Source organism: Enhydra lutris, unplaced genomic scaffold, assembly GCF_002288905.1.
Source record: "Enhydra lutris kenyoni isolate GAN:26980312 unplaced genomic scaffold, ASM228890v2 scaffoldscaffold59, whole genome shotgun sequence".
Classification (NCBI taxonomy): Eukaryota; Metazoa; Chordata; class Mammalia; order Carnivora; family Mustelidae; genus Enhydra; species Enhydra lutris.
Genome location: NW_019154143.1, coordinates 12559098 through 12631186, shown reverse-complemented (window position 1 = coordinate 12631186; position 72089 = coordinate 12559098). Strand labels below are relative to the sequence as shown.

Here is a 72089-nt window from a genome sequence, read left to right as displayed (position 1 = left end):
AGAGTAATAGCGAGAATCCTGTTGGGTTGGATATTATGACAGCCCCAGTTTTCAGAAACTCCTTTTTACAAAAGTCTTTAAGATGCGTGAGTTAGGAAGTATTGCTTATTTTGGTGAAATTATCATAAAACCTTTCAAGTTCTCCAAATTCTTTTTTTACTTTCAGTTTTAATGAGATAGAAATAACATCCAGCACTCTGTAGTTTGAAGGTGTACAACACAGTGACTTGACTTACTGATACTGAAATTGATGAAATTTTGGAATATAGGTGAGGTCCCCAGTTGATGGCCAAGAAAGAATTCTTGAGACATCTTTGGTGTAAAAGGGTGATTTTATTAAAGTCTGGGGACAGGAACCCTGGGCAGAAAGACCTGCTGCCCTGGGGTGTGAGAAGCAACTGATTATATACACTGGGGTTGGGGCTAGAGAAGACAAGGGAAGTTTCAAAAGGTCATTTACATGCTTAAAAGTCAACTCACAGGAACCTGGAGGCCTTGCTTTTTCAAACCAAGTTTGTTTTTGCCTCTAGCAAAGTGTTAGGGTCCGTGTTCAAAGGAAGGAGACTGACACAAAATGAAAGTCAAGCAAAGCTTTATTTGGTGCCAAGCATTGAAAATCAAACCGACCAGTCAGGGCCGTCTCTTACAAAGAGGCGATGATCCAGACAACTACCCCAATGCTCCCCACGCTCCCAAAGATGCTGCTCCCAAGGACCCCGACGCTATCACTACTACTTCCCTGCCTCACAGACTAACCTTTATAGAGGTGGATGAGCCCGGCCCATACACAGGTGGCCAATGAAATTGCAATACACAGGGAAAACTGCACAGTCATGCTAGGTCGGCAGTACGGGTGACCAATTGAATTTCAATTTACCATAGTAAGTATATGTGCGCCCCACTGATTAGAAGTCTCCATCCGGCCTGGCCCACCCCTATATCTGGGGTTTGCAAGCAAGTTCCTCCAGGAGGGGCAGGGTCAACCCAAGCCCACAACAAAATGGCTCCCTCTGGCCAACCAGGCTCCTACACAAGGCATTAACATGAAGACAGTTGGGAACTTCCGGGAAGAGCATTGTGCTCTGCCTCCCTCAAGTATTGGTCAGTGGACTGCAGGTTATGTTAATGTTATTCACGTTTCCTTCAGGCTTTCTTTCCCACATCATATATATAATAGAATATTATTCAACCATAAAAAAGATGGAACCAACCATTTGTGACAACTTAAATGGACCTGCAGGACATTATGCTAAGAGAAATAAATCAGAAAGAGAAAGACAAAGAGTGTATGATCTCACTTACAAGTGGATTCTAAAAGAAAGTAACAAAAACAAAATTGACTCCAAAAAAATCAGATTTGTGGTTACTGGAGATAGGGGCCCGAGGATAGGGGAAGTAGATGAATGTGGTGAAGAGGTCCAGACTTCCATGCATAAAGGTCTATAATTCTTATTGGCTGTTTCATGTCATAACCTGTTAACCTAAAATATGTAGAAAATGCAAAGTATTTTAAGATTCTCTGTCAGACAAAGGCTATGAAATGTTTCTGTACTATTTATAGATAGAAAGTACAACATTTGTAATTCTAAAAAGAACCTCTGTCACTCACAGACTTACAAAGTGTACTTTGGCCTGGACAACAAAACCAACCAGCGTCCAACACCAGTCACTCCATAACACCTAGCAATAATAAGACTTTGTACAGGTTAAAAGAACAAGGAACATGAGGTCCAGCTCAGCACCAGTCTCTGGGAATTTCCAATCTCAACCATTGTCCACTGAATGAGGAAGGACTTAGGCAAGTAGTTCTCATTGTACTTTGTCTCTATTGTTAGATGCTGTTGGTCTGAGCTCCATAAAGCTGGAAGCCAGTGTGTGACTGTGTGACTTGGAAAGACTGTCTCCTTGGGTCTGAGTCTGGCATCCTGCATCCCCTTTAAGAAGGACAGAGACTGTGCTATATCCAATCATTCTGGGTACTGTGTTCTCTAGACTTTGACAACCATGCAGCCAGGCCCACACTGTTTTGGATGAGATTACAGACATGGAGGCCTGGTCACATCCTGGATGCAATGGGAGTTTCCTCTCTTTGATTAAAGGGGAGTTGGTTTGTCCTTGAGGGAGATCAACAGGCCCAGCAGGGAGCTCCCCGGGCAGCAGCGGGGCTGGATTGCACTGCAGACGCCGGGGTCACCTCTGACTGAGGCTGGTTGCTTTGGACAAATAACTGAGAATGGTCACCCACAAAAAGTGAACTTCAGGGACAAGCTTCTAGTGGCAGGGAACACAGGAAAGACTCCATGAACTCTGAGTGTGCATAGTGTCTGGGAACACCGGAAGAAACAAGTGTGCTTACCTGCCTGACTGCTCTAGACCCTCCAGGTCACATTCCCCTTCTGCCTCACATGAATCAGCATCCAAATGTCTGACTCACTTTTCTTTCCTTTCTTGGTATAAGTATAAATATAGGATAGAGATCACACCTGATCCGTAAAGATACATGAGGGGATCATGTGCTGGATGGAGGCTTCTTATCTGTGAACATGAAACTCCCTGGTGATCCGAGGTCACCCATAGACTAACCAGAGAGAGTAACACAACAAGCCCATGGTCTGCCTGAGCATCCTCTGCCTCCTGAGTCCTTCATTTCTAGCATTCCACTTAAGGATTAATTCTGAAGGAATGGGCATCTGTCCTCAAAAGAAGTTTTTCCTTCAAAACCACAGCCTGTCTGGAAGCTAATAATATATTCCTTCTCTTCGCAGGTGAGGTTTGTCTTTTGAACTTGTATGAAGTTCTGGCTGACTCAGAAATGGGGATGGGAAAAGACAGGAACATTCTCAAGCCAACTCAGGGATTCTAGCTAGTTAAGTTTTAGTTGAAGCTGCCCGTGGAAGGAGAATTTGCACCAATTTTTCACCAAGACCCCAGAAAAGAATTACTTTTATTTTTCATTATAAGAGACAGTCTACCTGAATAAAAATGGAGATTATAAGCTGAGAACTCTCAAGTTCAATGCTGCTTTTTCCTTATTCATCAGCTTCAGGAACCTACACAATTCTTCTTCGAATTTCCACTAGGGAAGTGTTAAGACCCTCTACCATCCGTATCAAACTCAATGGCTTCAACCAATTCCTGAAATCCATGGAAAGGCTCCTTCACCACTTCTTTTCATCGCCCCTTGACACACATGGAATATTTAACAGCAGAGAGGTCAGGGCCAAATGAGGGAGTTAGTGGCCATTCCTGGTCTTGTTAATAAAAATACAGCCTCCGCATCTTTAAAGGAAATGGTGATTTTCTGCCTTAGGAGAGCAGGAGCCACATGGTGGTGATCATCCCATCTCCTCAGTCTCTGTTGACCAGGAGCCGAGGATAACCCAAAGGTCAAATATTCTTGGAAGCATAGTGTGCTTTCTATGCTTCCAGAAATGTGTATGTTGACCTTTCTAGAGAATGTACAAGGCCAAGTAGAGAGCAAGGATTGTTAATACATTAAAGTAATCTGGAAAAACTGGTTTCCGAGCCCATGGAGTGGACACAGGAGGAAATCACAAAACTGAACAAGAAGCTCTAGGTTACGACAACTTGTTAGAAACTCCCATGGGCACAGCTCCCTCCTATCTTCCATGTTTCACCTAGGAAATCAGGAACAACCTCAACCCAGAGAGTGCTCTCTTATATGCTGGACATTCAGCAGCCCTGGGGGAGATGTGAAAGCAATTATGAGAACATATATTAATCTATTGTAATGGGAAATATGCACCAAAATCATTTATTTAGGCAAAATAAACAGGAGAAGCCTACTGATTTTATGCCAAAAGTTAAAGCAAATATTTGCCAGTCACTGACAATCCCAACAGCTGTGGACCAGGACCTGCCACAAGAGAACAGCAGGAATTCAACACTTGACTTGGCCGCCCTCTAGTGTTCCATTGGTGTAAGGACCAGATGAAAGCAGGATTTTAAGGACAGATACTAATTGCACATCATACACCCTCCTGAGCAGAGCCACAAAGCAGAAATTGTGTCAAGAGAAACAGTATTCTCTATAAATGTTCTGGGAACTCATTCTGGGCATGCTGGTGTCGTTCTGGTTGTTGTCTGGTTGCTAATTTCCTCTAATGGCTATTGGGGTCCTGATGATATTTCTGGGGACTCTGCTCTACAGATGATTCCAAATCATGGGAAATACTCTTCCCCCAATGATAACAGAGTTACATCAGGATGAAGAGTGGAGGGAAGGTGCATTCCTTCCATTGTGCTAATGGTTGATTTTTCCTTAAAGAAGGAATCAGGTGACAGGCATCACTGACTTCTGGGACCAGACAATCCAGCTCTAGGAGTGCTGGGTTGGCCCTGGGACCAGGTGGCAGGGGAGTCAGTAGCTGTGAGTGGAGCCCAGAGCAGCAGAGGGTGCTGCAGCAGGTCCTGACAAGGAGAGGGCGGCCATGCCCTTGGGGCCAGTGAAGACACAGAGGACTGGAAAGATGACATCAACCCTTGGGACATAATTGACACTCCTAGGCCCCTCTTTGAAGAATCATAAAACACATATTCCCCTTGAAACATTTGCAAGGATAGGTTGCATGTTGTGGGCCCCAAAGTATGTCAGTAAAATTAAATGGATACAAATCATAAAGTGTATTCTATGAAAACAGAGTAATTGTATTCAAAAGCAATATCAAAAAAGCCCAAATATTTGGAAATTAAGTAAGAAATTATTAAAGAAAAGTACAGTCAAAAAGGGGGAAAAAAGGAAAATTAGAACGTTTTTTGAGGTGAAAGAAAATACCTTATAGCAAACTTTCTGGGAGTCAGGACTGTGCTGAATTTATAGGTCTGAATTGGTAATAACAAACATGCACGTTGCCAAAGAAATTCCTGATCAATCACCTGAGCTGCCCCTGTGACACACCTATGACAGAGGAGTATAGGGGACTAAAACACCAGGGTCTTTCCTGAAGAGAAGTATGACAATGCAAGGAGCACGGGCTCCGGCTGTGGCCCTGGACCGGGATCCTTGTGGGGAGATGCCTGGATCACTAGGCCCGCTGAGTTTATTTGGCAACACAGGCACAGCACAGAAGATTAGGGGAGTCCTCAGGAGCTCCTCCAATCACCCTAACTGGGTCCTCATGGGACAGGACCCCCAAATTCACTGCTGCACCTGCCACGCCAGGTGGGCAATTGTCAGAGACTCCACATGTGGAGCCTGATGCCTAGCTACGAGCTGCGAGCTGCTCCCCCAGGGCCTCCAGCTCCTTCCTCTCACACAGACTCAGAGAACGTCCTGTGAGTTCCCCAGAGAAGCTGCTCACTGGGGCAGCCAGGACCCCAGGCAGGAGGTTTGTGTTCGGGCCTGAACCACTGTGGGAGGAGACTGTAGACTTTGTGCACAGTAATAAATTCCCACATCATCAGCCTCCACCCTGCTGATGGTCAGGGTGAAATCTGTCCCTGACCCGCTGCCACTGAATCTGTCTGGGACCCCAGAGAAACGTTTGGAAACCAAGTAGATCAGGCCCTGTGGAGACTGGCCTGGCTTCTGCCGGAACCAACCCAAATAGGTTTTTCCATCACTGTGCAGGAGGCTCTGACTGGCCCTGCAGGAGATGGAGGCCGGCTCTCCGGGGGTGATGGGCAGGGAGAGTGGGGTCTGTGTCATCACGATTTCCCCGCTGGATCCTAAAGTGAAGAGAGACAAGTGCCAAGTTACATACAAACGTTTTTAATGATTTCCATTGCTTCTATCTCTTTTAGTTTAGCTAAAACACTACTTTGTTTTATTCCCATTACTTGGGGCTCCAAGCGTGTACCAAAAATGCACAATCACACTAATCAACCTGAGATTGGAGAGAGGCCTCTCATCATTGCTAACAACTCCACCCCTTCCCTGTCACAATCCCAATCAGAGCACAAGTCCTTGTTCCTTCTGGAATCTTCCTCACTCTCCTAGGTCTACATATGCCCTGCCCCACCCTGGAGGACTAGTCACACACCTGCTACCAGCACACAGAATACATTTTGAGAGCAGTGTGCCCTCTCAGCCCCCTGTCCACCTCCACTAATTCTCATCCTCACCCCACTCTGTCCTTACCAGGGAACCAAAGCATAAGCAGCCCAAGGAGCTGAGCAGGGAACCTCATTTTGAGAAGTTGATCAAGGAGTCCTGGTAAGTCCAAGCAAAATTCAAGCTGGGCTTTTATGTCACACTTGCAAGGGAAGGTCCTCCCTAGGGGACACTATGCAAATCCCCTGCTGGGTGCAGCAGTGGGGAAAGGGCAGAAAGGAGGTGGGAGGGGCCTAGCTTTGAACAAAGTGACATAAAAGGTCTTTTGTGTTGGGAAGAAAATCACAAAACTCAAGTCCATGCTAAGTGCAGCAATGGGAAGAGGAATCCCACTGTGAATGCGTCCATCTACTGTGAGGACACAGCGCACGTGCTTCTGCTCTTCTCTGAAGGAATCTGAGACCCAGAAATGTAGACTTGTGTGTCCAGGGTCAGTCTTCCTGAGATGAATGGCCAGCTTGTTCACATTATTCCACCTCATCTACACAAGGAAACGGCTCCCACTCAACAAGTTCTGGTCATCAGAATTTTGCCCCAATAACAGCATAGAGTTGAGCTATTTCAAGAATATTCTGATATCTACTGTTATAGGTTAATAATTTAAGAATGTTAGAATCACAAGGAGTAAATGGTCTTTTCCTCAGGCTCATGGAATTAAATTTTATAGAGCAATCAAGACAAAAGAAGTTGACAAGGAAAAAATAATGTGTCTCGAGAGAGAGTCTAGAGCCAACCATAGTAAGGGTGAACAAATTCCATGTTTGTGGCTGTGAATATGAAAGTCTTAGAAACTACTATAGTTGTTATAATCTGGGGTACACACACACACATATAGTTACATAGCAGGTCAATCAGAGGGTTTTGAAGGGAATAAGTACCTTGGGATGATAGGACTAAATAAGAAAGAATGACTTTATATATAATTTTTTTCAACATGGTACATGGAAAACTCTTTCTATACTGCCTCTTTTTCATCAAATAGAGCTAAGTTCTATCAGGATATTCTGGGTTCTTATTAGCACTGGTGAAGACCTGAAGCTCCTGCCTGGCCTGTATGTAGGGAAGCCATAGCTATGATCCTACAATCCACAAGCAGAGTCCATGTGTGAGAAGAGCAATGACTGCATCCATTATTTTAATATCTCAAGGCACCATGGGCCCATCACTCATCTAGTCCTGGGTTTTCATTTAAATATGGGCACTGTGGAATAAGGACCTGGGTCAGAGCTGCCCTGGGGTGACTGTCTACCTCCCCAGCCTTCACTAAAGAGGGAACTCACCCAGGTTTTCCTCATGTGCCAGCCTGATGCAGGTCACGTTGAATGGAATACCTCCTGACAAACAGTGCCTGTGTCAAATTGCTTCTGTTCAACAAACAGAATTCTGGAGCAATTGAAATACCATATTTTGCCTTTTTATTATATTTTGGTTAATTTAAATTCAGAGTCAGGCTGAACTGACCAAGGAAACAAATTAACAAATACTAGTCTAGGTAAGATTCCACAAGAATGTCTGGTCAGAATATTGTAAAGGGATTTCAATTTAAAATAGAACCAGTAAATACAAAATGGAAAATCTCACATGTGGACCCTTGCAAGAATGGTAACTGAGAACTGGAGACTGATTTCCATTAAATGCCTGATTTATGGAACATGGAGATTTCTGTCCTGACCAGTGAACATCTGCCACGAATAACTTCCCATCCTCAAGCCAGTGAATTCACTGCTTGGACTCTGGCTGGACTTCCCCTTCTTTGCATTCCTTGCCCATAAGTACAGCTTGCCCCAAACCCTCAATGGACGCACCTGTGGCTTACTATAGCATGCACTTCTACTCAAAGTCCGATCCTTTAAGTTTGCCTCAGCTGGGAAGAAACAAGTGAGGATCCTGTCCCACAGGGTTCAGAGAGGGCAAGGTCTGCCCAACACCTTGATTTCAGACTTCAAGCCTCCAGACCTGTGAGAGAGTACACTTCTGTTGTTTGAGGCCACCAGGTTTGCAGTACTTTGTTAAGGCAGTCCTAGGAGATGAGGCACCCACTATCTGACATGGAAACGCAGATTAGGGGAAATTGAGTAATAGTGAAAATCCTGTTGGGTTGGATTTTATAACAGGCCCCGTTTTCAGAAACTCCTTTTTACAAAAATCTTTAAGATGCGTGTATTAGGACGTATTGCTATTTTGGTGAAATTAGCACAAAACCTTTAAGTGCTCCAAATTCTTTTTTTCCTTTCAGTTTTAACGAGGTAGAAATGACATCCAGCACTCTGTAAGATGAAGGTGTACAACATAGTGACTTGACCTCCTACTATTGAGCAATTTATGCAATTTTGGAATATTGGTGAGGTCCCCAGCTGATGGCCAAGAAAGAACACTTGAGACATCTTTGGTGCAAAAAGGTGATTTTACTAAAGCCTGGGGACAGGAACCATGGGCAGAATGACCTGCTGCCCTGGGGTTGTGAGGAGCAACTGATTATATACTTTGGGGTTGGGGCAAGAAATGATAAGGGAGGTTTCAAAGGACATTTATACGCTTAAAAGAAGACTCACAGGAACCTGGAGGCCTCGCTTTGTCAAACCAAGTTTGTTTTTGCCTCTAGCAAGGCATTAACATGAAGACAGTTGGGAACTTCCTGGAAGAGCATTGTGCTCTGCCTCTCTCAAGTATTTGTCAGTGGACTACAGGTTATGTTAATGTTATTCACATTTCCTTCTGCCTTCCTGTCCCACATCCTATATATAATGGAATATTATTCAGCCATAAAAAAGGATAGAACCTACCATTTGTGACAACTTAAATGGACCCCCAGGACCTTATGCTAAGAGAAATAAATCAGACAGAAAAAGACAAATAGTGTATGATCTCACTTACAAGTGGATTCTAAATGAAAGAAACAAATAAAAACAAAATTAACTCCAAAAAAATCAGATTTGTGGTTACTGGAGATAGGGAATGGAAGGTAGGGAAATTAGACAAAGGTGGTCAAGATGTCCAGACTTCAAGACATAAATGTCTCTAATTCTTATTGGTTGTTTCATGTCATAATCTGTTATCCTAAGATATGTAGAAAATGTAAAATATTTTAAAATTCTCTGTCAGAAAAAGGCTATGAAATGTTTCTATACTATTGATAGACATGAAGTACGATACTCCTAATTCTATAAAGAACCTCTGTCTCTCGCAGACTTATAAAGTGTACTATAGCCTGGACAACAAAACGAAGCAGTGTCCAACACCAGTCACTCCACAGCACCTAGAAATAATAAGACTTTGTACAGGTTGAAAGCACAAGGAACATGAGGTCCAGCTCAGCAGCCTCTGGGAATCTCCAATCTCAACCATTGTCCACTGAATGAGGAAGGACTTAGACAGGTGGGTCTCATTGTACTTTGTCTCTATTGTCAGATGCTGTTGGTCTGAGCTCCATAAAGCTGGAAGCCAGTGAGTGACTGTGTGACTTGGGAGGACTGTCTCATTGGGTCTGAGTCTGGTATCCTACAGCCCCCTTATGGAGTCTGCTTAAGGAAGTTAGCCACTGCTTTGGCTGAGATTACAGACATGGAGGCCTGGTCACATCCTGGATCCAAAGGGAGGTTCCTCTCTCTGATTAAAGGGGAGTTGGTTTGTCCTTGAGGGAGATCAACAGGCCCAGCAGGGGAACTCCCCCAGCTGCAGGGGGGGCTGGAGTGGATTGCAGAGCCCTGCGTCACTTGTGACTGAGGCTTGTTGCTTTGGACAAATAACTGAGAATGGTCACCCACAAAAAGTGAACTTCATGGAAAAGCTTCTGGTGGCAGGGAACACAGGAAAGACTCCATGAACACGTTTACCCTCTGAGTGTGCACGGTTTCTGGAAACACCTGGAGAAATAAGTGTGCTTACCTGCCTGACGGCTCTGGACCCTCCAGGTCACATTCCCCTTCTGCTTCACATGAATCAGCATCCAAATGTCTGACTCACTTTTCTTTCTTTTCTTGTTGTTAAGTATAAATATCGGATAGAGATCACACTTGATCCATGAAGATACATGTGGGGATCATGAGCTGGATGGAGGCTCCTTATCTGTGAACACAAAACTCCATGTTGATCTGAGTCACTCACAGACTAACCAGAGAGAGTAACACAACAAGTCCATGGTCTGCCTGAGCATCCTCTGCCTCCTGAGTCCTTCATTTCTAGCATTCCACTTAAGGATTAATTCTGAAGGAATGGGCATCTGTCCTCAAAAGAAGTTTTTTCTCCAAAACCACAGCCTATCTGGAAATTAATAATATTTTCCTTCTCTTTGCAGGTGAGGTTTGTCTTTTGAACTTGTATGAAGTTCTGGCTGACTCAGAAATGGGGATGGGAAAAGACAGGAACATTCTCAAGCCAACTCAGGGATTCTAGCTAGTCAAGTTTTAGTTGAAGCTGCCCGTGGAAGGAGAATTTGCACCAATTTTTCACCAAGACCCCAGAAAAGAATTACTTTTATTTTTCATTATAAGAGACAGTTTACCGGAATAAAAATGGAGATTATAAGCTGAGAACTCTCAAGTTCAATGCTGCTTTTTCCTTATTCATCAGCTTCAGGAACCTACACAATTCTTCTTCGAATTTCCACTAGGGAAGTGTTAAGACCCTCTACCATCCGTATCAAACTCAATGGCTTCAACCAATTCCTGAAATCCACGGAAAGGCTCCTTCACCACTTCTTTTCATCGTCCCTTGACACACATGGAATATTTAGAACAGCAGAGAGCTCAGGACCAAATGATGTAGTTAGTGGCCATTCCTGGTCTTCTTAATAAAAATACAGCCTCCGCATCTTTAAAGGAAATGGTGATTTTCTGCCTTAGGAGAGCAGGTGCCACACGGTGATGAACATCCCATCTCCTCAGTCTCTGTTGACCAGGAGCCGAGGATAGCCCAAAGATCAAATGTTCTTGTAAGCATCCCCTGCCAAGGCTTTCTATGCTTCCAGAAATGTGTATGTTGACCTTTCCAGAGCTCTTACTAGGCCAAGTAGGGAACAAGGATCATTAATAAATTAAAATAATCTGGAAAAACTGAATTCTGAGCTAAATGGAATGGACACGGGAGGAAATCACAAAACTGAATAAGAAGCTCTAGGTTATGACAACTTGTTAGAAACTCCCTTGGATCCCTCCTATCTCCCATGTTTCACCTAGGAAATTGGGAACATCCTCAACCCAGAGTGCTTCTCTAATATGCTGGACATTCAGCAGCCCTCCTATCTCCTATGTCTTACCTAGGAAATTGGGAACATCTTCAACCCAGAGAGTGGCTCTCTCATATGCTGGACATTCATCAGCCCTGGGGGAAATGTGAAAGCAATTATGAGAACGTATACTAATCTATTGTAATGGGAAATCTGCACCATAATCACTTATTTAACACTCAATAAACAGGAGAAGCCTACTGATTTTATGCCAAAAGTTAAAGCCAGTGTTTGCCAGTCACTGACAATATCAAGGATGGGAAATGGTGGACGGAAGCAACTTCTGTTTTTGGCTTAATGCTCGGGTTTCAAGATTTCCATCATTTGCCTTGGTTTCAAACTATATTGCAGTGTTGGTCCCAACAGCAGTTCGTCTCTACTCAGAATATGAAGAAGAGAAGGATCATGAACAACAACCTGTTACCAGATTTGTGTCAGTGTTAACATTTACAGAGAGAGAGATGGAGACCTAGGGAAAGAGAGCATGAGAGACAATGAGGAGATGAGGAGCATAATTTGAATAAACATCCTCATAGCAATAGAACCTTCCAGGTGATAGGCAAATGAGGAACAACTTTGATCAGGACCTGCCCCAAGAGAACAGCATGAATTCAACACTTGATTTGGCTGCCCCCTAGTGTTCCATTGGTGTAAGGACCAGGCAAAAGCCAGATTTTAAGGAGAGATACTAATTGCACATTTCACATTCTCCTGAGCAGAGCCACAATGCAGAAATTGTGTCAAGACAAACAGAATTCCCTACAAATGTTCTGGGATCTCATTCTGCAGGTGTTGGTGACATTCTGGATGTGGTCTGGTTGCTGATTTCCTCTAATCAGTATTGAGGCATGAGATGGTGGCATGTTTAGTCTCTCGGCTGCTGATGGAGCACGGGATGGGGCAAATTTAACAGCTGTTGGAGATTACTGTACACCTTGACTGAAGAAATAAACCCCAACATCCTCAGCATACACTCTGCTGATTTTAAGACTGAAATTGATCCCTGACCTGCTGCCACTGAATCTGTCCAAGACCCCAAAGTCCAGGATGGAAGCCAAATAGATCCAACTCAATGGAGACTGGCCTGGATTATGTATGAACCAAGACAGGTGTTTTCATTACTATGGATGAGGCTCTGACTGACCCTGTAGGAGATGGAGGCTGGCTCTCCAGGGGTGACGGGCAATGAGAGTGGGGTTTGCTTCATCATGATATCCCCCCCAGACCCTAAAATAATGGAAGGAAAAGCAAGATGCACACAAACATTTTGAGCCATTTACATACTTTTACCTTAATAATTATTTCATGCTGAAATTTTTGTGTGATTTCTCCTCACGTGCCAAAAATATCCAATTTCAAAAAAATTAAGACATTCAGGCACAAAGGGGTCTCCAGAATTCTCCTGCATCAGTGCCTTCTTCCTGTGGCACGGTCTTCACTACATCACAGGTCTTTTTTTTTTTTTTTTTAGGTCCTTTTCATTCTCATGATTTAATCTTTGCTAATTATTTCAGGTTAATCATTTTTTTTAAAAAAGATCCTTATAATTTTTTAAAAAATTTTTTACAAAGCGCAAGAGTGATTCTTTCTTTTTTCAGGTCTTCATTAGACCTCTGGTCATTGTTCCATAGGTGGTTCCTAACTTTGCAGGCTAAAGGTCAAATTCTGTTCCCTGGAGCATGAACAATATGCCTTTAATGCATGGTCAGAATACACATGCAGAGCAGTGGTGTCCCTCTAGCTCATCCTCCCTAACCCATTCTTCTCTCTCATTTCCCCTCTGTTCTGCCAGGGACCCAGAGCATGAAGAGCACCAGGAGCTGAGCAGGAAACCTCATTTTGAGAAACTGAATGGATGAGCCCTGGTAAGTGAAGACAAGTTTAGAGGTGACCTTTTCTCTCAGATATTTAAGTGAAGGTCCTCCTTAGGGAACAATATCCTTTTTTGGGAACAGCAGTATGTAGAAAGAGACATCGGAAAGGTAAGAAGGTAAGAAGATGATCTTGAGAGGAAATTCACATAAAGTATGTTCTGGGTTTGGAGGAAAAGCAATAAAGGAACAGTACTTGCTGCCTAAAGAAGTTTGAAGAAAGATCTGACTGTGGAAGTCTTGGTCTGTGCTGATGACCCAGCACACTGGCCCTGACACCGTAAGAGAGCACAGACACACTGATGATGGAGACACATGTGTCTCGCTAGGATCAACCACTGGGAAGTGAAAGGCCATCTTCTTGGTTTCCTGAGAGCTCAGTTATAGAAGCACATAGTTCCCAACAACTCTGGTGTTGATCAAAAGAGCATCTCTAAAAAACAGATGGTATTCTCCTAGTACAAGTCTTGTCCAGTATAGGTTGTTACCAGGATAACTGTTGAAGAATGTGAAAAGCAAGCATAAGAATGGCCATTACCAGTCACCTAGGGAGTTCAACACCATGAAAGGATTCTGTCGAGGAGTCGACAGGGAAAAACAGGTTGTCTTCTACATAGAGAGCTAAAAGCCCAGTTAAAGTAAGAGGGAAATAGGAAAGATTTAAGTATCATGCTTGTATATAAAATTCCTGGTCATCAGTGGATGGGTGTATATCCCATCATCTTACCTCACACACACCAGATTCATCAAAGCAATTTCTTAATGGAAACACATCCTAAGATAATGGTATAACATAAACAAGGACTATTTTTATATCTTTTCAATTTTTTCTGATTTGTGTTCAGGAAACTCCTCTTGTACATTCATACAGTCTTTCTCATCATGTAGGATAGGTCTTTTCATGGTTTCCAAGTTCTTGTTCCTTCTCTGGGAAAACCAAAGTCTCCCCCCTGACCGTATGTGGCCCAGCCATGACAGTGAGTCTAGAGTTCCATAAAGATTTCACATGACAAGAGCAAGAAGTGGAGCCATGGTTTTAATGTCTTGGGTTCATACTTCCCTAGGACTGATGTTTTCCTTCAAAGATAGCCACTTCTCAGGGGCATCAGATTACCATACAGCTGGTCATTGAAATAGGGTAGCCAACTGAATATTCTTCTCTTGTCAGTGATGCAAGTCATGATGAATTGGACAGCTCATGAGAAATGGAGCTTATTTTAAATTGCTTCTCAAGGATAGTTGCTGTCCTAATTAAAAAAAAAAAAAAAGAAAGAAAGAAAAGAAAGAAAGAAAGAAAGAAAGAAAGAAAGAAAGGAAGGAAGGAAGAAAGAAAAGCAAAAAAACAAAACAAAGAAAGAACCCTAGAGCAGTTGAGAAGAAGAGTGTGTAGCTCTATGTAAACTTGGGTAACTTAACCCAAAGTCATATGAATTGCCACGGAATACAAGCAAATAAATATAGTTCTAGATAAGCTTCTCAAAGAACACTTGCTTTGATTATCTTCTGGGAACTCCTAAAAATGAGAATTTTTTACAAAAGACCTTATTTCATAAGCAAGAGAGAGAAAGAGTGAGAGAGAGGGCACAGAGTAGATGGAGTGGCAGACAGCAAGAGAGGTAGCCTCCCTGCTGAGCAAGGTCCCAAGCAGTAGTGGATCCCAGAACCCTGGGATCATGACCTGAGCCCAAGGCAGACACTTAACCAACTGTGCCACCCAGACATCCTGAAAATAAGAATTTTTAACAAGGTTGGAAAATACAGTTGAGTAAAAGTGACACAGACTTTTAACTGTTAAGCTCTATGGTAAGAATCTGGGTTGTCAGTAAGAAATTAACAGTGAGGGGGGCAGGATTCTAATAAGAGTCTCATACTTCATTACTTACAGTTTTATTTACTTTTTCCTTTCATTACCTTTTGGATTTTGTGTCTCTGGATTTCTTTATTATGCTAACTAATTCAATTCGGGGTCTTCTGAAAATTTTAGACTCCTAGTGAATTATGCTGGAGAAAGGAGTCAAAAACATATGCAGCTGAAAAAGAAGAAAAATTAAACCCCAGAACAAACATGAAAACAAAAAAAGAACAATAATCACAGGTGTTTCTTATTTATTTATTTATTTTTAAAGATTATTTATTTATTTATTTGACAGACAGAGATCACTAGTAGGCAGAGAAACAGGCAGAGAGGGGGAAGCAGGCTCCCCGCTGAGCAGAGAGCCTGATGTAAGCTGGATCCCAGGACCCTGGGTTCATGACCTGAGCTGAAGGCAGATGCTTTAACCCACTGAGCCACCCAAGTGCCCCAATCTCACAGGTCTTAAACCTAGTATTAAAGGATTATTCTGTAAGGGTGTGATTAATCACTTTTACCCACTCTCCAGTATGAAACCCTGATTTATGGGAAAATGAGTAACAGCAAGAAAGCTGCAATGCTTTCTTCTATTATAAATTAATCCTTACACTGTCCTTTAAACAAATATTTTTAAGATGATGGAATTTCAGAAAGTATTGCTACTTCCTGTGAAAATTAATAGATACCTGTCTTAAAAGTCTGACATTCTAATTGGTTGTTTTATCTCAAAATCTGCTGCCCTCAAGAATACAGAAATGCAAAATCTTGAAAGAATATTTCTTTATTCTTTCTTCCTTTCTTTTTATTAACATATAATGTATTATTTGTTCAATAGAAAAAAGGCTTTGAACTTTTCCTTGACTATCTACAGACCAGAGGCACAATGTTCCCCATTCTAGACAGAGGTCTCTCCTGTAAGTCAACACAACATGCCAGTGTCTGAGAGTGGGCTAGTACTGAGTTATTACTGTTAGAGAATTCAGTCACAGGGGTTATTACTGCGAGAGAATTCAGTCACAGGGAAGGCAAAAACTTTACTATAGCAATATTCACATGGAAGGTGTATCTAGGTGGACTCTTATGAACTTTGACTTGCTCAAAAGCCCAAAATCCCTCCAGTGCAGGCAACTTTCTGCTCTTCTGATGATTAGGGAAAGGGATGTTTCCCTTGATGTATTAGGCAGCTCAGGCTGCTGTAACAAAATGCCACAGACTGGGTGCTTTCACAACAGGAAATTATTTCTCACAGTCCTGGAGGCTGGAGACTCTAAGATGAAAGGGCCAGCCTTCACTTCCTGGGGATAGAACTCTTGCTGACTTGTGGTCAGTTGCCTCAGGGGCCACACCCTCTGAAGCTGAAGAAGCAAGAGCATTGGGGGGGCTTTGTTGGGAGTCACTGTCTTGACCTTGTCTCGTCCCATCTGGACTCCCCCTCCTTTTTCTTGAAGGATAGCACATGTGGGCACCCAATAGCTCTATGGTTGCATCCTGTAAAAGCTCTGAAGCCCCATATTCCATCCTACCTTCCCTTTCCCATGTGGTGTAAGCAGGCAATGTCTCTACAGGTATAATCCTGAATCCAGCTTCTGCTGAGATGACTGATTACATCCTGGGAGTCACACCCATGTTTCTTTCTCCCACGGAGGATCTCAGTTCACCCTTTGTATTCTCTTCAGAAGCTCTCTCGGTTTTTTGCAGTATGAATTGGAAAAGAATTTTCCAAATCTTCAAGTCCCTGGGTTTGTTCTTTATAATTCCTTTTCTAATTTATTTCTCTGTGTCCATAGTTTACTATAAACAACAAGGGGGACAGACCTAAGTTATACCTTCAGTACTTTCTGTAGAAGCCACCTCTGCTGAATATCCAATTTCATTGTTTCCAAGTTCCACCTGCCAGATCTCAGCCATTATTAGCTACTGTCTAAGAGGATCACTTTTCGGGGTTCTTGGCTGACTCGGTTGAAGAACATGCAACTCTTCATCATTTGGGGTGTGCTGGACCAGAAAGGCAGAAATCTAGTTAGGGTGTTTCCTCACCCACTCCATGCCCCAAGACTCTGTGCACACTCCTTCACATATATCCGGATCAGGGAAACTGATCCACACCTCCACTGCTGATTGAGGCTCTGCTGGGCCTCCGGGTTCCTGTGTGATGTCATTTTGCATCTCCTCAAGGCCTCTAGTGGTCTCTACTGCGCAACCTCTTGGAAGCCCAACAAGTTTTCAGAAGCTGTCCTCTGCTGTTGGGGTTGATGGTGAGGCATGACTTCAGGTCCACTTGCACTGAATTGTCACTAGGCCTTGATCGTTACATATAGGAAGCCCTCCCATCCATCACTTTGCTGTGAAGCTATGGCGGCTCAAGGTCAGACTAGGAAGCCAGGTAGCTGGCTTTTCAGTTCTGTGTTTCCTCCTAAGGACTACAGTAGACTTCTTTCTAGGTTCCTATCACCAGCCCTCACCCCTGACGAACATAAGCTAAGAGCAGAGGAATGTCCAGCAGCGAATGCCTGTTATGTCCCCATTTCCTGAAGTCCACCCGTTGACTTAAAGTTTCATTCTTCTGGGAAAGGAAAACAAAAATTCATTCTATTCTTTTTCCTCCAAAGGGAAATGCTATACTCTACACCTTCCAGTTCATGATTTTTATTTTTATTTATTCATTTATTTGAGGATCTTTGGCACACAATATGCCATTTATGCTATTTGTTGTTGTTGTTGTTCAGAAAAAAACACAAGTTCTGGAATGTCAAGAACTGGCTTTTACCCTCAGCAACAGGTAACGGAAGCAAGTCAGACTTTTAGCATTAGGATATTTGACTGCTCTGTACAAGTCTGTTTAGGTGTCCAAACGCCACAACATTTACCAGTTGTTCTCAGCCAATTCCTCCTGAGGGGATTTTGGGTTGAATTCCTACCTCAACCATCTTCTTGGGATGAGAAGAAAAGGAATAAAAAGGAGTATAAAATTGGAAGAACAGGGAAACAGTAATTTCTGAATAGAATTAAATATTACACTTTTAAAAGTTGCTTGAAAATGGCTAAACCCCAACATTTGCTCAACTTCAGTTACCAAGAATCTCCTCAGTTGGGGGATATTATAAAATTATTTATTTATTTATTTATTTATTTACACTTTTAACTTATTTTTTAAACAATTTTTATTTAAATTCAATTATTTAATATATGATGTATTACTGGTTTCAGAGGTAGAGGCCTGTGATTCTTCAGTCTTACATAATACCCAGATTTCATAACATCACCCACCTTCCTTATTGTCCAGTGCCACGTTAGCCCATCCCCTCACCTCCCTCCCCTCCCACAATCTTCAGTTTGTTTCCTAGGATTAAAAGTCTCTGATGGTTTCTCTCTCTCTCTGATTTCATCTTGTTTTTAAGATATTTTATTTTCATGTGACTAAATATAAATTGTAGGCAAGACAGGAAGAAGTAGGATGAGCTTTTCCTCAGCTCTCCCAAGGGTCATGACTGGTTGTTCAGGAGGCACATAGGCCCCCCACACCATGGCTGGTTCTTCCAAGCAAGGCTGTTGCCATTGATGGGGCCTTAAGCCATGATACCTGATGTGAAGGTGAAGTCATCCTGATACACATACACCTGCTCTCCTGAGTCTCCAACATGGTTCTCTTGCACAGACTCAGAGACCCTGCTGTGACCGCTCTTCAGACCAACAACACGTGTGGGCAGCTGGGCCAATGCAGGCAGGAGGTTTGTGTTCAGGGCTGAACCACTGTGGGAGGAAATTCTAAACTTTGCAGGCAGTAATAAACTCCCACATCCTCAGCCTCCACCCTACTGATTGTCAGGGTGAAATCTGTCCCTGACCCGCTGCCACTGGACCTGTCTGGGACCCCAGGGTAACGGCTAGAGGCCAAGTAGATCAGGCTCTGTGGAGACTGGCCTGGCTTCTACAGGTACCAATGCAAATAGTTCTTTCCATTACTGTACAGGAGGCTTTTACTGGCCCTGCAGGAGATGGAGGCCGGCTCACTAGGGGTGACGGACAATGAGAATGGGGTCTGTGTCAGCACAATATCTCCGCTGGATCCTAAGGGAAGGAGAGAGAAATGCAAAGGTCAAACGTTATTAGCATTTTCATATTTCCCTTCCGTTATTTATGGTATGTGAGATTATTTCTTTTCTGTGTGATTTTGATGCATATCCCCCACATATTCAATTTTAAGAAGGAACAGATTTTGTAAGATACAAAGGGGTCCCTGGTAGTCACCCTATACTACCCTCCCATATCTATGCTGCAGGGGTCACCAGAACACAGACTTTTCTCCTTTTCCAATCTTCCTCAGCCTGACAGATCTCGGTATGTCATGCCCCACCTTGAGGGAAAGACATACACATCTAACTAGCAGATACCTTCCATCTAAACATGGAGAGCTCACCTTTCCCACCCTATTCTCCTTTCTCATGCCCCCTCTGCTCTTACCAGGGAACCAGAGCATCAGCAGCCCCAGGAGCTGAGCAGGAAACCTCATTCTGAGCAGTTGAACAGATGAAGCTTGGTAAGTCCAAGCAATGTTTGAGCTGACCTTTTATCTCAGACCTGCAAGGAAGGATCCTACCTAGGGGACAATATGCAAATTCCCAGGTGGGTGAAGCCATGTGGACAGAGCCATGAGAAGGGCAAGACTCTCCTGTGAGCAGTGTGAAATAAAGTATCTTCTTTGTTTGGGTGAAAACCAAGAACACAGTCATCATGTTGCCAAATGGCATCAGGATCAGATTCTGAATATCCAGATCAGCATGTGGGAGATGAATGACCATCTTGCTTAGCTCCTTCCCGGCTCATATTGGGGAAGAGATGGCTTCGCTTCACGTTGGTATTGATGGGCAGAGTCTGCAAACACAAGATGGACATGAAATGGTTGCAAAGTAGTTCGGTATCTCCTCTTACCAGGTTAACAGTTAAAGAATGTTGGACAGTTAGGCACAGTCTTTCCTTGAGATCTAGTGAATTAAACTGCATGGAACCATTCAACTTAAAAGAGTGAGACAAGGAGAAAAAAAAATCTTCCAATAGAGACAGAGAGCAAAGGAACTGTTTAAGACAAGAGGAAAAAGAGAAAGAATTTTATGTCTCAGGCAATGAATCAGAAATTCCTGGTAACCAGTTGTTATCATCTGGTGAAAATCCCATCATACTTACCTCACTATATATGTACCAGGTGAATTCAAAACATTTCTTAAGGGAAGAACTTCTTTAGGAGGACAGAGCAGAATAAACAGGGATAATTTTCTAGTATTTTTTTTAAATATTTATTTGACAGAGAGAGAGATCACAAGTAGGCAGAGAGGCAGGCAGAGAAGCAGGCAGAGAGAGAGGGGGAAGTGGGCTTCCCGCTGAGCAGAGAGCCCGATGTGGGGCTCGATCCCAGGACCCTGAGATCATAACCCTGGCCGACGGCAGAGGCTTAACCTACTGAGCCACCCAGGTGCCCCTCTAGTATTTTTGACTCGTATTTAGAATATCTCTTCTTTTACAGAATCACTTTGGACATGTATAATGGGGTCTTGTATTACTCTTTCCTATGAAATACAACATTAGAACTTCAGAAGTCTCCATTGTGCTTAGCTGTGTATCTCATCATCTATTGCCCTGAAATGTCCAGGAAATGAAAAATCTCAGAGAAATTATTTTACAGTCAGAAAAGGGCTTTGAAATTTTCCTATACCACCTGTACACTGAAGGATCAAAAATGCTTTGCTGAAATACCTGTCTCCCTCATGTCTCCAAAGCACACTGCATCCTGGACAACAAAACTGACCCCAACAAAGCTGGTCGATGCACACAACACAAATAAGTAACACACATTAGTCAGGGGTGGAGAAAGACCTACCCTGAGGTCCAGGAGGGGAGCAGCCTTAGGGAAAGCCTATATCGCGCTTTAGCCACCCTACTTTTCTTAGCAGGAACAAAATGCTTCTGCATTACTCCTGTGACTCTGCAAACATCAAGCTGCTTGAGTTACATAACAGAAGGGATACTGAGTCAAGTGTATTGGAAGCAGTGGAGGCCCGTCCTATAGCTGTAATGAGAGGGAGTTCAAATACAAGGCACGAAAGCAGCTGGAGGATTGCAGGTCATGCTCAGCATACTCACAGCTCACTCATGGGATGGACAGGTGATGGTCCATGCCCTGCTGACTCCCTTAGGGAAATCATGTTCATGCTACTCAGTACGTCTTTCACAATGAAGTGGTGTTTGAGCCAGATGCTGGGCGGAACTGAGGTGCAGAGGAAGGCCTAGGGCAACAGGCAGAAGCGTTCAGTCCTCAGGGAGTGACTGAGGCCCAGGGAACTGGTGGATCCATAGATTTAGTTAGGTGTCATGTGTTTATCATGGTGAAGACAGACACAGTGTCCCACACATGTTCTGTGGGATCTAGTATCTGGAAGCAGGCAACCATCTCCAATGTCCAATGTCGTTCACTTTCTTAGGTAGACACGGGATTGTTTTATTTTGTGATTTCAAACTTTCACTTACTTCCCCCATAACTCCGTAAATAATATGCCCCTTAATTTAATCAAAATATTTCTAGAGCACTATTGTCAATGGGGCATCTGTAAGGCATATGTATATCTAGGCAATGTGCCTGGAATTTGGAAATACATTAGTCGTCAGTTGTCATTTGATGATGGCAGGACCACCAACATTTCTTCAGGGATTTCTTTTCCCTTCCCTTGAGGCATTTGCGTGATCATGGCATGTGTATTAATGGATGGATCTATCCACCGGGTTTTGCAAGGTACTACCTAGGTCTTATCCACATATTATAACTGAATTTGAAATAAAAGTCATTTCCAGGTTCAGGTAGGATGGAGTAGATCTCAGAGGAACAACACTAACATTGCAACAAATGCAGAGGAGAAGAAAAAAAAACAAATGTAAAAATCATGTTTATGATGAGATCAGAGAGCCATGAAGAAATGAGGACAAGATGATCTACAATTCCAGAGACAGAAAGTGTGTTGTAGGTGGTGAGATGTTCTCCTATTATTTTATACCCTCATGGAATTTGCAAAATCTGAATGTGGGCATGTCCTTTGGCTTGACCCAGACAGGTGGTTCTGCTGGGGAAGAGAATACAGCTGAGCTTGGGAGGCTGCAGGAAGCTGCTTTAATAGATCAGCCAGAAGCGAAATGTTACCCCCAGGGGGGATTTCTCCTGGGAACATCTGCTGAAGTCTGGCATGGGAAATATGGCTGGGCCTCCAGGCCAGAAAGACAGAGTAAACCTCCCTCATTGTCCTGCATTTACCCCCTATAATGCTGCACTGATTGTTCCTATGTCTCAGACTTGAGCCTTGGCGACCACCACTGCATCCCTGGCCAACCTTCCCAGCTCTGGCCCTGCCTCTGGTCACCATCCTCTTTGTCTACATGGTTTCTCAATCATCATTTTTCTCAAATCATCCCAGACATACACTGGGGTAGAATCCCATTTTGGAAGTTCACCCATGCTCTCCTTGCTTACATAAGAATGTATGATAGATCTAGGTTAGGAATGAGGTAGGAACTTCACTAAACTTGGAGTCACGAAGAACCTAGTGTGCCACCACTAGAGCCACCATTTTTTGTGTCACTGGCAGTATCAGCAGGGCATTGCCTGGGAAGCCAGGCAGTGGTCCCTTCACTCTGTCATCTCCCAGGAAGTACATCTGACTTTCCATGGGGATTCAAATCTGGACCTCAATCCCACCAGCATTCCCTCCCCAACACACACAATCCCCAGAGCCGGGTCTTGTTGGAAGAACTAAACTCCATCACGTGTCTTCACAGTCACATTACTGCCCCTGCATGAAAACTTAAGTTTCTGATTGCAGCAGGAACAACCTTGGCTTTTATATTTTCTTGTATTCATTCAAATTCTGCTGACTAAGGAATAATTTTATGCTCACTCATTGCTCTGACTTGTTACTTTATATATAAAATCCAGATTTGGAATTCAGAAATCCCAGTTGACTTCAACTTAATTCGATTGAGATTTTTCAATAACTTCTGCTGTTCGGTCTTTGTTTATGAAATGTTTATTAAGTTTATCTTGTTCAAAAATACGGAGTAGAATAATTTATCTCAGTTCCTACAATGAGGACAGTAATACACATCAGTGACTGTCCCAGCAGGACAGAGAAAGGCGCTAGGACAGAAGGTGATGGAGGAGAAGATAACCATGTCTTATTATTACCAAATATCCTCCTGCTGCTGGATTCTGGCAGCTATCAAACCTAACAAAACCAAAAATGTGTATTTTTTGTGTGTAGCCACCAATCAGACACAATGTTGGGGCTGAATGAAATTAAATGATGAGTGTATGCAGTATGGCAAGGACTAGCATTGAATGTTTACTCAGCTCTCCCTTCTGATGCCTCCAGTTGCTCAGAGGGAACTCAGGCCCATCCACTCTGCTATAGGGTCCTCCATGTCAAGGCTGTTGCTGTGGAGGAGAAGTAACCTGTGGTGCCTAAGGGGTACCCAGCACAGGCACGGTCTAGTGCCCTCAGCTGCACACAACTCCCCAGAGCTCTCCAATGCCTTCTTCTTACACTCTGAGAGTCTGTTTTGCTTAGTCCCCAGAGAAGTAATACATGTGAGCACCTGGTCCCTGCTCCAGGTGGGGACATGTGTGTGAAGGGCTGACCCAAGGTGGGAGGATACTGTGTAACTTGCTGGAATTGATAAACCCCCACATCGTCAGCCTCCACCCTGCTGATCCTCAGGGTGAAATCTGTGCCTGACCCACTGCCACTGCACCTGCCTGAGAGCCCAGAGTAAGAGTAGGAAACCAAATAAATGAGGTCTTGTGGAGACTGGCCTGAAGGCTCTAGGAAACAAATAGGCGTTTCCATCACTGCAGGAGGCTCTGCCTGTCTCTGCAGGAGATGGAGGCCAGCTCTCCAGGGTGACTAATAGGGAGAATAGGGTTTATGTCATCACAACACCCCCATTAGGTCCTAAAATAATGAGAGAAGTGCAAGATGACATAGATATATTATGAGCCATTTTCATCATTTTGTAAAGGATTTTATTTACTTATTTGTCAGAGAGAGAGAGAGAGAGAGAGAGAGCACAAGCAGGAGAGCAGCAGGAAGAGCAGATAGAGGGAGAAGAAAGCTCCCTGCTGTGCAAGGAGCCCGATGTGGGACTCGATCATGACCCGAGCAGAAAACATCTTTAACCGACTGAGCCACCCGGGCGTCCCCCACATTCATCATTTTACTTGCTAAATGTTTCAGGCTAACTTACATTTCTGTGATTTTGACTTACAGATCAAAAATGTCCCATTCCAAGAAATTACAAAAATTTTCAGACACAAGGGGGTCTTTAGAGTTCTCCTGCAACATCCCCTTCTTTCAGTGCCACAGGCTTCACTACAGCACAGACCCTTCTTCTTTTAGATCCTTCTCATTCTCATAGATTCAAACATCTCATGCCACTTCCCTGACACCAAGAAATATGTATTCAAAAGTGTGCAGAGTAAACAAGGAGAAAGCACTCAAACATGGTGCTCCCCGAGATCACCTTCCCCACCCATTCTCCTTTTACATACCCCACTCTGTCCTTATTTGGGATCCAAGGCATTAGTAGGCCAAGGAAAGAGCAGGGAACCTCCTTTTGAGAAGTTGAACTGATGACTTCTGGTAATTCAAAGCAAGGTTCAAGCTCTCCTTTTATGTCAGACATGCAAGAGGCTCCTGCCCAGGGAACAATTATGCAAACCTTCCTCTGCTTGCTGCCTTGCTGCTTGTGGAGAGAGCCACTAGTGGGTGAGGGGACCACTGAAGTGAGCCAAGTGAAGGAAAATAGTTTCCTCTTGGAAGAAATCCAATGGAGATACAGTCCTTGCTGCCAGCAGTACTAGGAAAAGCATCTAGTTGTCAAAGTATAATTCTGGGCAAAGACACAGTGCGTATTTTCCTGCCCTCTAAGAAAGCATCAGAAACAATGACAATGTACAGATGTGTGTGCGTGTCAGTCTTCTGGAGGTCAATGAATACCTTGCTTGGCTCCTTCGAATCTAATCTTGAGAAGAAACCAGCTCCCTCGTCCACTGTAAAGACCTGACAGTTGGCTTTCTCATTATTGTAATGCTACCGTCTGACTTTCTCTCCCTCTGTCTGTCTGTCAGTGTTTCTTTCCCTGTCTACCAGTGAGCTTGCTGTGCAGCCCCAGATATGACTGTCTCCTCTAGGAACATTGAGTAATAAACCTTATCATTCCAAACTCCCTGAAGGAAATCAGATTGCTGGAGATAGCTACACTCCCATGTTTATTGCAACATTATTCACAATAGCAGATGACCTAAGTGTCCTTCAGTGAATGAATGGATAAGGAAGTTGTGGTATACGCACACAATGGAATATTATTCAGCCATGAATAAAATGACATTCTTCCATTTGCAACCAATTGGATGGACCTTGAAGTCATTACATTAAGTGAGAGAAGTCAGACAGAGAAAGACAAATATTCTATGGCATCACTTATATGTAGAATCTAAAAGAGCTAAACTCAAAGAATAGAGTAAAATGGTGTGTCCAGGTGCTGGAGAGGTAGGATGGGAAACCAGGGGAGATGTTGTTATTTAGGAGCATGATGTACTTAAAAGTAAAATGGCCAGTATTTGATCAATAAAATGAGTTTATTAGGAATAGGAGAGGACAAGAAACCTACGATAAATCCTAGGCAAGTCTAAAGAGACAAAGGAAAGGTCACTTAATTAGGGTTTAGGAGGAAAGAGAGGAGGGTGTTTTAGACCAGATGTCACTGGAGAATAACAAAAGTCCCATTGGCAACAAGCAGTGGTTTGTGTGGAATTGCCCACCTTGGATAAAGGAGGGGTTTTTTTTTTCTTTTTTTTTTTCTTTTTTTAATCAGGGATAAAATCCCCTATGTGAAAATGTCCTCTCTTGTCAAAATAGCTCTTTTTATTCTTATTAGCAATATTAGATTTTATTCTATTTTTAAAGTTTTTATTGAAATTGCAGTCAACAGTCTATCTGGTATTGGTTTCAGATGTACAATATGGCGATTCCACACTTCCATACAATACCAGGTGCTGAAAACTCTCAAACACCAGCATGGATTCTATTTGTTTTTCCAAGAATGGCTTCAGTTGTCTGGATTTCCTGTTACATTTGACTTCCAACATTACTCAAGTCGGGGAGAATCAGATGAACTTTCATTTATCTCTTCCCTTGTCCTGAGTGGTGGCTCAGATCTCACACATTCTCCCTGACAGGCATGTCATGCCCAGGATTTTTCAGCTGACAAGCCCATAAAGGATGGTGCTGGGGGACAGCTGAGGTCCTCAGGGTCCATATCCCACAATCTCAACTATTCCTTGAGCTCCTCATCATCTCCCTCTTGCACTGACAGGGAGACTCTGCTCTGCCTACTCCCCAGACAAGCAACACATGTGTGGGCAGCTGGGCCACCCCACCAGGAGGTTTCTGTTCTAGGCTGAACCACTGTGTGAGGAGCATATAAACTTTGCCCGCAGTAATAAACCCCCACATCATCAGCCTCCACCCTGCTGATCCTCAGGGTGAAATCTGTCCCTGACCCGCTGCCACTGAACCTGTCTGGGACCCCAGCGAAACGGTTAGTGGCAAAGTAGATCAGAAGCTGTGGAGACTGGCCTGGCTTCTGCAGGTACCAAGGCAAATAATTGTATCTATTACTGTGCAGGAGGCTCTGACTGGCCCGGCAGGAGATGGAAGCCGGCTCTCTGGGACTGATGGACAGGGACAGTGGGGTCTGTGTCAATACAACTTCCCCACTGGATCCTAAAGGAAGAAGAGAAAATTGCAAGGTTAAGTGCAAACATTGTGGGTAATTACCATAATTTTCCTTTGTTTTTTATTTCAAACTAAAAGGCCTTTTAAGAGAGCTGGATTCAGAACTCAAAAATTTCCAATTTCAAAAAAGAACCAGAGATTGGCAAAAATAACAGAAGTCTCTAGAAATCACATAAGCCCTCCCACTCTTCAGTGCCATGGAGTCACCAGAGTACATACAGGTCATTTTCCCTCAGGACTCTTGCTCTCCCACAGATCTAAAAGTCACAAGCCCCATCCCGGTAGGAAGACATCCATCTTACATGGAAACAAAATTTATGTGGGAAACTGGTGCCCTCAGGGTTCATCCTGCCTTCCCATTTTCCTTCCTCCTTAGGAACCCTGTTCTTACCTGGAAACCAGAGTATGAGGAGCCCCAGGAGCTGAGCAGGGAACCTCATTTTGACAAGTTAAAGGGATGAGTCCTGGTAGGTCAAGACAAGTTGAGAGTTGATCTTTTATCTCAGACTGGCAAGGGAGGGTCCTCCCTAGGGGACAACATGCAAATCCCGTGGGTGCAGCCAAATGGAAAGAGCCAGCCAGAGAGGGGTATGACCTCTCATGTGAGCAGAGTGACATAAGATTGTCTTTGCTTGAAGCAAAACTAATAGAGATGCATTCTATGCTGCCTGAGTGGTAGGAGGGACATATTTAAATGTTCCTTCCATTTCCCTGCTAGATTTCTACATCTTCAGCTGTTTCTAGGCACATTTCACACTTGTATTTTAAAAGGTAGACCCTGAGTAACCACAGCAGTCTTGAGAAAGAAGAACAAGCTGGAGGTATCACAAAACTGTACTATGAAGCTAGAGTAACCCAAACAGTATGGGATTGGCATTGAAATAGACATAAAAGTCAATAGAACAGAACAGAGAGTACAGAAATAAACCTATGTTTATATATTCAATTAATCTATGACAAAATAGACAAAAGCACACAATGGGGACCTCTCTTCATTAAACACTGTTGGGAAAACTGGACAGGTGCATGTGAAAGAATGAAATTACACCACAGGCCAAAATAAACTCAAAATGGATTAAAGACCTAAGTTGAAGACCAGACATTCTAAAATTCCTTGCAGAAAACAGGCAGTAATCTCATTGACATTAGCCCTAGAAACATTTTTCTAGGTATGTCTTCTTAGGCAAGGGGAGAAAAAGAAAAAATGAACTCTTGGGTCTACACCAACTGAAAAACTTTTCCACAACAGAGGGAACCATCAACAAAACCAAAAGGTAACCTAGTAAGGAAAAGATATTTGCAAATGATTCATCCAATAAGGGGCTAAAACCCAAAATACATAAAATATGTTTAAAACTAATCACCAAAAAACAAATAATTTTATTAAAAATGGACAGAGACTCTGAATAGACATTTTTCCAAAGAAGATCAGGGATGGCCAACAGACACATAAAAAGATACTCAACATCATAAATCATCAAAGAAATGCAATTCAAAACCACAATGAGATATCCCTTTCACCTGCCAGGATAGAAAGTATAAAAAAGAAAGGAAATAACAAGTGTTGGTGAGGATGTGGAGAATAAGGAGCCCTGTGCACTGTTTGTGGGAATGTACATTGGTGCATCCACTGTGAAAAACAGTATGGTGTGTAAACAGCATGGAGTTTCCTCAAAAAATTTTTAAAAATAGGAATAGCACTCAATCCAGTAATTCCACTGCTGGGCATTTACCCAAAGACAATGAAAACACCAGTTTCAAAAGATAATATGCAACACTATGTTTACTGCAGCAGTAGAGCCAAATATGGAAGAAACCTAAGTGTCCGTCAATAAATGAATGGATAAAGGAAAGGTCATATACACCTACAATGGAGTATTACTCAGCCATAAGAAACAGTGAAATCTTGCCCTTTGTGACCACATGGATGGACCTAGAGGATAGTCTGCAAAGTGAAATAAGTCAGACAGAGAAAGCCAAATACCATATGATTTATTTGTAATTGGATCCAGAAAACAAAACAAACAAACAACAAAATGTAGAACCCAGACTATAAATACAGAGAACAAACAAGTGTCTGCCAGAGAGGAAGGAGGTGGGGAGATGGGAAAGATGTACGAGGGGATGGGAGGTACAGGCTTCCAGTTGTGGGATGAATAAGTAACAGGGATGAAAGTACAGTGCAGGCAACAGGGTCAATGGTATCACAACAGTGCTCTATGGTGACAGATGGGAGTGATATTGTGGTGAGTAGAGCATAACATACAAGTTCTTGAGTCACTCTGTTGTGTACCTGAAGCTGACGGAACACTGCATGTCAACTAGATAGACTTCAGAGCCTGGGTAAGTAAAAGAAAAGAAAAGGGAATTCCAAATGTGTAAAGGCAGGAAGAGAGTGGACACCATAGAGCAATGCAATAAGAACTCATACTGTTTTCTTATTTTAAATAATTTTGATTACATATTTCCATGTATTTTGAAATCATTTAAGACTTACAAGAAATTTCAAAAGTATCAAGATCATTTCCATACAATCTCTCCAGCTTTCCTTAATGTGTACAGCTCACATAACCTTACTATAAGTAACCTTAGCCAGGAAATTAACATGGATACAATGCTATTAACTAAGTAATGATCCATATTTGGATTCACTAAGTTTTCCATTAAACCCCTGTGTCCTGGGATAAAGGATTCCTTGAGCTACTTCGTACTAAGGAGACTGAGACACCAATCACATGTTAGGATTGATGCCCTATCAGGATTCACAGAATTAGGACACTGTTCTGACAATCTCCCCTGAAAACTATGGAAGCATACCTCTACTGCACTTTTTTTTTAAAGATTTTATTTATTTGACAGATCACAAGTAGGCAGAGAGGCAGACAGAGAGAGAAGGGAAAGCAGGCTCCCTGCTGAGCAGAGAGACTGATGCGGGGCTCTATCCCAGGACGCTGAGATCATGACCTGAACCAAAGACAGAGGCTTAACCCACTAAGCCACCCAGGTGCCCCTGCTGCACTTATTTCAATAAAGAGATGATTTTCCAACCTTTTATTTCTGATCTAATCAATGAGATTGTGTCTTTTGAGGATTGTGCAAGGTAAAAATGAGGGGAGGGTGCAAACGTGTACAGCAAGGAGGATGGTAGAGCAGGGCCAATCAGACTTACTGGATATAGTGAGTCTGACTTAGGCTTTTGGGAAAAAATGCTCCTCCTGGGACTCAGCACTGCCTATAACACAGTGAACGTGCACTGAGGGTGGGAGTGTGGCAGTGATATCAGGGCAGAGCAGACCTGTGCTCTTGGTGCCAAGGAGAGCAGGGGTCATTCCTTCAGAGATCAGCATTGCCTAAAGTTGAGGGGAAGAGCAGTCAGCATGGAACCATCTGTGAGCAGCCTCAGCCACGCTGACCCAGACACTTTTTACCTAAGGAGGATATACACATGGCTGGGATGGTCCAACTGTGAGGTCAGCTGGGCAGGCCAACTTTTGGGATGAATAACGAGGTTCCCCACATGTCATGGAGGATCAACACTGGAAGAGAAAAAAGTCACAAAGTGATTTTTGATTTGATCTTGAGAGATGTCCCTTCTGCCCAGTTTTCCATGCTGGCTGAAGCTACTGGTATCAATCTAACCAAAGCCCCGTTTCATCAGTCACCCTATTGGTCACTGAGAGGTTGTGTGCATAGTTCTGAAGTGTGGGGAAACCAGAGTACACCAGTTCTCTCTCTGACACCAGTGGTGACTGTGGATGTGAGCAAGTGTGAGTCTGGTCTGGTTGACAGGTCCCCAAAGCCATGGCCATAAGCCCGTGAGAGCTTACAGTCTTCCCACTGTCTCAGACCTGGGTGAGGAGCACCTTGCGTGGTGTCCTGATGGCCCGTCAGTGACTACTCCACGCTCCTTTCCTTTGCCAGAGGGACCTCTCACCACAAGTCTTTCTCACGTGTGTTCTCTGGGTGGGCCATTTCCCCAGAGTTACACTCTGCCCAGGACAGTATTTGATGGAGGGAACTTGTTTTCTGCTGAATCAATTATGTCATTTTGGAACCTTCATTAAGTGAGATTTTCCCTGTCTCTATGGACTCTGATGGAAACATGGGCAGCAGGAGGAGATGTGACATTATCCCTGGGTGGAAAGGGGAATCTCTGAGATGTAATCATAAGTGCCAGCAGGAAATCTAACACCTAGGGATCAGTCTGGGCTCTTGGCCATTAACGCCAGACACAGCCAGAGTCATCCAGGGATCCCTATGGTACCTGTGCGCCCTCTTGTGACCATGGGGAGGGAGTCATCCGGAGGGTTTTTTCCTTGTTCTTGGACAATACCACTTATAAGATAAAGTGAAATTATTTCTTGTACATTTTCAAACATGTCTTACTTCTGAGACCTGTAACAAATGATAATTGTTTTCCAGGTTCTGTGTCAGAGTGTGGCCTCATGTACACATGAGGTAGTGATGCATAGTTTTAAGTTCTGAATTGTGATTTCCCCATCATGTTTGGGATCCAAAGACCTCTGAGGCCACCCAAGATTTGGCTGCTCCACAGCTTAGGAAAGGAGTGACTGCAGAGTCATGAGAATCGGGGTCTAGAGCGATTCAGTCTCTCTGTGCATACACTGCATTTCATTTCGCTCTCTCAGGGTTCTGTCTGGGGCTGGCTCCAGAAACTCTCGCTGGCTGTCCCACTCCCCTGGGAAGGACTGCGAGCGCAGAGTGATGGCTGCACATGAAAACTGGTCTTCAAGTTCTCAGTCTGAGTGGATCTCGCCTTCACGCCTTTCAGTGATCTTAGTGGAACAGGGTGGTGACCGCCAAGTGTAGGGGAGGGAGGGGACACCCTCTTCTGGGTCTTACACTGATCGTATCTGGCAATTTTCAGTAGGTTTAAAGCAATATATGTTGAAATCACAATGTGTTGTCCTAGATCTGTATTGAATAGAGGCCGAGAGTAGACCCTTTCTTTGCTGCTCTGCTTCCAAGTTCCACAAAGGTGATGGGCCTCCCATGTTTAGGGCTTTGTGGGTGTCCTCTGCATGTGTCCCTTCACCTCTCAGCTGGTCCCCATCCCCAGTGCTGTCCCAGCATACCAGCTAGTCCAGTAGGTCTCCCAGTGTTTGGTCTGAAATTGAATGAGTGCGGGGCGCCTGGGTGGCTCAGTGGGTTAAAGCCTCTGTCTTCAGCTCAGGTCATGATCCCAGGGTCCTAGGATCGAGCCCCGCATCAGGCTCTCTGCTCAGCGGTGAGCCTGCTTCCCCTTCTCTCTCTGTCTGCCTCTCTGCCTACTTGTGATTTCTCTGTCAAATAAATAAGTAAAAAATCTTTAAATAAAAAAAAAGAAAGAAATTGAATGAGTGCTCTTCTCAACCTGTAATGGAGGACCTTACAGTTTATGAAACTATAATTCAGACAATTCAATGAAACCACTTTTTAATAATTCTTTTATTTTTGTATTGTTATGTTAGTCGCCATACAGTCCTTCATTAGTTTTCGATGTAGTGTTCCATGATTCATTGCGTATAACACCCAAGTGCTCATTGCAATATGTGCCTTCAGTAATTCCCATCACCAGCTAACCCATCCCCCCAATCCCTTCCCTCTAAAAACCTCAGATTGTTTCCCAGAGTCCATAGTCTCTCTTACTTCATCTCCTCCTCCAATTTTCCCACTTCATTTTCCCTTCTCTCTCCTAATGTCTTCCATGCTATTCCTTACATTCCACATGTGATTGAAACCATGTGATAATTATCTTCCTCTGCTTGGCTTACTTCACTTAACATAATCCCCTCCAGTTCTGTCCATGTCGATGAAAATGATAGGTATTCATCCTTTCTGATGGCTGCATAATATTCCACTGTATCTATGAACCACATCTTCTTTATCCATTAATCTATTAAAGGGCATCTCAGTTCTGTCCACAGTGGATATTGCTGCTATGAACATTGGGGAACATGTGACCCTTCTTTTCACTACATCTATATCTTAGCAGTAGTGCAATTGCTGGGCAATAGGGTAGCTCTATTTTTAACTTTTTGAGGAAACTCTATACTGTTTTCCAAAGTGGCTGTACGAGCTTGCATTCTCACCAACAGTGTAAGATGGTTCTCCTTACTCCACGATTTCTCCAACATTTGCTGTTTCTTGCCTCAGTTTTTGCCTTTCTAACTGCTGTAAAGTGGTATTCAGTGTGGTTTTGATTTGAATTTCCCTGATGGCTAACATGCTGAACACTTTTTCATATTTCTGTCAGCCATTCATATATCTTCTTTGGAGAAGTCTTTGTTCATGTCTTCTTCCCATTCTTTGACTTGATTACTTGTTTTTTGGGCGGTGTTGAGTTTGAGAAATTCTTCATAGATCTTGGATAGCAGTCCTTTATCATTAGTGTCATTTGCAAATATCATCTCCCATTCTGTGGGCTGCATTGTTCTTTTGTGGACTGTTTCCTTTGCTAAAAGAAATCACTTTCCCCTTTTTTGCAGGAAGATTTTCCATTTGATTGTTTATAGGAGATTACCACACACTTGACCAAAGACGTTGGGAGACTGGTGAACATTCTGTCTAGGGTCTCTCTGTTCCCTGAGTTTCTCTCTGAAAGAAGGAACAAAATTTCATTTTTGAACATTTGTTGTAGATGCATTATGTGCCAAATCCAGATGTAAGTATTGTAGTAATTAATTTACTCTTCAGAGCAATCCTATGATATAGGATGATTATTGTTCTCCTTTATGGATGAGAAAATGGACACAGTTGTCTGAGGCCGTACTGCTAGCTCCCAGGAGCATTCAGAGTCAGAGTTTATACTCGGGCATTCCAGCTCCAGAGCCCACACTGCTATCCCCTGGATTCTGCTCTCATTTATCCTTAGAGCGCCATTTGAAAGAGGTGAGAATGTAACCTGCTACTATGGCTCATTCCTAGGTTCACAGATAGGATGCCAGAGAAGATCCTTGTGGCACCAGGGTGCCTGTTGTTCCTTGTACCCTTGGCACAACTTGAGTGTTTCAGTTGTGCACCTTGTGGCCACTGTTGCAGAGGATTCATTTGCTGAGCTGGTTTGGGTGCAGAGCTTTGCTTAGAGCCAACATCTTCTAGCAGTCTCTGTCACTGCACGTTAAAACCAAAGGAGAGTTTTCTGAGTTCCAAACCTGGATTTTGAAAATAAAGAAGCGAGTCCAGAAGAACGAGAGCACCTAAAATTATATGCCGTATTCCAGAAGACATGAACAGATATTTCTTCATACAGATCCCAAGAAACACAGGAAAGATGTTCCACATCATTCATCATCAGGGAAATACATATCAAGACGATGATGAGATAACATCTCACACCTATCAGAATGGCTAGTATCAGAACGACAAGGAGTACCAAATGTTGGCAAGGATGTGGAGAAAACTGACCCTGTGCCCTGTTGGTAGGAGTGAAAATTGGTGCAGCCACTGTGGAAACTTTGTGGAGGTTCTTCAACACCTAAACATAGAAGGATCATAGGATCCAGTAATTCCATTGCTGGGTATTTACACAAGAAGAACACAAAAACACTAATTCAAGAGATACATGTTGCCCTGTGTGTATTGCTGCATTATTTGCAATAGCCAAGATGTGCAAGCCACCCACGTGTACAACCACAGAGGAATGGATGAAGATGTGCTATATGCACACCATGTAATCATCCTCGGTCATAAGAGAGCATGAGATCTTGCCATCTGTAGCAACAGGGATGGAGCTAGAGAGTATTATGCTCAGTGAAATAAGACAGAACCAAATACTACAGGATTTCACTTCTTGTGGAATCTAGAAACAAAGCAAATCAATAAGCAAAGAAGCAGAAACACACTCATGACTCCAGAGAACCCACTGATGGTTGCCAGGGGGAGAGGGGTGAGGGGACGGGTGAAAGAGGTGAAGGGGGTCACAAGGTACAAGGTTTCACTTATAAGATGAAAAGTCAAAGATATGAAAACTTCAGTATAGGGAATATAATCAGTAAGAATATAAAAAAATTGGCCCCCAGGAACTACACTTACGTGGTCAGCATTGAACATGTGTAGAATTGTTCAGTGACTATGTTGTACTCATGCAACGTGTGACACGTTGTATGTCAACTATGCAAACAAGGAGAAAATGAATAATTTTCCTGGAGGATTCCACTGAGGATAGCTCACGTCTGCCCCGGAAGGACAGAGATACGCTGTGTTCCAGATAAGTTAAGCCTTCCTGACCAGTGAGGCTCAGCTGCCGTCACCATCCAGGAGTTCACAGAGTTTTGGTTTACCGATGGGAGTACTGGAGGGGACAAGGAGCCTACATTGGGAAGAAGATCATGTAATAATAGACTCATGACTATAGTAACCATTAATCCTACCATATATGATATCACACAAGGGAGTCTGCAAAGGTATGAAATCCTGTAGCTTCTGGAGACTCTCCTGCAAACATGCTATGCATTTGGATACACTGACCGTGAGCACAAGAATAAACAGGTTTGGGGGCATTTGCAGGCTTGGTCAGGAAAGCATGTGACTCTTAATCCTGGGGTTGTAAATTCAATGCGTATGGAGACGACTTTTAAAAATCTGTCCAAAAAAAGAATGAATGAGTTTTTAAACCAAGGGCAAAAATCCAGAGCAGGGTCTCTAACCACTGCAGCCGGTGACAAACTGGGGAAGACCCGACGGACCTGATGCAGCAGAACCACTGCCCTTACCAAGGGAGCCTGCCCACCGGAGGACCATTACCTTAGAGACAGAGAAATCTTGTCCTAGTCAATCAACTCTATTTTGAGATTTCTGTGTCACAGCCAATTTGATTGTCTTCTCCTTCTCCTTGGTGTCCCTTCTCAGTTTTCTGACATCACTTATTTTTTACTATTCTGTTTGAGTACAGCACTTTTGATATATGAGCATCATGTAGGATTCCTTTATCTACCTCAGCATGCTGAGGGAGTTGGACTTTCTCTCCTATCTGACATCGAAGCAGAAATTCCAGATCACAAGGTTCCACCAATCATGTGGGAGCAAGATGACTATGGCCCTGCTGAGCCTCGGGTCTTCCTGCTCTCACTGTGTTTGCTCCCAGGGCTTCCATAATCTCTCTCCATCTCATCATGCATTTATCAATATTCTAAATAACTTTATTAAGAGTCATAAACTCCAAGATCTGTGGGCTCCAGGCTGCTGGATTTGTAGATGCATTTTTCCACATACCATCAACTTTGCCTCCATTATTACTATTTGCTGTTTACTTTCAAAGCCCAATTTTGAAAATACAAGAACCCCTTTTTCACTCAGACAAATGTAATTGAAGGAAATCAAAGACAATTGGCATTGGAATCACTTGAAATACTTATTTTGATTTTATCAGAATTAGATATTTCTACTGATTTTTCTCACCCAGACTCTCCCTGAGGGTAGCTTGTGCAGATCACTCTCTGGACATGTTAAAAGACAGACAGTGCAAGTAGTAGACAAGTAGGAAAGGAGATGGTGAGAAAATACCAATATTACCAATATTAGCAAATGATCCCGTGTTAAATAGAGCCCACACAGTCAGTTCCAATAGGTATTCACTTCTCTGTCCCAGATCTATGTCACCTGTCTGTCTACTAGAGTGGCTGCGTTTACTTGAGACACACGGGCACAGCACAGAGGATTAGGGGAGCCCTCAGGAGCTCCTCTCTTCACCATAACTGGCTCCTCATGGGACAGGACCCCTTAATTTCCCTGCGGCTTCTGACACACCAGGCTGGGCAGCTGTCAGAGCCTCAACATGTGGAGCCAGACACCCAGCTGCAAGCGGCTCCCCCGGGGCCTCCAGCTCCTTCCCCTCACACAGACTCAGAGAACATCCTGTCAGTTCCCCAGAGAAGCTGCTCACTGGGGCAACCAGGACCCCAGGCAGGAGTTTTGTGTTTGGGCCTGAACCACTGTGGGAGGAGACTGTAGATTTTGCACACAGTAATAAACCCCCACATCGTCAGCCTCCACCCTGCTGATTGTCAGGGTGAAATCTGTCCCTGACCCGCTGCCACTAAACCTGTCTGGGACCCAGGAGTAACGGTTGGAAACCAAGTAGATCAGGCCCTGTGGAGACTGGCCTGGCTTCTGCCGGAACCAACCCAAATAGGTTTTTCCATCACTGTGCAGGAGGCTCTGACTGGCCCTGCAGGAGATGGAGGCCGGCTCTCCGGGGGTGATGGGCAGGGAGAGTGGGGTCTGTGTCATCACGATTTCCCCACTGGATCCTAAAGTGAGGAGAGACAAGTGCCAAGTTACATACAAACATTTTTAATGATTTCCATTGTTTCTGTCTCTCTTATTTGAGTTAAAATCCGACTTTGTTTTATTCCCATCACTTGTGACTCTGAGCGTGCACCAAAAATGCACAATCACAATAATCAACCTGAGATTTCTCAAGTGGAGAGAGGCCTCTCATCATTGCTTACAGCATCCACCCCTTCCCTGTCACAATCCCAATCAGAGCACAAGTCCTTGTTCCCTCTGGAATCTTCCTCATTCTCCCAGATCTACACATCCCCTGCCCCACCCTGGAGGACTAGTCACACACCTGCTACCAGCACAGAGAATACACTTGGAGTGTAGTGTGCCCTCACAGTTCTCCCTCCACCTCCACTAATTCTCTTCCTCACCCCACTCTGTCCTTACCAGGAAACCAAAGCATTAGCAGCCCAAGGAGCTGAGCAGGGAACCTCATTCTGAGAGGCTGGACTGAGCCGTCTTTGTAAATCCAAGCAAGATTCAAGTTGGTCTTTTATGTCACACTTGCAAGGGAAGGTCCTCCCTAGGGGACACTATGCAAATCCCCTGCTGGGTGCAGCAGTGGGGAAGGGGCAGGGAGGAGGTGGGAGGGGCTTAGCTTTCAGCAAAGTGACATAAAAGGTCTTCTGTGTTGGGAAGAAAATCACAAAACTCAAGTCCGTGCTACATGCAGCAGTGGGAAGAGGAATCCCACTGTGAAAGCGTGGATCTGCTGTGAGGACACAGCACACGTCCTTCTGCCCTCTCTGAAGGAATCTGAGACCCTGAAATGTAGACTTGTGTGTCCAGGGTCAGTCTTCCTCAGATGAATGGCCAGCTTGTTCACATTCTTCCACCTCATCTACACAAGGAACGGCTCCCACTCCACAAGTTCTGGTCATCAGAATTTTCTAATAACAGCATAGAGTTGAGCTATTTCAAGAATTTTCTGGTATCTACCATTATAGGTTAATCTTTTAGGAATGTTAGAATCACAAGGAATAAATGGTCTTTTCCTCGGGCTCATGGAATTAAATTTTATACAGAAACCAAGACAGAAGAAGTTGACAAGGAAAAAATAATGTGTCTGTGGTAGAGAGAACCTAGAGCCAAGCATAGACCATAGTAAAGGTGAATGATTTCCATGTTTCTGGCTGTGAATATGCATCCTAGAAACTACTATAGGTGTTATAATCTGGGGTACACACACATATGTAGGTACATAGCAGGTCAATCAAAGGGTTTTGAAGGGAATAATTCCCTTGGGATGATAGGACTAATTAAGAAAGGAACGATTTTATGTATAAATTTTTTCTAACAGGTGCTTGGAAATCTCTTTCCATACTGCCTCTTTTTCATCAAACAGAAGAAGGTTCTATCAGGATAATCTGGGTTCTCATTAGTACTGTGTGAGAACCTAAAGCTCCTACCTGGCCTGTCTGTGGGGAAGCCATAGCTATGACCCTACAATCCACGAGCAGAGTCCATGTGTGAGAAGAGCAATGACTGCATCCATTATTTTAATATCTCAAGGCACCCTGGGCCCATCACTGAGCTAGTGCTCAGTTTTCACTAAATACGGGCACTGTGGAATAAGGCCATGGGTCAGAGCTACCCTGGGGTGACCATCTATCTCACCAGACTTCACTAAAGAGGGAACTCACCTAATTTCTCCTCATGTGCCAGCCTGATGCAGGTCATGTTGAATGGAACACCTCTTGACAAACACTGCCTGTGTCAAATTGCTTCTGTCAGACAAACAAAATTCTGGAGCAATTAAAAAAGCATATTTGGGCTTCTTATTATATTTGGGGTAATTTAAATTCACAGTCAGGCTGAACGACCAAGGAAACAAATTAACAAATACAAGTCCAGGTAAGATTCTACAAGAATATGTGGTCAGAATATTGTGAAAGGATTTCCATTTAAAATAGAACCAGTAAATACAAAATGGAAAATCTCACATATGGACCCTTGCAAGAATGGAAATTGAGAACTGGAGACTAATTTCCATTAAATGCCTGATTTACGGAAGATGGAGATTTCTTTCCTGACCAATGAACATCTGCCACGAATAACTTACCATCCTCAAGCCAGTGAATTCACTGCTTGGACTCTGGCTGGACCTTCCCTTCCTTGCATTCCTTGCCCATAAGTACAGCTTGCCCCAAACCCTTAACGGACGCACCTGTGACTCGCTACAGCATGTACTTCAACTCAATTTCCAGTCCTTCAAACTTGCCTCAGTTTACCTCATTATTTAAGATGGCACTGTCTTCTGTGAAATCCACGAAAAGAAGTTTTAAACACATGCTGAAAAAGATAATGAAGCAACAATTATGTTGACCTTTAAAATGTGAACTCTATGGTATCAATCTCATTTGCTGAAATAAATCCTGGTTGAAGAGTTAGATGTAAAATTCTACATGTCCCATATTCTGCCAGTTAAAAAGATAATTACAGTTTTTTTTTAATTCCCATTATAAACTTTTTTGGTTTCTTTGACCTGGTCATCTCTTATGATGTTGAACAATGCAATTCTGGGTCGTACTCCCGCCTTGGGAAGGTACCAATATTAATAAGTGTCTCTATTACACTTATCAGTAACAGGTTGCTGTCCTAAAAAATTCCAGATCTCTTAATTAATCGTGTCATGAAAAAACTCAGAAAGATAAGCACCTAAAGAGGAAAAAAAAGAGTAACAAACAAAAAGAAGTTTTTATCAAAAATGTTAAAGGAAGTTTTATAGGACTCTTTTAAAATGTATTAAATTAAAAATTATATTTATACACTGTTATTGGTTGAATTGTGTCCCCTCAAAAACTATGTTGAAGGTTTAGCCCCTAGTACTCCAGAATGTGGCATTATTGGGGGAAAAAAAAGCCTTGTAGGTATAATTAATTTAGATGCATCATACTGTAGTATGCTGCGTCTTCCATGAATATGATTGGTAGCAGAGGGGAAGAAGAAATTTTCCTCTGCCCAAGATTCTTCTAGCTGGACTAAGAAATTTACATGAGGAGGACACGTATGGCATGGAGCACTGGGTGTTGTATGTAAACAATGAATTTTGGAACACTCATTAAAAACTAATGATGTACTGTATGGTGACTAACATACCATAATAAAAATTTAAAATAAAAAGAAATTTACATGACACAGATTTACAGGAGAAAAAAAAAACAACAACAGGACAAAGCAGGAGAAAACATTTTGTCACATGTGTGCAGGAGCCCAGTAATAACACTCAGACCCTAGGAAATGACCAAGGCAGAGAGCTTTCATACCTTTTAGACAAAGGAAACAAATCTATGAAGAACTGACATCCCAAAGAAAAGTTAACTTTGAGAGCTCCTGTTAGTAAGGAACTCTAAACAAGATTTGGACTGTAGTAGTGACTTAGTGAAAAGTAACAAGGGTTATTTCTACAGCCCTCTAGATTCTACATTCCCTATCTATGACAATAAGGATGTCTTTTTAGCTCCTGGTCCAGGGAAGAATCCTTCCATATGGGAGGTTTATCTCCTGCTTTCAGGGGAACACAGTGTGTCCTCCTTGCACAGGCTGTCCCTCAAGGAATAATTATTTAAAATACTAATATACCAAAGTGGCACATTTTCAGTAGCCTGCACATAGCTCCTAGGTTGCTTTATCAAAAGAGCAGGAGAAAGAACACAGAGGCACAGAGCTACAGAGAGAGCAGACCACGTGAAGCCAGAGGCAGACATCAGACCTATGCTGCCCCAAGTCAAGGAATGCCTGTGGCCACTAGGGCTGTAAAGAAACAAGTGAGGATCCTCTCCCACAGGGCTCAGAGAGGCAGGGTCTGGCCAACACCTTGATTTCAGATTTCATGCTACCAGACCTGTGAGAGAATACACTTCTGTTGTTTGAGGCCACCAGGTTTGCAGTACTTTGTTAAGGAAGTCCTAGGAAATGATGTGCCCACTATCTGACATGAAAATGTAGATTAGGGGAAATTGAGTAATAGTGAGAATCCTGTTGGGTTGGATTTTATGACAGGTCCAGTTTTCAGAAACTCCTTTTTACAAAAGTCTTAAATATGCGTGAGTTAGGAAGTATTGCCTATTTTGGTGAAATTAGCACAAAACCTTTCAAGTTCTCCAAATTCTTTTTTTTTTTTTACTTTCAGTTTTAATGAGATAGAAATGACATCCAGCACTCTGTAAGTTGAAGGTGTACAACACAGTGACTTAACTTACCGCTATTGTGAAATTGTTGTAGTTTTGGAATGTTGGTGAGGTCCCCAGTTGATGGTCAAGAAAGAATTCTTGAGACATCTTTGGTGCAAAAAGATGATTTTATTAAAGCCTGGGGACAGGACCTGTGGACAGAAAGACTTACTGCCCTGGGGTTGTGAGTAGCAACTGATTACATACTTTAGGATTGGGGGAAGTAAAGATAAGGGAAGCTTCAAAATGATATTTATATGCTAAAGAAGACACCTAGGAAACAGGAGGCCTGGATTTTTGCCTCTAGCAAAGCATTAATATGAAGACAGTTGGGAACATCCTGGAAGAACATTGTACTCTGCCTCCCTCAAGTATTTGTCAGTGGGCTGCAGGTTATATTAATGTTATCTACATTTCCTTCTGCCTTTCTTTCCCACATCATATATATAATGGAATATTATTCAGCCATAAAAAAGGAAGGAAAACCTACCATTTGTGACAACTTAAATGGACCTCCAGGACCTTATGCTAAGAGAAATAAATCAGACAGAAAAAGACAAATAGTGTATGATCTCACTTACAAGTGGATTCTAAATTAAAGAAACAAACAAAAACAAAATTAACTCCAAAAAATCAGTTTTGTGGTTACTGGAGATAGGGACCAGAGGGTAGGGGAATTAGGCCAAGGTGGTCAAGACATCCAGGCTTCCAGGCATAAAGGTCTCCAATTTTTATTGGTTGTTTCGTGTCATAATTTGTTATCCTAAAATATGTAGAAAATATAAAATATTTTAAAATTCTCTCTTTGTCAGAAAAAGGCAATGGAATGTTCTGATACTATTCATAAACAGGAAGTACAATACTCCTAATTCTAAAAAGAACTTCTGTCTTTCGTAGACTTATGAAGTACACTATGGCTTGGGCAACAAAACCAACCAGCATCCAACACCAGTCACTCCACTGCACCTAGAAATAATAAGACTCTGTACAGGTTGAAAGAATAAGGAACATGAGGTCCAGCTCAGCACCAGTCTCTGGGAGTCTCCAATCTCAACCATTGTCCACTGAATGAGGAAGGGCTTGGGCAGGTGGGTCTCACTGTACTTTGTCTCTGTTGTCAGATGCTGTTGATTTGAGCTGCATAAAGCTGAAGCCAGCATATGACTGTGTGACCTGGGAAGACTGTCTTGTTGGGTCTGAGTCTGGTATCATTCTGTCACTTTTGGTGGCATGGAGACTTGCACTGTGTTCTCTCAACTTTGTCAATCCACGCAGCCAGGCCCACGCTGCTTTGGATGAGATTAGAGACATGGATGCCAGGTCACTTCCCTGAACAAAAAGGAGGTCCTTCTTTCTGATTAAAAGGGAGTTTGTTCTTGAGTGAGATCAACCCGCCCAGTAGGGAAGCTCCCCCAGCTGCAGGTGGGCTGGAGTGGATCACTGAGCCCTAAGTCACCTGTGACTGAAGCTGGTTGCTTTGAACAAATAACAGCAAATAGTCACCCACAAAAGGTGAACTACATGGACAAGCTTTCTGGTTGCAGGGAGCTCAGGAAAGACTCCATGAACACATTTACCCTCTGAGTGTGCATGGTCTCTGGAAAAACTGGGAGAAACATATACTTACCTGTCTGACTGCTCTGGACCCTCAAGGCCACATTCCCCTTCTGCTTCACATGAATCAGCATCCAAATGTCTGACTCACTTTTGTTTCCTTTCTTGCTATAACTATAAATATCAGATAGAGATCATATCTGATCCATAAAGATATGTGTGGGGATCAGGTGCTGGATGAAGGCTCCTTGTCTATAAACATGAAACTCTGCTGATATGAAGTCACCCACAGACTAACTAGGCAAACTGATACACAACAATTCCATTGCCTGGGGAGGGAAACCTACAAACTCACATTGGGATGAGGAGACCCAAGTCCCATCTTCTATGTTGTATCTCAATTTTCTTGGCCAACTTCTATTTTAAGGAAACTTGGAGGTTAACCATATCTAGGAGAACATGAGGCTGCTTTGGTGCTTAAGACATGAAAAGAGAAGTGAAGACAGGAAGAGAGTAGAATTCATGACTCTTCCAACTCTTCAGCTTTCTCTAGCCAAGGGCACAGTGTGACTAAGACAACCAGGGCATCACTTACTATGGGTTCCCATCTTTATGCCTCTGACTCCTACAAACACACACAAATATAGAACTTAGAACTCAGATAGAAAAAAAAAAAAAAAAAAAGAACTCAGATAGGGAACTGGCCTGAGATAAGGTTGACATGGATTCCTGGATATCTGAATAATCAAGGGCATGTGAGGAGAAAATTATAAGATCATCCATTTTAAGATCTAGAAAAAGGGCTGTGGATATATAAGAGGCAGTAGACTTTGTCAGTGGAACTCAGAATTTTGTCAAAGTTCAGCAGAGCACCCACCACAGGTAAGACACCAAACAAACAAGCTTGTACCTCTGAGAAGATGAGCTGTCCTCAACCTTTGTCTCAAGTTCCATGGGACTGGCTCACTATGTTCATGAGAAACAAATTCACAGTGACATGGGTGAAGGCCATGCATATCCAATGGCATGAGTCCACCATCTCCACTGGGGTAGAGATAATTATTGTCACCTCTGGGCATCTTAGCTGCCACCAGCAGGGAATAACTCCCCCAACAACCTAGTACTAATTTTGTACATCTTATCAGTTCCCCTGGAGAGGATGTGATACATCAGTCCCAGGATTAGGTGTGTTCTAGATACAGTTAAGCCTTCCTGAACCAGTGAGGCTCAGCTGTTGTCACCATCCAACAGTTCACAGAGTCTCTGGTTTACCAATTGGAATATTGGTTGGGACAAGGAAACTACTTTGCCATAAAACTCATGTAACAATAGACTCATGACTGCAGCATCCATTAATCCTATCATACATGACATCACACAAAGTGGTCAAAGTGGTCTTGTTGGGTATAAAATCCTGTAGGCTTGAGAGACTCTCCTTCAGACATGCTACGTATTTTGATATCATGACTGTGAGCACAAGAAAGAATGGGTTTTGCTGGCTTTTTCACTAGAGCATGTAACTCTTGATCTTTGGGTTATAATTTAAATCCCACAATAGGTGTGGACATTTCTAAAAACAAACAAAAAAAATCTGCAAAGAAGGAAAGAAAGAAAGAGAGAGAGAGAGAAAGAGAGAGAGAGGGAGGGAGGGAGGAAGGGAGGGAGGGACAAAGGGGATTTGAAACCAACTGCTGAAATTAGGAGCAAGGACTCTAATCACTGCAGACAGTGACAAACTAGGGAAAACTCAAGGGACCTAATGCAGCAGAACCACTCCCCTTACCAAGGAAGCCTGCCCACCTCAGGACTGTTACCTTAGAGACAGAGAAATCTTGTTATATACGATCAACTTTTTAAGTATTTTGAGAATTCTGTGTCACAGCCAATTAGATTGTCTTCTGATTCTCCTTGGTGTCTACTCTAAATTTTATGACATCACTTGTTTTTTACTATTTTGTTTTGAGTGCAGCACCTTGGGATAAAAGCGTCATGGAGGATTCCTCTACCTATCTCAACATGATGAGGGAGTTTGGCTTTCTCTCCTGTCTGACATCAAAGCAGAATTTCCAGATCACAGAGCACTGTCAATCATGTGGGAGCAAGATGACTATGGCCCTGCTGAGCCTCGGGTCTTCCTGCTCTCATTGCATTTCCTTCCACCGCTTTCATAATCTCTTTCCATCTCACCATGCATTTATTCTAAAATAATTGATAAGTGTCATAAGTTCCATGATTGGTGGGCTTCAGTCTGCTGGATTTCTGGATACATTTTTCCACACACTATCAAAGCTACTGACATAATAGACTTACCTGTACTTGCCATTCTATTCATTTCCTTGGAACAGGCACTCATCCACAATACATTTTATCTTGCTGTCTACAAACGAGGTTAGGCATTTGGTGAATCCATTCCCTCTAATTTGTATCATATGAGTGATGATGTAATGCATGAGCAATTTCTAGGTCAAGGGTCACTCTGAAGCATTCTTTTCAATGGAATCTAGTCAATAAGTAAGTTTTCTAACATTTCCGAAAGATATCCTATTCAGAGTCATTTTCAGTTAACGACCACATCCTGTGAAAATAATGCTTCGACTTATTGTTCAAAACCTTTTCTAACAGCAGTAGAGCACCAAATTCATCACATCTAAAGCAGTGTTTGGGTTCCATATGCTTAACATCCTTCCCGTTTCGGAGAGAAAGGAAAACCTCATATATTTAGTATTTTCCTGTCACCTAGAAAGGTAACTTTTGTCTTGATCTTTATTTTTGGCTATTTGCGTTCAAGCCACTTTTGAAGTTCCGAGAACCCCCTTTCACTCAGGAAGATGTAATTGAGGGAAATCAAAGACACTTGGTATTGGAATCTTATAATTACTAAAAACTGGTAAATGTTTCTTTTATTGATCAGAATTAAAATTACTACCGATTTTTCTCACCCAGACAAGAGGGCAGCTTGTGTAAATCGCTCTCTTGAACATGTTACTGGAGAGGACAGTGTAAGTAGTAGAGAAGTAGAAAAAGGTAAAGTGAGAAAATACCAATATTACCATATTAGCAAATATGATCCTGTGGAAGATACAGCCCACACTGTTCATTCCAACAGGCTTTCAATTTCTGCCACAGATCAATGTCTCTTGTCTAGTTACTAGAGTGACTACTTTTATTTGAGACACACAGGCACAGCAAGGAGGATTAAGGGGAGCCCTCACGAGCTCTTCCATTCACCTTAACCCATTCCTCATGGGACAGGACTCCCTAAATTCCTTGCTGCTTCTTTTTTGAAATTACTTTTTATTTTTATTTTTTATTAATTGTTTTTATTAACATATAATGTATTATTTGCCCCAGGATACAGGTTTGTGAATCGTCAGGCTTACACACTTCACAGCACTCACCATATCACATATGCTCCCCAATGTCCATAACCCAACCACCCTTTCCATATGTTCCCTCCTGCCAGTAACCCTCAGTTTGTTTTGTAAGACTGAGAGTCTCTTATGGTTTGTCTCCCTCCCAATCCCATCTTTTTTCTTTTTTTCTTCCCTACCCCCCAAACCCCCCATCTGCCTCTCAAATTCCTCATACCAGGAAGATCATATATGATAATTGTCTTTCTCTGACTTATTTCACTCAGCATAATACCCTCTAGTTCCATTCACATTGTTGCAAGTGGCAAGATTTCATTTCTTTTGAGGCTGCATAGTATTCCATATATATATACCACATCTTCTTTATGCATTCATTTGTTGATGGACATCTAGGTTCTTTTCATAGTTTGGCTGTTGTGGACATTGATGTTATAAACATTCAGGTGCACATGACCCTTCAGATCACTATATTTGTATCATTAGGTTAAATACCCAGTAGTGTGATTGCTGGGTCATAGGGTAGCTCTATTTTCAACTTTTTGAGGAACCTCCGTGCTGTTTTCCAGAGTGGCTGCAAGAGCTTGCATTCCCACCAACAGTGTAAGAGGGTTCCTCTTGCTCTGAATCCTCTCCAACATCTGTCGTTTCCTGACTTGTTAATTTTAGCCATTCTGACTGGTGTGAGGTGGTATCTCACTGTGGTTTTGATTTGTATTTCCATGATGCTGAGTGATGTGGAGCACTTTTTCATGTGTTGTTGGCCATCTGGATGTCTTCTTTGCAGAAATGTCTGGTCATGTCCTCTGCCCATTTCTTGATTGGATTATTTGTCCTTTGGGTGTTGAGTTTGATAAGTTCTTTATAGATTTTGGATATTAGCCCTTTATCTGATACGTCATTTGTGAATATCTTCTCCCATTCTGTCAGCTGTCTTTGGTTTTGTTGACTGTTTCCTTTGCTGTGCAAAAGCTTTTGATCTTGATGAAATCCCAATAGTTCATTTTTGCCCTTGCTTGCCTTGTCTTTGGCAATGTTTCTAGGAAGAAGTTGCTGTGGCTGAGGTGGAAGAGGTCACTGCCTGTGTTCTCCTCAAGAATTTTGATGGATTCCTGTCCCACATTGAGGTCTTTCCTCCATTTTGAGTCTTCTTCTGCCCCTCTATCTGTTTCTTCTTCTTCTGGAATCCCAATTATTCTAATATTGTTTCATCTTATGGTATCACTTATCTCTTCAATTCTCCCCTCGTTGTCCAGTAGTTGTATGTCTCTCTTTAGCTCAGCTTCTTTATCCTCCATCATTTGGTATTCTATATCCCTAATTCTCTCTTCTTTCTCATTTATCCTAGCAGTAAGAGCCTCCATTTTTTTTATTGCACCTCTTTAATAGCTTTTTTAATTTCAACTTGGTTAGATTTTAGTTCTTTTATTTCTCCAGAAAGGGATTTTATTTCTCCAGAAAGACTTTCTCTAATATCTTCCATGCTTTTTTCGAGCCCAGCTAGCACCTTGAGAATTGTTGTTCTGAACTCTAGTTCTGACATATTACCAATGTCCATACTGATTAGACCCTAGCCATCAGTACTGCCTCTTGTTCTTTTTTTGTGGTGAGTTTTTCCGCCTTGTCATTTTATCCAGATAAGAATATATGAATGAGAGAATAAAATACTAAAAGTGTGGCAAAGACCCCAGAAAAATGTACGCTAACCAAATCAGAAGAGATCCAAAACTGGGGGGGGGGGGCAGAAAGAAGGAAAAAAAAAAAAAAATTAAATATATATATATATATATATATATATATATATATATATATATATATACATATATACATATATATATATATTAGACTGATGAATAGAACAGAGCCACCCCACTTGATTTTGGGTGTATTTTGGTCTCTACCTCCCAAAATTTTAAAGAAAGAAAAACTTATATATATATACAAAATTAAGGGTAAACATGATGAAGGGATGGAGTATGACTGTAAAGATGAAAAAAATTTTAAAAATCTAAAAAAGGAATTGATTGGTTGGAAAAAGAAAAAAAAACAGAGGAGGGAATGTGGTCAGGCTGGAGAATAAAACAAAGCCATGTGCTAGATTAGGGTATATTTTCATCTATTAGAAGAAATTCTATCCCAAAATTTTTTAGGAAAAAACAAACCTACATGTATACAAAAAATAAGGTTAAATACTGTGAAGGGATGAAATATGACTATAACAATGAAGGTTTAAAAAGATTTTTTTAGAAAGGTATTGCTGAGATAAACTAGCTAAAAAACTTAGAAGAGGAAAGAGGAAAAGTTAAAAAAAATAGAAGAAAAAAATAAAATTTAAAAAAATTTAACTTTGCAAGACTAAAGGATCATGGGGAAAAGGCCATGAATTCCATGCATTGCTTTCCCCGAGCTCTGGAATTCTGCTGTTCTCCTTGACCTGTGAGCTTGGTCTAGGCTAGATGTTCTTGCTGATCTTCTTTGGGAGGGGCCTGCTGCTGTGATTCTCAAATGTCTTTGCCCAAGGTGGAATTGCACTGCCCTTGCCAGGGACCAAGCTAAGTAATCTGCTTGGATTCACTCTCAGGACCTTTTGTTCCCTGATCACTTTCTATACCAGTTTGGAGGATGGGAATGAAAATGGCAGCTTCCCAATCTCAGCCCAGAGGAGCAGAGAGCTCAGGGTCCCACTCCTCAGTGTGCCCTCAGAGATAAGTAGTTAATCCCTCCCATCTCCCTGGTCTCTGGACACACTCTGAGCTCACCTAGCCTGTCACCAAGAGTTTCTATCTCTGAGGCATGGCCCTGTTTGGAGTCTTCAGACCCAGCCGATTCCTGCCATGCACTCCCATGCCACTCCTCCCAGGGAAAGAAGGTGAATCTCTCTGGATTTTCCACTTGTGGGGTCCCTACTCAAAGAACAGTGGCCCAACTGTGCCTTGGATCACAGTTTAAGGTAACCCCGATCTAAAACCACTTGCCAGGAGCCGGTCCTACCCCCCATGGTCTATCTTCCAGTTGCTTCAGATTCACTTCTCAGCACATACTACCTTCCAGAAAGTGGTCAATTTTCTGTTCCTAGAATTGCTGCTCTTCTGCTCTTCTATGTCCTGTTGAGTTTGTAGGTATTCGGAATGGTTTGATAACCATCTAGCTGAAATCCTGGGATCTGATGCCATTTCAGTCTGCTACTCCTCCGCCATCTTGCCTCTCACTCTTCCCTGCAGCTTCTGCCACACCAGGCTGGGCAGCTGTCGGGACCTCAACATGTGAAGCCTGACACCAAGCTGAGAGCTGCGCACCAGGTGCCTCCAGCTCCTTCCTGTCACACAGACTCAGAGAACGTCCTGTCAGTTCCCCAGAGAAACTGCCCACTGGGGCAGCCAGGACCCCAGGCAGGAGGTTCGTGTTCGGGCCTGAACCACTGTGGAAGGAGACTGTAGATTTTGTCCACAGTAATAAACTCCCACATCGTCAGCCTCCACCCTGCTGATTCTCAGGGTAAAATCTGTCCCTGACCCGCTGCCACTGAACCTGTCTGGGACCCAGGAATACCGGTTCGAAACCTTATAGATCAGGTCCTGTGGGGACTGGCCTGGCTTCTGCCGGAACCAATACAAATAGGTGTTTCCATTACTATGCAGGAGGCTCTGACTGGCCCTGCAGGAGATGGAGGCTGACTCTCCGGGGGTGATGGGCAGGGACAGTGGGGTCTGTGTTATCACGATTTCCCCACTGGATCCTAGGTAAGGAGAGAAAAGTGCCATGATCAATACAAATATATTTAGATATTTTCATTGTTTCCATTCTGTTACTTTTTTTAGCTAAAATACTGCCTTTTAAAAATTACTGTCATTATTTCAGACTTCAAAAAGGCTCAAATATGCATATTGAGGAATGAACCAGACATTCCTGAAGTAATGAGACTCCTCTGAATATTGCCCACACCATCTCCATCTTCTCGGTCATCTTCTCTGTCCACTTCTCAGTCCCCACTAAAGCACAAGTCCTTGTTCCTTCTGGAATCTTCCTCATTCTCCCAGATCTACACATCTCCTGCCCCACCCTGGAGAATAAGTCACACACCTCTTACAGGCACACAGAATACACTTGGAAAGCAGCTGTGCCCCAGCTTACCCCGCACTCAAACTAGTTTTCTTTCTTCACCCCTCTGTTCTTACCAGGGATCCAAAGCATTAGCAGCCCAAGGAGCTGAGCAGGGAACCTCATTCTGAGAAGCTGAACTGAGGGGTCCTGGTAAGTCAAAGCAAGATTCAAGCTGGCCTTTTATGTCAGACTTGCAAGGGAAGGTGCTCCCTTGGGGACACTATGCAAATCCCCTGCTGGGTGCAGCAGTGCAGAAGGGGCAGGGAGGAGGTGGGAGGGCCTAGCTTTGAGCAAAGTGACATAAAAGGTCTTCTGTGTTTGGGAGAAACCAAATGAAGTCAAGTCCATGCTACCTGCAGCAGTGGGAAGAGCAATCCCCCTGTGAACGTGTGATCTGAGCCAGGACTCGGTGTGTGTTGTTCTTCCACTCTGAGCAAGTGTCAGAGAGCTGATCAGGCGTGTGTGTCCCGGGTCCGTCTCTAGATGGAGAATGCCGTGTTGCTCACATTCTTCCCCCTATTTGAATTGGTTCCAGCAGAAGCCAGGCCAGTCTCCACAGGGCCTGATCTATAAGGTTTCCAACTCTTATTCTGGGGTCCCAGACAGGTACAGAAAGTGGGACCCATCACCGACAAATTCCTGGGGTTTTGTTTAAATACAGTCATTGTGGAGTAGTGTGCTGGGTCAGAAATGCTCTGGGGTGTTGGTTGCCCACACCAGCCTTTATCAAATAAGGAAATAACCTGATTTTATTTCTCGTGTGAGCCTAGTGCGGGTCCTGTTGAATTGAACAGCTCCTGAAAAATGGTACTTACGTCAAATTGCTTTTATCTGCAAGTCATATTTGGAAGCAAATGAAAAAATAGATTGTATCATCTGACAGTAATATGTAAGATTCTTCAAGACTATTTTCCCTGAATATATTCTGGGAAACCCTTAAGAATAACATTTTCACAATGCTGAGAACTTACTTGAGCAGAATTTTGTTGAGCTTTCAATTCTGAACTCTGGGGCAAGAATCCTTGTTGCTGAGAGAGACTGTGGTGTGGGGTGGATTGGAATACATATGTTCTACATTGCACTAGTGACAGTATGCTTTCTTAGTTCTGCTACATTAGTTTAGGTTTTCAGTTTCCTTGGCCTGATCCTTTCTTGGGATTCTAAGGAGACTGACTCTAGGTCTTACTTCTGGCTTCTGATGACATCTATACAAATACGTGTTTCTATTATTAGCAGGTAGCTGTTTGTGTCCAGAGAGTTCCAGCACTTCTAATTAAATATGTCAAGGTAAGATGTCAGAAAATTAAGCAGCAAAAGAAAGAAAGGAAGGAAGGAAGGAAGGAAGGAAGGAAAGAGGAGGGAAGGAAAGAGGGAAGGAAGGAGGAAGGAAAGGAAGAAAAGGAGGAGGGAAGGAAGGAAGGAAGGAGAAAAGAAAGAAAGAGAAAGAGAAAGAAAGAGAAGGAAGGAAGTCAGGGAAGGAAGGAAGGAAGGAAGGAAAGAAGGAAAAGAAAAGAGAAGGAAAGGGAAGAAAGGGAGAAAAAGGGGACTCTACAAATTGTAAAGCTAATTGTGTAAGACTATTTTCAAACGTACTAAGAATTGTTTCTATTCGGTATTATTGGTTGAATTGTGTTCCACAAAAATGATGTTAAGTTTATTCCCTAGTACTTCAGAATGTGACGTTATTTTTAAAAGAGTCATTGGAGAGACATATAGCTAATTTTGATGTGGTCTTATTGTGTTGGGCCTTTCATAAATATGATCTCAGGAAGGGAGAAAGGACACAAATTCCTAATTTTAAAGAAGAATTTCTGTCTCTTACAGATAAACAGAGGATACTGGGGCCTGAAGAACAAAAATGACCAGCAAGCTACCACTGCTCCTGAAATAAGACTTTGTACAGGTTGGAAGAACAAGGAACATGAAGTCCAGCTGAACATCAGCTGCTGGCAATCTCCAACCTTGACCATCATTCAGTGAATGAGGAAGGACTTAGGCAAGTGGTCTCATTGTACTTTGTCTCTATTGTCAGATGATGTTGGTTTGAGCTCCATAAAGCTGGAAGCCACTGTGTGACTGTGTGACTTGTGATTGTCTCCTTGGGTCTGAGTCTGGTATCCTGCAACCCCTTTATGGGGGACAGAAACTGTGCTCTATCCCCCCATTCTGGGCACTGTGTTCTCTAGACTTTGTCAACCCACACAGCCAGGCCCACACTGCTTTGGATGAGATTAGACACATGGAGGACTGCTCACCTCCTGGATCCAAACAGAGGTTCCTCTCTGATTAAAGGAGAATTAGTTCTTGAGTGAGATCAACCGGCCCAGCAGAGAAGCTCCCCCAGCTGCAGGAGGGCTGGAGTGGATTGCAGAGCCCTGAATCACCTATGGCCGAGGCTAGTTGCTTTGGACACATAACTGAGAATGGTCATGCACAAAAGGTGAACCTCATGGACAAGCTTTCTGGTTGCAGGGAGCTCGGGAAAGACTCTATGAACACGTTTACCCTCTGTGTGTGCATGGTCTCTGGAAACACTGGGAGAAACAGGTGTGCTTACCTGCCTGACTGCTCTGGACCTTCAAGGCCACATTCCCCTTCTGCTTCACATGAATCAGCATCCAAATGTCTGACTCACTTTTGTTTCCTTTCTTGGTATAAATATAAATATTGGATACAGATCACACCTGATCCATAAAAATAAGTGGGGAATCATGCTAGATGAAGGTTGACTCTCTGGCAACATGAAACTTTCTGCTGCTTTGAAATCACCCATAGACTAACTAGACAAAGTGACACACAATAATTCCGTTGCCTGAGAAGGAGAGAATCCTGCAAACTCACATTGGGGTGAGGAGACCCAAGTCTCATCCTCTATGTTGTATCTGACTTTTCTTGACCACAATTCTATTTTTGGGAAACTTGGAGGTTAACCATATCTAGGAGAACATGAGGCTGCTTTGATGCTTAGGATATGAAAAGAGACATGAAGACAGGAAGAAAGTAGAATTTGTGACTCTTCCAAATCTTTGGCTTTCTGTAGCCAAGGGCACAGCATGACTAACATGCCTGGGGCATCACTTACTGTGGGTTCCCGTCTTTATGCCTCTGACTCACACAAACACACACAAACATAGAACTTAGAACTCAGATAGGGAACTGGCCCAAAATAAGGGTTGGCATGGATTCCGGATGTCTGATTAATCAAGGGCACGGGAGGAGAAAATTGCAAGATCACCGATTATGAGATCTGGAAAAAAGACTGAGGATGTACAGCAGAAAATAGTCTTTGGAAGTGGAACTCAGAGTTTTGTCAAAATTCAACAGAGCATCACCTCAGATGAGATGCTGAAGAAACAAGCTTATACCTCTGAGCGGATGAGCTGTCCTCAGCCCTTGTCTGAAGTTCTGTGGGATTTGCTCACTATGTTCATGAGGGACACAGCCATGGAGATATGAGTGGAGGCCATGCATATCCAATGGCATGCGCCCACCACCACCATCTCCCCTGGGGTAGACATATTTATTATCTTCTCTGGGTATCTGAGCTCCCACCAGCAGGGACTAATACTAACATCCACTTATTCCTAATTTTGTACATCTCATCAGTTCCCCTGGAGAAGGTGTGATGCATCAAACCTGGGTTTAGGTGTGTTCCAGATACAGTTGAGGCCTCCTGACCCAGTGAGGCTCAGCTGCCGTCACCATCCAAGAATTCACAGAGTTTTAGTTTATCAGTAAAAGCATTGGTCGGGACAAGGACCCTGTTTTGTCATGAAGCTCTATAACAGTAAACTCATGACTATGACATTCATCAGTCCTACGATATATTACATCCCACAAAATAATCTGCTTAGGTATGAAATCCTGGAGCTTTTGGAGACTCTCCTTCAGACATGCTATGTATTTTGATATCATGACCATGAGCACAAGAAGGAAAAGGTTTTGGGGCACCTTTCTGGCTCAATCAGTAGAGTATGTGACTCTTGATCTCGGGGTTATAGCTTAAGTCCCCCAATGGGTGTGGATAGTACTTAAAAACAAAAAAAATCTGTAAATACATAAATACATAAATAAATAAATAGGATTTGAAAGCAACTGCTGAAATTAGGAGCAAGGTCGCTAATCTCTACCCACAGTGACCAGCTGGGGAGAACCTGAGTGACTTGATGCAGCAGAACCACTTCCCTTACCAGGGGAGCCTACCCACCTCAGGACTGTTACCTTAGAGACAGAGAAATCTTGTCATATTCAATCAATCGTATTTTGATATTTCTGTGTACAACCAATTTGATTATCTTCTCATTCTCCTTGGTGTCCTCTCAGTTTTATGACATCATTTTTATTTTTTACTATTTTGTGTTGAGTAAAACATCTTTGGGATAGAAGCATCATGTAGGATTCCACTACTTATCTCAACATGATGAGGGAGTTTGGCTTTCTCTCCTGTCTGACATCAAAGCAGAATTTCCTGATCACAGAGCGCTGTCAATCATGTTGGAGCAAGATGACTATGGCCTTGCTGAGCCTCGGGTCTTCCTGCTCTCATTGCATTTCCTTCTACCGCTTTCATAATCTCTTTCCATCTCATCATACATTTAATTATTAATTATATAAAATAATTATATAGAATAATTGATTAGCATCATAAGTTCCATGATTGGTGGGCTTCAGTCTGCTGGATTTCTGGATACATTTTTCCACACACTATCAAAGCTACTGACATAATAGACTTACCTGTACTTGCCATTCTATTCATTTCCTTGGAACAGGCACTCATCCACAATACATTTAATTTTGTTGCCTACAAACAAAATTGGGCATTTGGTGAATTCATTCCGTCTTATTTGTATCATATGTGTGATGACCTAAGACATGAGTAACGTCCAGGTCAAGTGTCACTCTGAAGCATTCTTTTCAATGGAATCTAGTCAATACGTAAATTCTCTAACATTTCCAAAAGATATCCTATTCAGAGTCATTTTCAGTTAACGAACACATTCTGTGAAAATAATGCTTCTACTTACTGTTCAAAACCTTTTCTAACAGTGGTAGAGCACCAAATTCATCACATCTAAAGCAGTGTTTGGGTTCCATATGCTTAACATCCTCCCCATTTCAGAGAGAAAGGAAAACCTCATATATTTAGGATTTTCTTGTCACCTAGAAAGGTAACTTTTGTCCCGATCTTTATTTTTGGCTGTTTACATTCAAGCCACTTTTGAAGTTCCAAGAACCCCCTTTCACTCAGGAAGATATAATTGAGGGAAATCAAAGACACTTGGCATTGGATCTTATAATTACTAAAAACTGGTAAATGTTTCTTTTATTGATCAGAATTAAAATTTCTACTGATTTTTCTCACCCAGACTCTCCCTGAGGGCAGCTTGTGTAAATCGCTCTCTTGGACATGTTACTGGAAAGGACAGTGTAAGTAGTAGAGAAGTAGAAAAAGGTAAAGTGAGAAGATACCAATATTATCCATATTAGCAAATATGATCCTGTGGAAGATACAGCCTACATTGTTCGTTCCAACAGGCATTCAGTTTCTGCCACAGATCCATGTCTCCTGTCTGGTTACTAGAGTGGCTACGCTTATGGGAGAAACACAAGCACAGCCTGAGGAAAAGGTGGAGGAGGCCTCGTTAGCTCTTCCTTTCACCTCATGGGACAGGACCCCCTAAATTCCCTGCTGCTTCTGCCATGCCAGGCTGGGAGGCTGTCGGGGCCTCCACATGTGGAGCCTGATGCCCAGTTGCGAGCCGCTCCCCTGTGGCCTCCAGCTCCTTCCTCTCACACAAACTCAGAGAACGTCCTGTGAGTTCCCCAGAGAAGCTCCTCCCTGGGGCAGCCGGGACCCCAGGCAGGAGGTTTGTGTTCGGGCCTGAACCACTGTGGGAGGAGACTGTAGATTTTGCCCGCAGTAATAAACTCCCATATCTTCAGCCTCCACCCTGCTGATCCTCAGCATGAAATCTGTCCCTGACCCGCTGCCACTGAACCTGTCTGGGACCCCAGTGAAACGGTTGGAAACCAAGTAGATGAGGAGCTGTGGGGACTGGCCTGGCTTCTGCAGGTACCAATGTAAATAGGTGTTTCCATCACTCTGTAGGAGGCTCTGACTGGCCCCACAGGAGATGGAGGCCAACTCTCCGGGGATGAGGGACAGTGACAGCGGGGTCTGTGTCATCACGATTTCCCCACTGGATCCTAAAGTAAGGGGAGAGAAATACAAGATTATATACAAACTTTATGAGCCATTTCAGAATTTTTCTCTTGTTATTTCTTTCAGGCTAAATCATTTTAAAATGTTTGATTTCTACCCTAAAATATCCAATTTCAAAAAAGAATCCACAGTTTGCAACAAACTAAGGGGCCTCAAGAAGTCACCTACACCTTCCCTCTCCTTCTGTATCACAGTCTTCATCAGAGCACAGACCCTTCCTGGTTCCTTCTCGAATTTTCCTCAGGCTCATGGATCTAAACATGCCCTATCCTAGAAAGCAAGCTGTGTACCTCTGACATGTGGACATCATAACCAGTTGTGTCCCCAGCACTCACAGTCCCCACTCTCTATTCCTTTCTCAACCTCCCTCTGTCCTTACCAGTGATCCAAAGAATCAACAGCCCCCGGAGCTGAGCAGGGGAAGTCATTTTGGGAGGTTGAACTGATGAGCCCTGATAAGCAAAATGAGAACTGACCTTTTATCTCAGACTTGCAAGGGAAGGGCCTCCCTAGAGAACAACATGCAAATCCTCTGTGTGGAGAGAACCAGTGCAAAGGGCTTGAGGAAGCTCTCCTGGAGCAAAGTAAGAGCAAATGTCTCTACATTTGAAGGAAAACCAACAGAGATAAAATCTATGCTGCCTAAAGGGTAGATGTTCACAGTTACGTGTCCCCTTTTATTTTCTATCCCAGTTTTCTGGGTTTCCAGAAATTTCCTAGTCATATTTACATTTTAGTGTAGTTGAGTTGCCACAAATATTTGGTGATTTTTGTTTCTTTCTTATGTTTCTTCAAAAGGCTCTGGGTTTTGTCCTTTTTAATTTCAACTGAGATAAAATGCATATAGAATAAAGGGCACATATTTTCAGGGCACAAGTGAACAGTGACAAATGGTCACTATTGCAATGAAAATACCGAATATTGCAAATCTTCCAGAAGCCTCTCACATGTACTTTTTTGTCCATCTCTGTTCCCAACCACCCTAACTGTCCTTCTGACTTCCTTCATAGTTGTTTGGGTTTCTCTGCCCTTGAATTTTCATATAAATTGAAGAAATTATTCTGTTTCTAGCTTATTGCTAGTCTCTTTACTTCCAAAGACTGCCTTTACTTATTTTTTTCAGATGTTGGTTCTGTTTCAAGCTGCTGTGTCATAAAGGACTTTGTGAAAGGAATTTACTTCAGCCTACATGAAAAGGGATCCTGAGATGGCCATTTTTCATACAATGGAGTGGACTGTGTTTCTTTTCCGATAAACAGTGAGGAGCCACTGGAGATGGAAATGCAATGAAATGGGTGGTGGAAAGAAAAACCCTGAAGAACTCCTAGAGGATTACAGTCTACATGTGAGAGCTAAAATAATGAAGCTTCTAGAACAAAGCCCAAGAGGATAACTTCAGGCTCTAAAGGTAGGGCAAATATTTATTACATGGAACACACAAATACACACACTAAGTTAAGGGAGAAAAAAATGGATAAATTAGACCCCATCGAGACTGGAAGCTTATTTTCAAATATATCATCAAGAAAGTTAATAGACATTCTTAAACATGAGGGAAGATTTTCCAATACATGTTTTTGACAAAAGATTCCATTTCAGAACATATAACAAAAGATAATCCCTCTCTCTCTCTCTCACCATTGTATCTATCTATCTATCTATATCTGTTCCAAACAGATATTGCCCAAGATATCCAAATAGTTAATGAAAAACATATGAGAAGTTACTCAACATCGTTACTCATCAGGGAAATCTACATTTTAACCACAATACCACCTCAAGGTCGACCAATAAAGTGTGACAACACCAAGTATTGCCAGGATTTGCAGCCGCTGGAACTTGAACTCCCAGCTGCTGGCGCGGAAATAGAAAGCGGCAGTGTTTACTGAAACCAAACCTGGGGATTCGGCACTTGCAATCTGAGGAAGGTACTCAAGGAAAGGAAGTGCCTAAGTCCACAAATGACCTTGCAAAAATGTTCCTAAAATCTTCATCAATAACAGTCTCCAATCTAGAAGGAACTCATAGATTGAAAAGGGAATTGTGATAGATTCATATACTAGAGAACTTTACTGAGGTAAAAAGGAATAAATTATGGCCACATCAATAACACAAGTGAAGTTCAAAAACCATGTTGTCAAAGGAAGCCAAAAAGTACATACTGCATGATGTCATTTGTGTGATGTTTAAGACCAGGAAACGGAGCCCTGGTGGCTGCAGGTTCTGGGGGAACATGGAGTGTGGCTGTGACTGCAAGGAGTGTGGGGAAGCTTTTGGTATGTTGGAGACAGCGGCTCTCCGGACTCGGTAGCATTTAGAGGAAGATACGTGTATGTATATGTTGATCTAGGTGCATATTTAAATTCACTTTATATACAGGAAATTCACCTTGCTGCATTTAATATTATCTACTTTTTAAATGAATGAATGAATTAATGAATAGGACTTACAGAGTCTGAAAACCAGACCCCCCCCATCTTCTTCCCTGAAGCACTGATGCCTTGAATAACCTGAGCTCTGAGCTCTGAGAACCCCTGATTTCTCATCTTTAGAGGATGATTGTGTGACTATTTGCTCTGGCTGAGTAAGGCCCTGGTGCAGCACTGAACACAGAGCATGTCTCCAAGACTTCAGCAAAGGCAACTGGCAGGGTCATTACTATCGTTGTTTACTGTCATCAGTAGTATTATTGTTATTATTACTATTATTATTATTGTTATTAATAATATTAGTAGGAATATTTTCTTGGATATAGGCTCCTTTTTCTGCCTAGTGCTCTGTTTTAAAACAAAGCAAAAACCTCGCAGAGTGTTTCTCAGAGAAGGGATTCGAAGACCATACTGCAGACAAATTCCTTTGCAGGCCTGACCTAGAAACCTCCTTGGTAGGATTCACTGAAGGTTTGGTTGTTTTATGTTGTTCAGAAAGGAAGATTTCAAAGGAAGCTTTGAAAGCAGATGCTGGACCCACCGCAAGCCCCGTCCTCCGCCCCCCCACCCCCATGCCCCCTACCCCAGCCCAGGACGGTTTCTGCTCGGGGCTGTAGCACCGTGGAAGGAAGGATATAATCCTGCTGGCAGTAATAACTGGCAGCATCCTCAGCCTCTACTGCGCTGATTTTGAGAATGAATTCTCTGTCCGATTGAATCGCAGAGAACCCGTCTGGGACACCAGACTTGAGGTTAGCAGCATCATAGATGGAAGCTGAGGAGCCTGACCTGGTTTCTGCTGATACCAGCTCAAGTAATCACTGACGCTCTCGTTGACCCCAGGTGATGGACACGCCCTCTCTCAGGGACACCTAGAGGAAGGCCAGAGGCTGGGTCAGCCCCACGTGCCCGCAGGCAGCTCGGTAGAGTACAAAACACAAAGTCACCATTGTTTACCACGTCCCACTCCACATTCCTCCCAGAAGATTCTGGCAGCCCTGGTCCCAGAATCTGAGAGCACCTGGGTTTCGAGGGGAAGGGAGACCTCGGGTCAGGGATCCACAGGGAGGATCCCTGGGGAGATCCCACAGTCAGGAGGAGAGGACTCCCACCATCTCGGGGATGTCCCCTGCACTCCCCTCCTCACCTGGGAGGCAGGCCAGCAGAAGGCAGAGGAGTTGGGTCAGGACTCCCATGTTCCATCTGAGGCCCAGCCTGAGGCTCTTTTGCCCTGAATGTCTGAGCAGCCTCTTCATGAGGATGCTGAAGACCAGAAATGGGCTCTGGGGAAAATCTTTTTAGTTGAAGTAAATATCCTCTAAACCTGGTAACTTGCTGAACTGCAGAGCCCCATCTGAAAGTCTAAGGTGACCTGCATTTCTGTGTTTATAAGAAGTTCTCAGTGATGCAGATGATGCTGCAGGCTTGTGGGAAAATGTTGAGGGGCAAGTCATTTTCATATTAAGGAGAAAGAATGTGGCATTAATGTTTAATGTTTCTGTGTGTCAAAAACGCTTTTTCGTTTATTTGTCAAAGGATTACTATATATTTAATGTATTTCCTCCTTTTCTGTTTACCATATAACTCAATAAAATTTCAGGCTACGATCCCACACTTGCTGATAATACATGGAAGCACATTCAAGTGTATTGTGGGTCCATCCTCTAGCCAGAAGGGCTCTCAGAGTCGTGAAGTCCTGACCATCCTGGGCTGCCTGCTGTCAGCTACCCGTCATTGCCATCCCTTCTGGAAGCACCTCTTTCCTTTTTTTTTTTCTCTATAGCTTCTTTCGAGGTGTTCAACAAGGCAGCTTCACTGGAATTTGGAGGTTGGAAAAGGAGGATTTGATACTCCCTGTCAGCAGCTACAGGCAAAGTGAACAAGGTGAGGACGGGAGAACCACCAGGTGAGGGCTGCAGAGGCTAGAGCATTCTCGGGCTTTCCAACAGGCCCGAGGACCACATGGTTCGGCAGCCTGTACTCTCAGTGGCGATGTGCTCTGGCTGCTGGGGGAGCACCAGGGAGTCGCACATTTCTATCATCTGTTTTCCTTATTGTCATACTCCCTAGACTTTGAAGCATTTTAAAAGGTTATGGTTCAGGATGGAATTCTATGAATTTGAAACATTCCTGCTTGGAATACCTAGAGAGGCTTCTCTTTTGCTCTGAGGACCCTGGCTGATGCCATCACCCACAATCCTCAGGTGCAATGATCTGGGGGAAAAGGAGTCAGTCAGGGGGCCAAGGAGCCTCTTTGCCCTTCTCCCAAAGCCTCCAGTGACCTCCGAAGGGGTGCTGCCTCTGAGAAACTGTCTGAGCAGGTGCAGGCATCAGAGGAGCAGCGGGGACAGCCCAGCCCCTCACATCTGCTTCCCTGGTGGTTTATGTTCTGACCTGTAACGCTGTGGTCGGGTAGCTGTTGTGCTGTTGGCAGTAATAGGTCCCAGCATCTTCAGGCTCCAGGCTGCTGATAGTGAGGGTGAAGTCTGTCCCAGACCCACTACCGCTGAACCGTGATGGGACCCCAGTTCCCAACTTGGATGCTTCATAGATCAGGAGCTTAGGAGCTCTCCCTGGCTTCTGCTGATACCAGATTAACCACTTGTTAGCATTCTGACTGGCCCGGCAGGTGATGGTGACTCTGTCTCCTGGAGATGCAGACAACGAGGATGGGGTCTGGGTCATCTGGATTTCAGAACTGGCTCCTGAGATTGGAAACATAGAAACAAATAGCCACACTATGAATCATGTTATAAGAGGTCTTCCCTGGAAGGCCAGGCTTGCCCAGGGTTCTCCTTCCCTACCTGGGAGCCAGAGCAGCAGGAGACCCAGGAGCTGAGTGGGAGCCTTCATGTCCACGCTATCTCCTGACTGGGACTGCGTCCTGCAAGCAGTGTGACCGGTCTGTTAATCAGCGTTCAGGGAAGTGGGCTGTGCTCCAGTGATATGCAAATCAGCAGGGGATGGAGCATAACTGGGCACAGCCATAGGGTTGAGTTATCTCAGTAATGGTACAGATGCAATAACCCTTCTGCTCTGGGCAGCAGAGACATTTTAACAATGTTTATTCTTGCAATCCATGGGCATGGAATGGTTTTCCTTTTCTTTGTGTCCTCTTCAATTTCTTTCATCAGTGTTCTGTAGTTTCTAGAGTACATCCTTTACCTCTTTGGTTAGGTTTATTCCTAGGTATCTTACAGTTTTGGTTGCAGTTGTAAATGGAATCAAGTTCTTAATTTCTCTTACTCCTGTCTCACTGTCAGTGTATAGAAACGCAACTGATTTCTGTGCATTGATTTTCTGTCCTGCCACTTTGCTGAATTCCGGTATGAGTTCTAGTAATTTGGGGGTGGAGTCTTCTGGGTTTTCCACATAGACTATCCTGTCATCTGCAAAGAGTGAGAGTTCGACTTCTTCTTTGCTGATTCAGATGCCTTATATTTCTTTTTGTTGTCTCATTGCCGAGGCTACGATTTCTAGTACTATGTGGAATAGCAGTGGTGACAGTGGACAGCCCTGTCATGTTCCTGACCTTAGGGGAAAAGCTCTCAGTTTCTCCCCATTGAGAATGATATTTGCTGTGGGCTTTTCAAAGATGGCTTTTATGATATTGAGGTTTGTTCCCTCCATCCCTGTGAAGAATTTTAATCAAGAAAGGATGCTGTACATTGTCAAAAGCTTTTTCTGCATCTATTGAGAGGATCATATGGTTCTTGTTCTTTCTTTTGTTTATTAAGTGTATCACATTGATTGATTTGTGATGTTAAATCATTCTTGCAGTCCAGGAATAAATCCCACTTGGTTGTAGTGAATAATCTTTTCAATGTACTGTTGGACCCTATTGGCTAGTATTTTGGTGAGAATTTTTGCATTCATGTTCATCAGGGATACTGGTCTGCAATTCTCCTTTTTTGGGGGGGGGAGTCTTTATCTGGTTTTGGGATCATGGTAATCCTGGCCTCATAGAAGGAGTTTGGAAGTTCCCTCCCATTTCTGTTTTTGGAAACAGCTTCAGAAGAATAGACATTAATTCTTCTTTAAATATTTGGTAGAATTCCCCCTGAGAAGCCATCCCGCCCTGAACTCTTATTTGTTGGGAGATTTTTGATTACTACTTCAGTTTCCTTGCTGGTTACGGGTTGGTATTAGAAGACTTAGCACACTCAGGAAGCTTTTCGCTTGTGTTGCCTAGTGGGACAGAGCACTCAGAATGGAGTAGGACACATGGCTTAGCTGGAGACAACAGATTAACAATGGCAGATTCTCAGTATCTTGGCACTTACTTACACACCATGACACCCACACTTCTTTATCACTCTTCCACCTCATTGAATCTCTGGATGGGAGTGATGATGATTTATTATGCCAAGAATAGCAGGAAATTATAGCAAAGAGGAATCTCTGTGGCCTTGATAATATTCACAAGCTCCAAATAAAAGGAACCTGTACAAGATCTTAGATTGTCTGGGATTGTATAATATCTAATGGATACTGTCTTAGAGACACAGTAAGAAAAGTGTGTCATGAATCCTAAAGAGACCAAAAGAACTCTCTATCCACAGAACAACAGACAGGTTCTGTCCCATGGCCTCCAGGGAGAAACACCTCCTCTGTAGGCAAATTTGTGCTGCTCTGATCAAAGCTGAACACTGGGGGATTATTACATTTTTAAAAATGGAAAAAAGAAATAAAACAACTTCTAACACCAGTTTTGGCAGCCAAAGGTTGTTGCCTACATAAATATTTTTATTCTAGAAATTAAGAATTGGTAGAATTCTGAGTACTTACCACAAGATAAATATTGATATAATCTTCTTTGCTCCTGTCAAGACTGGGCTTCTCTGCAGGACTAGCTTTTTACAATAGCAGCATCCAAGTGCAGTGTCCTCCAGGAGTCCCAGGCCAGACCTGCACAAAATTGTCTGCAGAGAACATGTCTACCTGTGATGGCCACAGGACACAATCAGAATGAAAAAGGCCCAGAAATCCAAAGAAATTCTACAAGGTCCTTGCATTTGGTGCTTACACATCTTTTAAGACAGAGAATCTTCTTCTTTGCTCTGACGTCCTGATGCCCTTGATGTGATAAATTATCAGCATAGAGAGAGGACCCAGGATGTCTACAGATGGTTCTTCTCAATATTCAAGAATGTACTGATCAACACATGCATGTCAAGAATGTACTGAGGCTGAGGAAAATAACTGCATGAGAGTCTTACAGGGAAAATTTGCCAGAGCTTACACAGGGCCAGAAAGAGTTACTGTGTGCACCAGTGAGAATAGAAAACCTCATGGTTCACAGGGCATCCAGTTGAGAACTCAAGAAGTTTGGGAGTGGGGCAAATTACCCCTGGATAAAATGTTATCCCAGTCCCACCTAACAAAGCTTAAAAGCAAGACCCGAGTGCATCAGATAGATTCAAGTGGCAAGATTTGATATTTCAGAAAAAAAAAAAAGATAAGCAGCTTTAGCTTTAGAAATTGTCTAAAATGTAGTATTGTGATAAAAAAATATTTAAAAAACATGAACAGAGAGTGAATCAGTGAACTGTGTGACAACTTTAAGCAGTCAGTTATGTGAGTAATTGGAATCTTGAGATGAGAAAGTGAGGAAGTATAAGAAACATTTGGAAAAAATATTGGCTCATTTTTTTTCAGTTTTAAGAAATCATTATCAGGGGGGTGCCTGGGTGGCTCAGTGAGTTAAAGCCTCTGCCTTCGGCTCAGGTCATGGTCTCAGGGTCCTGGGATCGAGCCCCCGCATCGGGCTCTCTGCTCAGCGGGGAGCCTGCTTCCCTTCCTCTCTCTCTCTCTGCCTGCCTCTCTGCCTGCTTCTAATCTCTGTCTGTCGAATAAATAAATTTAAAAAATCTTAAAAAAAAAAAAAAAGAAATCATAATCAGGACCTGCACGATTAAAAATCCAGAGTCTGCTTGAAACCAAGTACTTGGTGGTTAAATATAGAAGTGCAAGGCAGATCACATAGAACTTCCTCCACGGTCATGATGTAATTGCAAAGAAGTTTCTAGAAGTTGAGTTGTGTGGGGAATGTAAAAAAAAAAATTGTCTCCAAAATGAAAACACATTTTCAGGGGTGTCTGGCTGGCTCAGTTAGAAAAGCATATGACTCTTGATTTTGGAGTTGTGAGTTTGAGGCCAATATTGGGTGTAGAAGTTACTAATATAAATAAATAAACTTAAAAAAAGAAAACCACATTTTCTGTAACTGAGAAGCAGACTCCACACCATGAAGCCCTCTTTAGATTTGAAACATATGTATATATGCATTTATTTAGTAACCTGTAAGGTTCTCTACTTTGAGTGAGACCCAGAAAAGAACAACACTCTGCAGCAAGGACAACCTATAGAGGACTTTATGATCCAGCAGGACAGTGATGCTTAAAGTGTCTGGGACACATAGGGAGAGCATTTGGAGGCTCCAGAAAGCCCCAACAGGAGAAGCACAGTACGGACATCTAGAGTATTAGAATAGTACTGTGATCTCTTCACAGAGAACAATTCTCTTTTTGAGATAAGGTCCTGGCTTACTGTTAAGTCCTAGAGAGACTCCATGTTGTATACAGATCCTCAAGTAGCCATGTGACCGAATCTGTATGAATTGAGTAGTAACATCCAACAAGCCATAACATATGCATGCACAGCAGTATCCTGCCATCACGTAGAAGAGGGATATATAGTCTAGGCCTTAATGTAGTCCCTGAGGCACACAGGTAAGTTGTTCATACTCTCACGGCACCTACACTTGCTGAAGTGTGCCCTTTCCTTCATCCTAATCCTAATGTGGGTTCTCTGTAGACAGTTGACCATGAAAAATAATAACCATTCAGATGCAATGTATGCAAGATATGCATACATTAAAATCCAAAGTAGAGTTTTATAGGCTTAAAGACCACAGTAGGAATAGTCAGGGAAGCAAATGGAGGGAGAAATTCATCTAGTGGGCAGAACTCAGAGTTGGATTCTCCAGTCCACTTTACCTCTCATAGAGATAACCTAAGTCAGTCTTCACTCATTCAGGGGCAGCGATTAACAGTGTGATCACATGATTGGATTAAACAAAACTGGGAGATTGATGATGAGCTCAAAAGTAGAGTTTATGAATAGATCTCTGGCTTGGGCACATGCTGTCAGAATATTTATGTCCTATGCAAATGCTCATTTCAACACATGACCTGCACAAGGAGCACTCGGTCATCAGGCAGAGTAGATGACCAACTCTGGGGATATTAGGTAGCCTCTTACCCAGTTCCTGCTAATTGAGCTCAGGCATAAAGTGGCCATGGTGTCAAGGATGAAGGCTATGCATGGGCTTTGCAATATGAACTTCCCCTAACCAAGACTTATCCAGCTTTTTGTCATTTGGTAACTGTCCAGCAAGACAAAGGAAGAGATCAATACTGATACCTGATCTCTCACTATGGCTTCAGGGCCTGGGGGTTCTAGCTAGCCACATGGTGGCTATATCCCCTTCTTTTTCCCCTACTTTTTAAATAAGGGGTATTTGAAGTGATCAACCTGGTAATTCATTCTTTAAATTGCCTAATATAAAAGTGACTGTGACTGACCTAGAAAATAAAAAAGTATCTCCTTCCAGGGAAGAAGGAGAACATGTCTTGAGTTTTACTGGAATCAGGGCATCATATTAGCTAGATGCATGGTGGCAGTGGACTTTAATTGGAAACACAAACACAGGTAAACAAGTGTTCTAGACATTGGAGGACAAGGAAGTGGACCAGATTGCCTATATGTCTGCTTAGCATCACTGCTTTGCCCTTCCCATCTGCATCACTTCCCACAATCTCTTTCCCCTATGACTCAAGATTTTGTTTGGTTAATAGAAGGTCCTTGTGTAAGATCTAAAAATTGGAATAGCATGGGAAAAGTTTCCTCTCCAGTAGTATTGTGGACCAAAGCATATGCAGGTCACAGATGGGTTTCTTGAAACTCTTGAGGTTTATCATGGCTTCTGAGATATCTTCGGGGACTCATCTTCTTTGGAGCTGCTACTGAAATTATTTGTAGCAGATCTTCCATGATGCAGGAATTTCTTGATTTGAGGAACTCTGGAAGTGGTTTCCTTGACCTTTACTCCTCAGACTCCCCAGTGTTCAACCCTATAATACCCTGGACTAAAACCAAATTATTTGGAAATTCTAGGAGGGCATCTGTTTTCCTGAGAAAACCCCAACTCCATCTCCCTTTTAGTACAGATTTTTTAATCTTTGAAATAAGTTCTCTTATTTAAAGTCTTAAGATGCCCATTAACCACTCCCTTCATCCTATCACATTCCTCCTGACCATGGCAGGCATTCAAGGCACAAAGTGTTTTTTCCTCATTCTAGTCCCATAGGAAAAAAGGAGTCCTTAACTCCCATGCTTATCTGCTATTACTCGGAAATCCTTGTGTAAATTTATAATGTATAATGTTCTTAATTTAAAAATAGAGTCTGTAGGTTTAATAAACGTAAAACATGCTTTTGGTTTAATAGAAATTAAATGGCTCAAAAATTCACATAAAAATTAATTGATGCATCTAAGGGTACCATTTCTAATTATAAACTTGGCAAAATGGTACATGAAATTGGATACATAAATTATAAAATATCACAATTCAACTTATTCTGAGAGGCTCTAAACATTCAAAATAATGTTATCAAAATAGATGTACAAAGGGGGAATAAAAACAAAAGAATGAAAAAAATAAATAAGGCAGGAAGGAAGCCACAAGCCCACCATCTTGTACACTAACTACTCTTGAAGGTTGTAGATTATTATTTTATCAAAGAAAGAGTGATCACCTTTACTATGAGCTCAGCAACCCCTTCTGCTCATCAGCTGTTGAGACACCAAGAAGTCCCCTTGCCTAATAGGAAACAGCTAGAGCCACAAGGCCTCCCTGGGTGACTAGAGTGAGCTCATTAGGTTTGTGTTCACAGATGTCAAGTTGTGAAAGCAAGTTGTGTATTTGACAAAATCTCCAGTATCACAAAGGCATTGAGTTGCTGTTTTTACACAGAATCTATTACTTTTACAGAACTAGCCTAGGGTTCCAGAATATTGATCAATCACTTCATAAACGAAAAACATAGGAGCCTCTCCTCATTTTTTGTGGTTTGTAAACTCAAGTCACTGGCTGGCTGTGATGGTGAGTATGTCTCCTGGAGTCATGGACTCAGAGGCTGGGCGCTTGGTGAGCTTGATACCCCCTCTAGCCCCAGAGGGTAAACATGACTCAGGTGTCTCCAGTGTTCTCCATACTGAAGCCACTGCATTCCCTGCAGAGTGAATCTGGTTCTTCAGGCTACAGTGTGGCTACTGTGCTGTTGTCTTGGGCCCTCAAGGATTCTTCCTCCCAGTGATTTCTCCACCTGTGGCCACAGCCCTTTGCAGCTCCATCCATCAGGAGGTAAAGGCTGTATGCTCAGCCTTTGATTCTGGGCTAGCCTGTGACTTTCATTGGTCAATAGAATGTGGCAGACAGGATGTTGTCCTAGCTCCAAGGCTAGGCTCAAGAGATCTTGCATAATTCCTCCTTACTTTCTTAGCCCTACAACTTCCCTGTGAACAGGGCCTGACAGGGCTGCTGGGAGATTAAAGACCATGTGGACAAGAGTTCAGCCGCCAAAGATAAAGCTATTTAAGAGAAGCCCACAGCCAGCCAGCCCTGTTGTCCATAGAACTATGAGCTGAATAATGGCTGAATATTCTCCAAAGCAGATGAAAAAGTCATCCCATAAATCCCAGAAGTTCAACAACCCACGAACAGGATGAACACAGAGAAAATCACACTTAAGCACATCCTAGTCAAACTGATGAAAACTGAGCATAAGGAGAAAACCTTAAAAGAATCCAGACAGGGGGTGGGGAAAAGGTACTGGGGAACAAGAAAAAGGACTGCCCACCTCAGGCGTAGCTGACCACAGGACAGCATCTTGAAGAACTGAAGGAAAAATATGTTAATTTAGAATTCTATTTCCAGTAAATATAACCTTCAGAAATAAAGGTGAAATAAAGCCATATAAAGATGAAAGAAAAACAGATAATTTGTCACCATCAGACCTGCTCCACAGAAAGACAAAGGGAAGTTCTGGCAGAAGACAAATTTCACCAGATGGAAACACAAAAGAAATGAAGAACACCAGAACTGGTAAATGATAGGTCCACATAAAAGACTTGTCTTCTGTCTGCAGTTTCCTGAAAGACAATCGACTCTTGAAAGCAATATGAATAAGAATTTATCATGAGTTTGGGGTGCCTGCGTGGTTCAGTAGTTAAGCGTCTGCCGTCAGCTCAGGTCATGAACCCAGGGTCCTGGGATCAAGCCCCACATTGGGCTCGCTGCACAGCCAAAAGCCTGCTTCTCCCTCTCCCACTCCCCCTGCTTGTATTCCCTCTCTGGCTGTGTCTCTCTCTATCAAATAAATAAATAAATAAAATCTTTAAAAAAGAAAAATATATTGTGCGTTTTAAAACATATGTAAAAGTAAAATGCATGACAAAAAATAGCACCAAGATGGGCTCTGGGTAATGACAGTACATAGCTGTCCATTGTAAACGTGAAAGTTCCTTATCGTGGGGAGCTGGCCGGAGCATTCAGTGGTGTGACAGGGGATGCGAGGTGGGGAGAAGTACTCACAATTGCCAGAGGAGGGTGATAATAAAACTTGCATTATTATTAATTTATAAATTTCTACGGTCCGTTCAGCCCTTGAGAGCCTGCACCTGGGGGTGGAGGTCTCTAACCACCCCTTCCCTTGTTGTGACTCAGAGGAGACCCGAGGCTCCCGGCCCACAGCACCAGCTGGCAGACATGGGGTGAGACAAACTGAGGTCTTTCAGTCTAGCTGATCTTCCAACGGACAGCAGATGCATGAGTGAGGGCCGGCAAAACAGCAGAGAAATCACCCTACCAACCCACGGCATCATGAGAAGTAATGAGTTGTTGTTCTTTGAAGTTTTTAAGTTTTGGGGTGCTCTTTTAAGCTGTAATAGATAGCAGGACAGTAATAAATGAATCCATCTGAAGCTTCCGTCTAGATCGCCGCGTGGCTCTCTCAACATGCACATTTTCCTCTATGTAGATCTGGTTTAAATGGGAGACAGTAACTCTCCAACCTGCCCCTGCTGCACAAGGTCAGAAGACATAGACTCTGAGAGGCTGGAATCTAAAACCTGGGTACATCACTCCTCTCATGCTGTGGCCGCCTGCAGGGAGCAGGTGTCTTGGTTCAACAACTGGCATCCACAGCCCAGAAGGGTATTTTTGTCTGGGAACCTATCACTAGAAGAGGCCAGTGGAAGTGCCGCTGGCAGTAATACCCTCCCACATTTTCAGCCTCCACTCTGTGGATGTTGAGGGAGAAGTCAGAGCCAGAGCCACTTCCCCGGAACCGGGATGGGGTTCCAGCCGCCCGGGCAGAAGCCTCAAAGATGAGCAGCCTAGGAGCCTCTTTGGGTTTCTGTTGGTACCAGGCCATGGAGGCTCCTACCTCCACACTACTTCTACAGGTGATTGAGATGAAGCTGTCCTGAGCTGCAGCCAGGGTCTCTGGGGTCTGAGTCAGGAGGAGCCGCTCCCCACAGCCTGCAAAGACACCCCATTTGGGCAACCCAGTGTATTACCTCAGTCAAAGGCTTCAAGGAAACATCATTCCTCAGAAGAACCATGCCAGGCTTAAACCTGATAGAAATTAAAATCAAGTGCCCCTGGGCCTCCCCACCTTTGCCTGTGTCCAAGAATTCACCTAGTTCTCTGTCAATGTGTCCTCTGGGCCAGGGCAACCTGTGAAAAGTGACCCAGCAGGTCACAGCCCCTCCCCTCCATATTGGACCGATGGATGTCCCTCTCTTATAGCCTAAACTGGTCCACAGTGAGCCTCCAATGGCAGGGTGGACATGGGGTGGGAACATGGACAGAGTGCTCCTTGGTCCTCAGGGGACCAAGGGCAGATTCAAGGCTGTTTATGCCCCTTCCTCATTGTCAGCCTTGGGCTCTGTGCCTGGATTTCCCACTAAGAGTTAAGTCAAAACCACACTAAATAACCCACTATAATTGCCAAAGCCCCTTTTGAGCACATGGTCTCTGTGTCAAAGGCTAAAGGTCCAGTTCCCCCTCAGCAGTGGGAAACATGCTTACCCTGAAAGCCCATCACCAGGAGACAGAGGAACTGGGCCTGGAGGCTCATCTTGGAAAGTGCCCTGAATCTGCTGCTTCTGGACCAAAGGGCAAGAAAGATGGGGCCGGACAGGTAGATAGTGGTTAGGGCTGCTCTGGATTGGCCCCTGCCTCAGGGTTAAAGAAGCACAGGTCTGTTTTCAGCATTTTGAGGAACCTCCATGCTGTTTTCCAGAGTGGTTGCACCAGCTTGCATTCCCACCAACAGTGTAGGAGGGTTCCCCTTTCTCCGTATCCTCACCAGCATCTGTCATTTCCTGACTTGTTAATTTTAGCCATTCTGACTGGTGTGAGGTGGTATCTCATTGTGGTTTTGATTTGTATTTCCCTGATGCCGAGTGATATGGAGCACTTTTTCACATGTCTGTTGGCCATCTGGATGTCTTCTTTGCAGAACTACTGGGTATTTACCCTAAAGATACAAACGTAGTGATCCGAAGGGGCACGTGCACCCGAATGTTTATAGCAGCAATGTCTACAAGAGCCAAACTTTGGAAAGAACCTAGATGTCCATCAACAGATGAATGGATAAAGAAGAGGTGGTATATATACACAATGGAATACTATGCAGCCATCAAAAGAAATGAAATCTTGCCATTTGTGATGACGTGGATGGAACTAGAGGGTCTCATGCTTAGCGAAATAAGTCAATCGGAGAAAGACAACTATCATATGATCTCCCTGATATGAGGGAGAAGAGATGCAACATGGGAGGTTAAGGGGGTAGGAGAAGAGTAAATGAAACAAGATGGGATTGGGAGGGAGACAAACCATAAGTGACTCTTAATCTCACAAAACAAACTGAGGGTTGCTGGGGGGAGGGGGGTTGGGTGAGGGGGGTGGGGTTATGGACATTGGGGAGGGTATGTGCTATGGTGAGTGCTGTGAAGTGTGCAAACCTGGCGATTCAC

The 72089-nt window shown here is 43.1% G+C and overlaps 5 gene segments (V, D, J or C); all 5 read right to left on the bottom strand.

Annotated features, from left to right (window-relative positions):
• Positions 1-5317: 5317 nt before the first annotated feature.
• Positions 5318-6171, bottom strand: LOC111158397. The segment is given in 2 exon segments: positions 5318-5688; positions 6101-6171. Coding segments are annotated over 2 exon segments (420 nt in total).
• A 20216-nt stretch (positions 6172-26387) lies between these two features.
• On the bottom strand, positions 26388-27350 carry LOC111158396. The segment is given in 2 exon segments: positions 26388-26839; positions 27243-27350. Coding segments are annotated over 2 exon segments (501 nt in total).
• A 7090-nt stretch (positions 27351-34440) lies between these two features.
• On the bottom strand, positions 34441-50453 carry LOC111158394. The segment is given in 4 exon segments: positions 34441-34508; positions 49271-49276; positions 49672-49965; positions 50405-50453. Coding segments are annotated over 4 exon segments (417 nt in total).
• LOC111158498 lies at positions 36276-37592 on the bottom strand. The segment is given in 2 exon segments: positions 36276-37101; positions 37523-37592. Coding segments are annotated over 2 exon segments (420 nt in total).
• Positions 50454-60584: 10131 nt separating the features above from the next.
• LOC111158453 lies at positions 60585-61867 on the bottom strand. The segment is given in 2 exon segments: positions 60585-61687; positions 61787-61867. Coding segments are annotated over 2 exon segments (372 nt in total).
• Between the last annotated feature and the right edge of the window lie 10222 nt (positions 61868-72089).